Source organism: Coloeus monedula, assembly GCF_965178545.1.
Source record: "Coloeus monedula genome assembly, chromosome: 24".
Lineage (NCBI taxonomy): Eukaryota > Metazoa > Chordata > Aves > Passeriformes > Corvidae > Coloeus > Coloeus monedula.
The window spans coordinates 4,270,211-4,341,435 of NC_138804.1; the positions used below are offsets into that span (position 1 = coordinate 4,270,211).

Here is a 71,225-nt window from a genome sequence, read left to right on the forward strand (position 1 = left end):
AAAGTATTCACTGATGAGCAAAATATTCCAATTACTGCTGTTATTTGGTGCTATCAGCATGTCATTTGAACTAGCAGCTTCACTAAAACCAAAGCAGAGACAAAGCCAAAATCCTCAAATTTAAAGTTTTCTATAAATTTCTTAAGTTTGTGTATTGAAACCTGCAAATCATTGGCAAGTATTCTGGCCATACAGCTCACGAATTATTATTTAGCACTCAGTAAGTCCAGATACACAAATTTCTAGCCAAGTACAGTGCTCTGGTAAGTTACCATTCTAAACCACAACAAAGTTTTCAAAGCAAACAAAGTACACACATGCAGAAATAATGTTTTCCAAACTCCAAACAATTAAATGATTACCCAGCACTATTTTAAATACTAAAAGTTCAAAATTATATGCATCTGAGTCAGCATATGCAGTCCACGTGCTTCAGCAGAGTTATAAAGGAATGATAAAAATTCACACAAATGCATCCAAATCTAGCTCTTCATTTTGCTCAGATTTTAAACCCAGCCACAAGAAGGTTAAATTCATAATTCTATATAACTGCTGTTTATGTCAAGTAGGTTGTCACAGGAGTGTATGAGGGTGGAGTTTATCCTCCATTTCAAATTAATTTCAGCCAGACAAGGCAAACCAAAGCCTCCGACACTCTATACTCTCTCTGGTTTAATCACCTTTCAACCTACAGTGCTTTTCTTCAAACCATTCCTGGATTCAATATATTTCAAATGCAAGCAATAGAGGAGATGAGATAGGAAATGCATGTGTCTTGACCATTTGGTTTAGAAAACAATATACTCAGTCTTGAGAGTTCATGTTTCCAAAGTAGACAATTAAAAATGGTGGGAACCCATAACTGTTGTTCCTAGCATCAATAAGTTTTATTGGTTTGGTCATGTACACAGGCACAAAGAACCACATGCTCCTCTCTCAGATCTTCAGGAAAAGGAAATACAGAACTCACAAAAGAACCATTTGGCAATACATTTGTAAGTGGGACCTATCAGCCTAATTCCCAAATGCTCCACTCAGTTGCCAGTCAGCTCTGAATTCTCTGCCTATCAATAATGGGTATAGCTCTGCCTATCAATTATGGGTATAAGTGAACCTTCTCCTTGTTGTATTCTGTACGAAAAAAAGACTAGCCTGCCTCAGCTGCTTAATGAAGTAAGACACCCAAATCCTTAACAAAGTGGAATCTTAAGCCCATAATTTTCTTTGCTGATTAATGCAATTTGGTAAACAAGCTGTTTGCAAAGCCCAGTTCTGGTCAGTGGGCATTTTCTTTATATGGTACAATGGACATGAGATATTTAAGACTGGACTCCCCACATCAAAGTAAAGAAATGCAAGGCCTTTCCAGTATCATCATTGGAAAAAGGACAGACTATATGTTGTGCCATAAAACATAAGATATGAGAACTACAATGCTGAAATAACAGCCTACTGTAAACCCACCTTTTTTGGCTTTCTCAGGCTTTAGTCTTCCATCCCCGAAAGCCTCCCATGCTTCCAATTAACATCAAATTCTGTTCTCTTTATGAATCATTATAGATACAGATAGCTAGCTAAGAAGGCACAACATGGTAAAGACCATAAAGAAACAGGAACTCTATTCAAATTTCAAGAGGCTTTTAGATATAACAGTAAAGAATCTGAGGCATTATTAAGTGACCAAGGATGAACACCTTTATCATTACAAAAGAGGAGTTGTGTGGCAGCCACATTATGCAAAGATGCTGAAACAATCAGGAAGAGAAAATGAGCACAAGGTAGAAAATTTTTAGAATTAGGCTAATATTAGATATAATTCCTGTGCTGTCACTATAATGATGGAGAGCAGCACCAGAAGAATATTCATTCTAGTAATGCCTTTCCTAGGCTAATAGGAAAATATTATTCTAATGTTGAAAATGAGCATCCTGCCCTGTCCAAATCAGACAAATAATTTACAAAATAAAATGTCAGATTTGCAGCAGTTCCAGAGGGACATTTTCTTATTCCCCAGAGAACTGAAGCTGGTAAAAATGATAATAATTTTTATTATTGCTACAACAACAACACTATTTCATACTCAGTAAGCTGGGATGCTTTGTGTTCTCACAGAAATGCATGGAACCTGATAGTCTTAATGTTTGATTCTGAATATGTCTGTCAGGAAACAAACGCAAGCCTTCAGCAGCCGCGCCTGCCTGATTAGTTTCACAGTCACTCCAACGAGCTATCAGCTTCTCAGCGTGAAGTTCTCCTGCATCACTGCTCCAAGCCTTTAGGCAAAGGATTCTAATAATGAGTCACAGTGCCGTGACTGAGGCCACACTTCTGCTCTGGTGAGCTGCTTGCTGAGAGGGACTGAATACTCCCTCATTATCATTTTACAATGCTCTGTCTATTACTTATTTTTCTTTACTCTTTTGTATTCCTGTTCCTTCCTCCAAATGCTTGGTGCATTGCAGTGAGAGTACTAAGTGCTACCACCAGGACAGAAGCCATATGCTCATGTTTAATAATCTTTTGGTGTAAGGTAGTCACACAACTTTACACAGAGTATTATGTGGAAGAATAAATAAAGATACAGTCTTCTATCACATCCTAATAAATAGATGTAGACATCCTCCTTCCAAGCAACAGAGGTTACAACCTCTGTTACTTTACACATTTCTCTTTTGTTAATGGAATTATGCAGAATTAAAAATAAAACAAACAAAGAAAGGTGACTCACTTATTTAGCTGCACCTTAGCAGCTAGGATAAAAACCAGATCTTTTTATCCCCCTACCTATTTTCTTATGCACTGCTGGAACAGGAATTCCTTTGGAACTTGATGAACGTTACTTAAACCAAAATGTGGGTGTACCAGTTACATCTCACACACACACAGAGAGTGGTACTAATTTTCCATTTATTAATCGTTTGGCAGCATCAACTCAGCAAACATTCTGGACAAACTTGACACCAGACTTTAAATATTTCATGCTGTTATGCCACTCTAATAAAATGTCCCACTATTTCAGGATATACCTGGATTACATGCAGTGTCATGTGATGATGATACTATTTTTTCTGGTTCATTCTTTGTGTAATTAGAAAACTCTTGTTATTTTAATGTTCTTTAGGTAAGATCTAGATTTATTTGAGTACTAGCACACTTCATAATTATTTTTCTAGAGAGGAAGCATGACGGTAAAAAAATGAAAGATTTAGAATACGCACATATAGTTCTGATTGACTGAATCCCCAAGCAAAACCAGGAAATAAAGAAGTGATTGTAGAGCAGACAGTAAATAGATAGCATGACTAGAGTATCATATAAGGAATGTTGAAGTTGCCTTACAGATATGCCATCTACGTGTTTAAAACTAAACAGAAAGAGGAGCTACCACCAATCTTCTACAGAACTACATACTTTTATATATATACATACACACATTTTATCCTATTTTATCAAGAGTTACACATAGTAGCTTCTGTACAGGGTTAGCATAATGTGAAAACCCAACTGGCTGACTGCAAGACCCACAAGGGACATGTGTTCCGACACATTGCAGAGTCAAATATCCATGTAAAGTATACCACTAATCTGAAAAAAAACAGTGAAACTTTTAAAGTTCACTTCCAACTTTTATAACAAAATTTTCTGAAAACCAAGTTTTTTAGAGCTATACATGTACAGGACATGTGGAACATTCACGTGTGGTGTCTGACTTTGATCATTCTACTCTCTTTTTTACAGTTGCTTTTTTTGTGTGTCCTGGCAATTAGGCAAGAGTAAGTCAAAAACTACTCAGTTCCCTTACAATAACAGCAAACGCTGCAAATCTTTTCTTTGACTTTCCAGCTAAGCAGGGGGAAAAAATTAAAGGAGAGCACATACTAGAATTTGCATATTTTCTCATACACAGACCCTAACAGCACTGTCATTAGAAAGAATAAGAGCAGAGTGTTAAAGAAAAAAACCACTTAAATTAGCAATGATCTTGAACAGCATTTGTGTGTAATCAGAGAACAGCAGCACTAGAGAAACACTGAATATGACAGCACAACCTCACATTTCCCTTAATTTTACATAACTGTAAACCTCAGGTGTTTTAGTCATACATCTTTCCTTGGGACATAGCTACCTTCAAATCAATCAAGCACACTGTATAGTTCAGATGGATCTTAGCATGTTCCAAATACATTATTATTTTCTGCACTTCTCTAACATGTACTGCAATTCCACTACACTGTCAAAATGTGTCATCCAAGTGAACTCATTTAAAGATGGCTCTGGTGGATCTACATAAGCTGCAGTCACAGAAGCCATTAAAACTGCAATTCTATACCCACATTTCCCTTTTTTCTTCACTTCAGTATCAAGCATACTTTCACACTAGAATCACATGGTGGGTGCAAAGGAGTAAGCTTCACAGACAGAAAACATAAGAAAGCAAAATTAAATATGCATGGAGAGAAAAACCTTGAAACAATGAGGCTGTGAAAAAGTTAACCATTGCCTAGTGTGCTTATCTTACACTGAAAGTCTTACAACACTGATATTTTCAGCATGATTTTTCTCACATTATCTATACGGCATTAAAAGGAAGAAATAACGCAAAAACTTGGAAAATACGTGATCAGCTTGGTATGTCTTCTCCTATCTGTTGGTCTGAAAGGTGCACAGCTGGACCATGAAATTCAGAGCTTCATTTAAATTTACACTGTCCTCATGGTATTTTCAATTAAGTTTTGAGTAAAGGATATTGTCTCGTCTATCTCTTGTCATTTTGAACAAGTATATTCTGCAAAAGGCACTATCAGAAAAAACAGAAAGAATGCAACACAGAGAAAAATGATTACCCAATTTTTGACTGAAGGAATTTGCTGCAGACACTGAAGTAAAAAATCACCTTATTTGTGTGTTGAAAACATTTTTTCCAAAGACAAGACATCCCCCAACAACTCTTACATTCATTTACTTTTGACATATTTCAGGGATCATCCTCTCTTCAAACACTACTGCTTTCATTGTCACTACGCCTGGTGACACATCATTCTCACAAACACAGCTGCACAATGAGTAAACCTTAAACTTTCTCCCACTCCTTGAGTTTTCTGATTTATTTTCTTTTATAATAAACAGCTCAGGTTATCAAGCATTTCTGAAAGTCAAAACAAATGTAGGTTTTGAATATTACCTATTTTGAATATACCTATTATTTGAATTTAATAATATTACCAAGCCATTTAAACTGCAATTCTGTACCCGCAACGTTTCCCTTTTTTTCTTCACTTCAATATCTACTTCATTGGAAATATATTTAAATTAGGTAGATTTGAAAATTCTATAAAAACAAATCATTTAATAACGTCAAATGTAAACCTCGTGATATTTTTTTCTTAACCTCAAAAGACTCTTACGTGACTTTTGATTTTTTTAAGTGAACTGACCATTTATCCTTATCCTACTACCTGAGAAGCTGGGTGACCTAATTACACTACAACTTTTTGTCCCTAAGAGAGTTCCGTGATATAATTCTGTGTAAAAATGCAGTTAACTTTTTCACTAATAGATGCAGGTATTCTTTAAGACTGATGTGCTGTGAGCCATTACCAGCCAGGCTAAGCTGACAGACTCTATTTAATGCACATTACTGTCATGGAAATTGTGATGCACAAAGTGCATGTGATGGATACCAATTATTTTGCGCTTTTTTAAATAAAAAATATGTTTGATAAAGGAGTTGTTATGAATGATTGATAAGATCACTTAATGCTTTACATCATGTTTTTCAACCATGATTCATCTTAATCGTGCAGTAAGGATAACTGCTTATCCTTCACAGAATCACAGAATGGATAAGGTTTGAAGGGACCACAATGGGTTGTCTGGTCCAACCTCCCTGTTCAAGCTGTGTCATCCTAGAAAACACTGCCTCCAGATGGTTCTGGAGTCTCTTCAGTGAGAATCTCTGCAACAGATCAGGGCAACTTGTTCCAGTGTTCAGTCAAACTCCCAGGAAAGAAGTTCTTCCAGTGGAACTTCCTGTACATCAGTTTCTGCCCATTGCCTTGTGTCCTGCTGCTGGGCACCACCAGGCAAAGGCTGACTCTAGCCTCTGACACCTTCCTTCAGATACCGACAGACATTGATAAGACTCCCTCTCAGTCATCTCTTCTTGGGGCTGAACAGCTCCAGCTGCCTCAGCCTTTCCTCATAAGAGAGATGCTTCACTCCCTTCATCATCTTTATTGCCCTTTGTTGGATCTGCTCCAGGAGCTCCAGGCTTCTCTTGAACTGAGGAGTCCAGAACTGGACACAGTCATGCAGATATGCCTCAGTAAGGCTGAACAGCAGAGCAGGATCACTTCCCTCAACCACCTGGCAATATTCTTTTTCATATGCCCCAAGATCCCATTGGCCTAGCAACATTACCTAGCAACAAGGCCAGACTGCTGGCTCACGGACAGCTCATTGTCCACCAGGACTACCAGATCCTTCTTCACAGAGCTACTCTTCAGCAGGTCAGCCCTCAGTCCTTACTGGTCCATGGGATTATTCTTCCCCAGGTGCAGAACCTTGCATTTGCCTTTGTTGAATGCAGGAGAGGCAGAGCAAGGCAGTCACTTTCTAACCAAAGTTGCTATCAGACTGTCACGTATGGAAAATCACATCTTTCTTTGTGACCACAGAAGGATGTTTAATAATCTTATGATCTCCCCTTCAGAAGCATTATAGTTTATTAGGGAGTCTTTTCCAGAAAGCAATTATTTTAATCAATGATAAATCATGTAAGTTATCATCCCTTAACAATTGTCTTTAACAGCAATTAACTAGACAGTAGTTTCTAAACACCCTAAGATCAGTGCTGCAGTAAAAAGGAGGGCACTTCCTATTCAGTGTGACACTTACTGAGAAAATTCCATTTTCGGTAGTTCAGAAGCAGAAAAGAATATATATGTAAAGACATTAAGAAACAAAAGAAACTGTGTGAAATTTTCTTCATCACTGTTGGAGGTTAGGATTTTTTCCTTATTTCCCTTTCTCTCAGGGAATTTTCTCGAATTTGTTGCCTAAGAGATGATAACGACCGGTACTTAAAGAGACAAAACAAGTGGCCAAGGTGAGGGGAAGGGTGCAGCTGGCTACAGTCTCTTAGCTCAGGGGCTTTCTCTTGGGAAGTGCAGAGATACCATGAGATTTAGGCTGAGGGGTGAGGGACTGGGCTCAGCTCTTAGCTTTCTCTTGCTCTCGGAACTGGAGGAGACAGCGCTGTTGCTGCTGTGGGGAGAATTTGCCACCACCGTGAAGTTCCGTCCTTTACTACTTCTTCCTTACTGTGGGTGAGGCTTTGCTCCTAAGAGCAGCTGTTGAACTGGGACCTTATTAACACCCGATCTCACTGGAAAGGACCCTCACCATCTACTCAGGTGCTTCAAGGGAAAACCCGGGACCCTGACACCCTCCCCAGCCCTCTGAGGAAAGGGCAGTCAATAGCTAACTCATGTAAGCACAAGTTAACTATTGGGAGACAGCAAATGTTAGTTCAGACAGCAGATATTAATTTAAAAAACCTAAGAAGCTGAATTCACCCTAATCTTGTCAAGATAGAGGGGACAAGGATTATCTCAGAGACTGCTGAATCATTCCTCAAAGGACTACGCATGCCCAGGGAGAATGGTGAAAAGTGCAGTGTGAGGAAGACTACTGGTCTTCATCAGAAAGACCCCTGAGGAAGAAGAGGAGCCTTCCTCAGTGCGACCACCAGGACACACAGCGCATGTGTGACCCGTATGCTAATGATATTAATGACTTCCAAGAAATAATTTGTATAACAACACCTGTCCCACAGAATGTGATGAATATTCATAATTTAACCCTTAATACTGTGTTGTAGGGAGCACCGGTGTGTGTGTTTTGGAGAAGCGATCCCCACACACCCGGTGCACCGAATAAAGCAAATACCCACATCTCTGTCTTGAAGTGTCTCCTGGCCCGGTTTCGGTGCGATTCACCTCCAACAGAGCATCTCCCGGCTCTTTGCCACTGTCCAGCCTCGCTGTTTTCTGCTGCTACTTCAGGGTTTTTGTGTCCGCCGGATCCCCTCTGGCTCCTGCTATGGCCACGGAGTTTCTGCTACATTTTGTTTGCCATCCCGGAGTCCACTCGCCTCTGCCATTCCAGCCTGCTGCTCCGAAATCCCTGCTACAGCCTGTCTCGCCATCCGGAGGGGCACTGGGATCAGCTGCCCCTGTGGGTTTGCAAAGGAAGCCTCTTTTTCATCTCTTCTGCCAGCTCACCTGCCATTACTGCATGGAGAGAGATGACGAAGCTTGCGCCACAGCGCCCCCTGCAGCCGCGGGGGAGCCATCACGCCTGCCCAACCTGGCCGGGAGCAAACAGCGCCCCTGCCGGCTGTGACCGTAACTACACCGAAGGGAAAAGCGCTTGACTGCTGAGAGAAGGTTGCTACTGGGTGTCTGTTTCTGTTTGTTGTTGCTGCTGTTGTTGCTTGTTTGCCTTGTTATACATACATATACACACACACATATACACACTACTAAAACATTTCATTCCTTTTCCCATATCTTTGCCTGAAAGCCCCATAATTTCAAGGTTATACTAGTTTGGAGGGAAGGGGGTCATATTTTCCATTCCAAGGTTAACTGCGTTCCTTGGCAGACACCTGTCTTTCAAACCAAGACAATCAAAATTCAGAAAACTGGGCAATAGATGCTTATGCCTCTCTATACTTACTCACAGCAAATACAGGGTCCCATTCTAAGTTGATTTACTTACAGGTGATGATGTCAGCTGAATAGCTAACACTGGACTTGCTCCTTCCTGTACTAAGCAGTTTATCTAACAAAATAAATGAAGGACTTCAAGAACCAAAAATTTTAGGGTTTTTTAACAAGGAAAAACTGAAAACCTCAGGAAGTTTTTACTCTGCACTGCTGATGGGTGATTCAAAATGTGGTTTTATTAAGCTGTTGTTTGGCAATTTTATTATCATTTACATAAGTTTTCTTGTGCTTATTGATATAATGGAAAGTTTATTAGGAAATACTTTCAATTCTCTGAAACAAGTTAGTGCTTATCCATCTCCTGCCCGGAAGTAGAAGACGTATCAGCTGACAGTTGCTCACAACAAATTTTCAATAGTCACATATCATAATTTTTGTTCATAAACATTAAAGTAAATTGCAAATACACAAATGTGTAAAAACTGAGACTAATTAGATAAACTTTCTCTCTTACAGCTCTACTGGACTGTGTAATATTCTTTCAAATAGACCAATACAGCCATCTAGAGGGCATGAAAGATAAACTATCTTTAGATCACAGCAGAGCACTGAATAACCAATTAACAAACTGCAAACCAGAAAGAGTTAAATGGATCCAGACTACTTTTATCTACCAGGGGGTTTAATTTCACTTGGTATTTCAACATGAGTTGGTTACTCAATAACCCTGAACCCCAAAAGTGACATTTTTTTTACTTTTAGGGTGATAACTTACACAGACAGTATGGATTTTTCTAAAGCAAAATGATCTTCACTATATGATACAGACATCTAAAAAATTAAAAGCACTGATCCATAATTAGGGATAGACATGTCAGTTCTGTCTAGTTTCATACCTACAGTGAGTAGGTATAAGCTAGATCTGGGAGAGGTGGGGGGAAGCCGGTGGAATTCTTTTGAAGGCCTGTGTTCAAAACCACAGATAATACGTTCACTCTCTCCCCAGCTCTCAGCTCTGCAGCAGGGAAGAGAGTTGCATTCTTTTGCTTTTTTAGCTAGCTTCTCGTTCATTAGCTGAGGCAAGAAGTTTTCCTGGGACTGTGGCTTCTTATTCTCCTGGAGCTGTTCAGCTTTGCTCCAGTCCAGAACACCATCACCGGGAGGCCCGACACCATGGTCCGGAGGGGCCCATGCTGCATCCCAGCTCTGGAGAGAGAAGAGCCACACCTATAGAAAGTACTCTGAATCTACTAGGTCTTCTCCACAGCAAGAGGTTTATTATCTAACATTATTCATTTTTTTTCCTTCTTGTCCCCCTGTGCACCCTGCTTGTTAAATAAACATGTTTTTTTTCACTTTCCTCCAAGGCATTCCTTTCAAACCTGTTGGGGAGGGGCTGCCGAAACCTACCTTCCATTAGAGGGTACATTTCATCTCAGGATGTTTCCTCCTAATTTGTCTCAAACCGAGACACACAGGAAGAAAGAGAATTGGGATTTCCAAGTAAAGCATCTTCGCAAGTAGTTATTTCTTGATACATCAGAAAATAGGATAAATATGGGGACTATAGGCCAGTGGGAAAGGATTCTAAATAATTCTTACTGTTTCCTCCTGGCAGTGAGAAAGTTTAGTACAGTTCTAATTGGCTGTTTTGGAACAGATGTTATGGATGAAGAAAAATGTGCGGAAGAGCCAAATTATCAGTTCAGAATTATCAGAACAAAGTACAGAGAAAAATACTTCTAGAGTTTTGATTCAGAATAGGGAAAGGGAAGATTGTGGAATAAAACAAATAATTAATCAGTAATGCTTTTCTCTCTGTCTGGACCAGTTTCCTTTCTGCTAGTTTCATATTCTACCCTGCCAGAGATCTAAAAGTTCTTAGTGTATCCAGCCCACTGTGACACTGCAGGCATCTCTTAAGTCTATTACAGGTACCTGGTATTGTTTTTCATTGTATACAGACAAACACATAGAAAATTCTCTCACCTCTCTTGTTATTTACACCGTATGGAGTAAAGGTCTTGAGTTGTCACTCAAGAATTGGGGGGATAGGGGAGTGCATGGGGTGTGGAAGAATATTTAATTCTACTGTATACTGATTAGGAAAAAGTCTACAGACGACTATTCACACTGAGGTACTTCATCCCCTGAATTTCTGGATGAGCCTGAGACATTTCACACCATTCCTTAATGACCAGCAAGAAATAGTCTTTGAATTACATCCAAAAGAGTTCTTTAGAATATTATTTATACTGGTCCTCTAATTATGACATCTTCCCTGAATTTTCAACAGTTTCAACTGGCTTTTTTCATCACTGGTATAGCTATAAAAAGTAAACCACCTTGTCCTGATAATAGTTTTAAATTTTATTATTAATTTTCATCGGGAAGAAGTTAAACTCCCTCAGGAACCATAAAAGTTGGGGTTTGGATCTATCAGACAATAGTAGGTTGCTACAGAGTCACTCCTTCAGCAGACAGTCTGATAAAGTGTGTACCTTGTACTTGGATGACAAAAGAAAGATAGATATTGCCAATTAATTTTTTTAAAATAAATTCTTTCATTTTAAACAGTACCCTTTTAGGGGTTCCTCTGTTGTTCTGATTTAGGTGTTGGTGTTTTTTTCCTTAATCTCTTATTAGTCTTTGAACAGAATTTTAAAAGTAGTGAACTGAAATGATAAGCTCAAACCAAGACACTGTCTAAAAATAATTATCTGTTTAACATTTAGGTCATCCTTCAAAGGGATCAAAACCCATCTGCTCATCACTCAGTAGCTCCAAATTGTAATAAAACCTCTGCTCTATACAGTGTCATTTTTCAAGAGCCACTAACATCAGTATTTATATCAAATAATATATGTAGCAAATGTATCAAAAGGTGTATTTTAAAAAAAATCCACACAACAAAAACCAACAACAAACAGGGAAGGGGTGAAGGGGAGGAAAGACTGCAAATCAGATCACCTTCCAGGTCAAAAAGTATCTGGCCTAACACGTGGTTGATCTTCAAATGAAATTTGAAACCCTGAGTGACTGCAGCAGCTCATAGGATGACTCTGAGCAATGAACACGACCAGCCGGGGAGTGTGTTTTCATACCAGCTCAGTGAATGCAAGCTAACACATATGTGACCTGTGACAACAGCATCAGCCCTGTGATCCAGGGCACAAGAAGGGCAACACTTGGAGCCTCACAGAATTTTTTAAGAGTGAACATGCATATGGAGAAGTGAGATTTTTCCCTTGCTTTCAATGGAAATCAAAATTATCAATCTCTCAAAACACTTGCAATTGATTGGCTTATAAATGCAAATATTTCCTCTTTGTTTTTCTCTTACAGATTTCAGGTAAAGAATAATCAGTTAGCAGCCTGAAAAATATCTGGGGGCAGGGGGATTGATGGTGGGAGAGAAGGATGGGCACAACATCAGCAATAAAAACACTATCATAAAAATCAAAGTCAGAAGCAAGATATGGACAGACTGGAATAGCTTCTATTTGCCCCTAAGTGACATAAAAGCACGAACTAACACCAAAGTAGCTTACCTCCAGTATAGGATCCATTACTTCAGTTCACAGCAGGTTTTGAAACTCAAAGGTAAATGATGGGATATTGATCTATTCATCTGTGAAATAATGAAATTTGAGGTTTTAAAAAGCAGATTATAAGCTACTTCTAGTTTCAGTGACCTTTCTTTTCATGACAAATATGTTATTATAAATCCTTCTGTACTAGTTTGAAAACAAACCAGTGGGAGGCACCAAGTCAGAATAACAATTTAATGGAAATTCAAGAAAAGGGGGAAAAAAGTAAAAGAAAACACTGGTTCAAACTGACAGAGTAAAGATACAACCTGACTCCCTGTTAGGCAGGGTGGTGGTAGCAGTCTGGTAGAATGGTGGCTGCAGTCCTCTGAAGCAGTGATCCTGTAGTAAAGGGGTCTGCTCTTCCTCAGAAAGTCCAGTGGTGGCTGTGTAGCTCCTGTCCTCTGGAAATCCAGTGGAAGGGTTGTCTCTGGTGTTCAGAGTCCCCGATTATATCCACGATGGGATGCTTGGTTCCTCCCTCTGGCTGGAGCATCTCACAATGGGGTAATGAGTCATGAGGCCAAGTGTTGATAAGGCTCATTAACAGAAGATAGTCTGGGGGGAGGAGGCAAGGAAACACTGCCCCACCTGATTTCAACAGCTCATGAGGATGGTAATAGAATACACTGCAACCCAGGACACCTTCAGTCAATATTTCTCCCCAAACACGACCATCTGGAAGACAAATCACCGAAACAAAACAGTAGCTGCTTATGCCCAAAAAAATTATATCTTTCAAAACAAGTATCAGAGCAGAGTGCAAAGGAGGAAAATATCCAAACTGAAAAGCAGCAACTTCAGCTTCTATTTAAAATTATAAAAATGCTTGTATTTAAAACAAACTCTTATACTCAAAAAGCCATCTGCTTCCTGACTAAAACTGGGAAGAATTTTAAAGTTCAAATAAAATCATACCAAGACTAAGAAATCTTCTCTGTCATACGGCTTTCCCTCCTGTTTTTATGAAGCCTACATTCTTATAATGGTGCCATTAATAAAGCTGTACATAAACACCCACTAGCACCATATTAACATGGGTTTTAAAATGCACACAGAAAACAAGCTAGGGTTAATTCAGAGTTAATTAAAACCAAAGAAATAGGTATCATGTGTTGCTGCCTGTTCTGAGCTTCCCCTCCCCCTCCCAAAGACACTAGCTCCTGCCATGTGCTCCGAGCTCCTTTGTTCTAAGCGCGGGCAAAACCAAATGTAACTCAAACTCTTTAGCAGTGTCTGATTGGCTGGTCACCTCGGGTCCGCCCCCAGTCCTCCCCTTTCCCCTTCTCCTAATAAAAGAGACGATCGAGGGGAGGCCCTGCTCTCTCTTGGCTCAGCTACTTTCCTGTGAACATCTCTTGCTGTCTGTTTTGAAAGCTTCTAACTGCAGGAAATTGAGCGAGCAGGGAGCTATATTCCTCCCTCTTTGCTTCTGCTGATGGTATTTGCTTTGCAGCTGATGCAGGTACCGATTTTAGAGCTACTAAAGTGCTAAATTGCCCGTGCTACCTCTCTAGGCTGCTCAAGGCTTTCTAAGGCATTAAACCACTAGCTTAGCCCGTAAAAAGCTGAAAAGATACCTTCCACAATCATGCTTAAGAGATACTTCTTCACACATTAAGACCAAACTGGGCAGCAACATACAGCTTCAAAGCTCAGGAGCAGTGAAGTGTGCCAATTCTTAAATCCAGATATAAGTGCAGTTAGCATGTAAAGAAATAGATATAAAGATTCAGATGTACACTTTATTTTGTCTTTAATTTTAAAAATATTGTATATTCTTTATTTTGCCTTTACTGCTTAATCCTGTACAATGTTAACATTAATAGAAAGCTCTATTCCTAACAGTAATCAAACATTTGCTTGCTCCTTGGAGAATAATACTAAAACACTTTGAGAAAAAAAACCCAAACATTTCATTACTTTTAAACACAGTGCATGCTACAAACCACACATCTATGCCTGGTGGCCCTGCCACTGATCTCTCTTCAGTGATACTTTATTTTGAATTGCACATAAGCCGCAATTTAGAAAAGGTATCCTGTGTTACTTATACTAGCAGAGGTAAAAATATTTTGCAGCCTCAGAGAACTGTTGGATGTATGGAACTCCTGAATGTCATGATGTCTAACCACCTTCTCAAAACTTTCACAAACACTAGGTCAGGTCAGCCCTAGGTTTTCCCAGCTGAAACTTGAAAACACGTGAGGATGGAGACCCACAACTCTTTAGGTAACCTGTTTCAAGTACTGCATCACCTTCTCACAATGAAGACCTTTTTACTTACTATCTAAATCTGTGGGAGATAAGAAAAACCTTTTTCACCTTTGTTAAATCCTGTTCACTTCTGTTCACTCTTGTTCACCAAAAAGCACTCTGGGAAAGGTTCAGCCGTAACTAGAGAACAAGTTGCATGGCTGGCATGTGGTCGCCTCATGCGTGGGGCAGTGACTGATTGGTGAGATGTGTGGACACTACGTGATCAAGGAGGTGGTTGGAGGGATGAAGGACACAGCAGTGGCAGTCAGCCAATGCATGCTTATTTTGCTTAAGTTCAGAGCCTTGGTTTGTTGCAATAAAAATGACCTTCTTTGGAGCAAGCAAGGAGGTCCATGTACCTTTGTTCCCCATTGCTACATAAATCTGAACTGCCCATGCTGCAGCTTCATGCCCCTCTCCTTCTTCATACCATCAGCCATTATCAAAAATAGTTTGGCTCTGTAATCTCTGTACCTCCCTTTTGATGGTCCATTCACATGGCAAGAATAAATATTGTCTTGGGGTGACTTTATGACTATATGACTTTATGACTATATCCCCTATCGCCGCTCTACACCCAGAAATTAATTTTGTGCCTGTGTCTTTAAAACTGGGTGCAAGAGAAAGAAAAAAAAGAGTGGACTTTTCAAAGCAGTTTGTGTTCAAGGACACAGAGGTAGCTGCTTCTGCGGCAGAGCAGAGGAACCACCCTGCTTGCTTTTCAGCCAGCTTTCAGCTCAGTTTTCTCCAGAGAGAGACCGAGAGTTAAATAACTTTTTTTTTTCCCTGGGACTTCGGTTTCTTCTTCTTCTCTTCTGGAACTGTTGAGAACACCAGGACTCACTGGGAGAGCTTCCCACCAAGGCCTGGAGGGGCCTACGTTGAATCCAGCTCCAGAGAAGAAAGGGGGAGAGAGAGAGAGACCACACCCACAGAAAGGACTGAAATCTTCCCACGTTTCTCTCCACAGTGAGAGGTTTTATTTAGCATTATTATTCTTTTCCCTGTTTGTTAAATAAATAGGGGTTTTTTCCTTCACTTTCATCCAAGGAAATTTTTTTTCCCAAACCTGGTGGGGCAGGGGTGGTTGTAACCTGCTTTCTATCAGGATATTTTTCTCCAAATTTGTCTCAAACCGGCACAAACATTGAAGGTAAAAAGGATATCACGTGGTTGCAAAAATGAGTGAACACTTATACTGAAAATAAGGAAATATAATAATAGTTCTAGATATGGAAAAATTCTCTGCTCATAACACAAATGAGAAATTCCTAACACAATGGATCTTGGTCAAAAAAGAACATTTACTCTCTGCTTGAATGAATAGACAGGAGGACAAAATCCTATTTATAGAATCATAGAATAACCTGAGTTGGAAGGGACCCACAAGGATAATCAAAGTCCAACTCCTGTGCTGCACAGGACACCTCAACAATCCCACCCTCTGTCCAAACGCATTGTCCAAATGCTCTCTTGAGCTCTAGCAGGGTTGGGGTCATGATCACTGCCCTGGGGAGCCCATTCCAGTGACCAGCCACCCTTTGGGTGAAGAATCTTTTCCTAATATTGAGCCTAACCCTCCCCTGACACAGCTCCAGCCATTCCCCCAGATCCTGTCCCTGGTGAAAGAGAGCAGAGATTGGAGATGTCCCTCTGCTGCACCTTGTCACAAGCTGCAGACCCTAATGAGGTCTGGCCTCAATCTCCCCTTCTCCAGTTGAGGAAGCCAAGTAACCTCTGCTACACCTCATACGGTTTCACCTCTAGACCCTTCACCATTTTCATAGCCCTCCTCTTGGACATTTTCTAATAGCCCCTGAGGTGAGGCCACCCCAGTCCAGAGCCAAGCAGGACAATCCCCTCCCTCACCCATCCAGTGATGGCCTGATGCCCCCCAGGACACGAGTGGCCCCCTTCTGGCTGCCAGGGCACTGTTGACTCACGTTTGATTTGCCATCAACCAAGGACTCCCAGGTCCCCTTTGAAACAAAGAAACAATTCTACACCGAGATTTGATCAGCTTTAAGCAGGCGTTCTTTATTAGAGGCCCCAGGGAAGCACTGGGGATTTTCCTTCTATGAGTGCTCCCCTTGAAATAGTGACTTCAAGTAGTTTATATTTACAAAGGTTATTACATATTCATGACAGGTTTTGGATATATTTTACTTAAATACACCTATTTCCATAGTTATTCATTTGCTGTCATTTATGGTGTTTTGCTGCTATTTACTGATTGAAGATTCAAGAACACAGTCTCTATAGTGGTTGTTTACTTCTTCTGGTCACACGCTCAGTCTCTGTTATCTTGTATTCAAATTGCAAAGCTGATTCTTTCTGGTGTTATTTTCCTATCATCTTGGATGGCCTGCTTCACAGCTTTGAAGGTTGCTTGTTGATTGGCTGCTTATTTATTTTAAGTGATATATACCCTTTATACTTAGAAAGGCATTACCTATTTGGTTACATTTTCTTGAACATCTGTTGGGCCCTGGTTAAGCATAATTTATAGATCCTTTTTTAAACAATGCAAAGAAATTTTTCACCATATGCTTGATGCCTTGAAGTGGCTACCTGAAAACAGAGGATAGACAAGAATAAGAGAATAAAAGTAGGCATTTATTTGAAGGCCCTTCAAAGGTACACCCTGGGCAGTCAAAAGGCTACACCCAAGATGGACACTGCGTCACAGGTTCTTCACATTTTTATAAGTTTGGTCCATTTGCATATCAGGGTTAATTCTCCAATTATAACTCCAGTTAATGATTTAATTACCCCAAGTTTGCCCCTCCTCTTTAAAGGCTTTTAGTTTACACATTTTGGGGCCTGGGACAATCAAAGTGCCTTGGAAAGCAGACCTAGAGAGGCTTTGTTATGTCTAACCAGCATGAGAGAACAGTAGTTAAGAGGCCACACAACACTTCAGAGTTATGCACTAGGCAGTACAGGATTTGAAAAATATGAAAGTTAAAACCTAAGGCATCATGCTCATTCAACTACATTTCCTGAACAGTTGTCAGTTCCTAGTTAAACACAATTTTTAATGTTTTTGAAACATTATTCCCTGTATCTTTGTTATGTCGTAGGGTAAAATGTTTTTAAAACATTTTGTTAGTTAATTACAGATTTAACTATATATTATGAGCAGCAACTTTCACTTTCCAGCCTTTTGTTTCCCAGTCTGGATGTCCAGGGTTACCCGTCCCAGGTGCAAAATCCGATACGTTGTTGCATTTCACCCAGTTGGTGAGTGCCCCATCCTCTAATTTGTCAAGATCTTGATGCAGGGCCTCTGCCTTGGGGGAGTTGACATCTCCTCCAAATTTAGTATCATAAGCAAACTTAATTAGTATCCCCTGAAGGCCCATGTCCAGCTTGTTTATACAGACAGTGCAAGAGATTTTTACCAAATCTAAACCTCAAAAAAGACAAGCATTCAGAAAAGGCACCTCTAGAACTCTTGTTTTAAAGGCTATGTTTCTTCTGCTACCCGTTCCCACAACTGTCAGGGTAGAAAACAGTGCTGGGAAGGCAAAGCATAGCAAGATAAGGAAAGGAGGGGAGAAGATGGCCATATGCACAGCAGCAGGAGTCAGTGGAAACGCATTTTTGAAGTCTTCTTGCAGACACGTTACCACAGCGCCGTCTTACCACGAGTGGGTGCTCAAAGCCCAAAACTCAAACCCGCTATTCCGCACCAAAGGGAACACAAAATCTTTCCTAAATGAGAAAAGACCACGCACTCACAGGTGTCCGGCCGTACTCGCTCCGACTGACCGACAACTCCCAAGTCACAGCAGTCAATGCCAGGGCCAGACGGCGTATTCCCAGCCTCCGGCACTTCGGGCCACGCCGGTACAAGCGCCAACACGCAGAGCTTCCGTGGGCGTTTTACCTCAGGTAAGTGACGGCCAAGGGTCGCCGGTCTTGAGCCCACCCGCCGCGGCCGCTCGCCCCGAGCCTGCCCAGAACCCGCCCGCGCCACCACGCACAGCAACAGCAGCGGCCGAGCTAAACTCCGCTCCGGCCCCACATGGGCGACCTGCGTTGCCTGGGGCCGCCGCGGCGGAGGAGACCGGTGCTCCGGGCCAGCCGCGGCTGCGCCAGCCGCAGCCGACGGGCGGCACTCTGGCAGCAGCCGCACTGGGCGCTTCGGCGGGAGGCGTTCGCCGCAGGCCGCCAGCCGACCAGAGCTTCCCCCCACGCTTCGCTTCCCGCTGCGTGAAGGCAGGATCCCGCTCTGTGCAGGCCCACGCGGACAGCTGTCCGTGAGGTACAGAGCAAGAGACTCAGTGAGGAGGGATTTTTGGGGAGGTCTGAGAGGGGAGAAAGACGGCTCTGTCTTCCAGCCAAACGATGGGCGTATTTAGACCTTCAGGACAGCAGAGAGATACCACCTTTGGTTACTCATGCCCCCTCTTCCCAGGTTTGGCTTTTCCCTCCATCCCTCTCCTGTGCTACAGCTGGTGTAATTGTCAGCGGGAAATTCAGCCAGTCATCAGCAGCTCCCCGGTGCCAAACAATGCAAAGCTTTGAAAGGTACCTTGCAAGGGATTGCTTTATTCTTCAACAGTGATGTCTATATAACTTAGGTCAAAGTAAGAAAGTGCTTATGTAGCTTGGGTTATCTATGTAACCTTAATATCAATATAACCTAAATCATGACTTCTATCAATATAACCTGAAGCATAGCTTTCTATACATATATAGCCTGAATCATAGCTTTTACTTATGTAGCCTGAATCATAACTTCTATACCTATAACCTGATGGTTATATAACCTGAATCATAATTTTTGATACCCATATAATCTGATATTAATAACTTTTTTATACAATGTAATGGCTAGTATATAGTAACTAGTTGCTTGTATGCAGAATACAGAAAAAGAGACAGAAAAAAACAAAAACAACTTACCAAGTGTATAGTTTTAGAGATAGATAAGTGTAGTACTAATGAGAAATTGGCAAGCCAAAACCAATTAGCCACAAAACAAAGAATTTAGGCCAGTTAAGACGAGATGGACCAAAGAGCATCATAACTGCACGTGCCCCGAAGACAAAGTTGAAAAGTTCAAGTGTGAAGAAGACTTTAGAAGCCTTCATCAAAGACCCCCGAAGACCCCCAAATTGGGGAATTGCATGCGCAGTGCAAAGAATTATCTGATAACCATGAGATCATGCTATATAAGTTAGTTCCAGCACATATGTGATGATGCTGTAATGACATAGCAACATTAAGCAAAATTTACTGTATAAATATACCACAGCACTTGACAAAGGTGGGTGAGTTAAGAGGAAAAATCCCCCTCACCACCAGCGCTGCAATAAACAAGTACCTGCTCTATAGATATCGGTCTATGGGGATTTATTTCCACCCTAGCTTTAGAGCATCAACAGAAAGAAATTTTATTCCTTCTCTTGGCAGGTGGGTTACCATTTTCCCTATTCCCTCCCCTGTCAGCACTGTTTTTCTCCTTAAAAGGACATGTTCTTAGTTGTTTGCAAAAAAAATTGCAGAACATCCACACCACAACAGGTTCAGAGGAGGAAAAAGGAAAAAAAAAAGGCAGAAAGGTGAAGCCCAAATTTATGGTTTTCTCTACAATTTCAGCTCTTTTATTGGAGATACTGTGATACTGCTTTCCCTTTTCTCTAACAGGATCTCTCCCTGCCACGGGTCACCACAGGAAGGAAAGACAAGTTCCTTCACAAGGGAGAAAATAAAACCTTATTCCTATCCTTCCACCTTCTTGGCACCATAAAAATTTCAGAAGCCAAAAACTGTCTCACTAAAGCAGCAACAGGTTAGTAACACTCTCCTTGTATAACAGCATCTGACTTAGTTCAGAAGACTAGTTCCAGTAAACTAAAGAAATACTGTACTCCATACTAGAGACAAATTTAACTTTTAAAGCTAATATTGTGCAGGTAATAGTGAAAACGACAGTATTGTTTTTTGAGATGCTACCATTTCCCTTTAGTAGATGCAACCATTCAAGAAAAAGGTGAATTACCAAAAAAAACCCAACAAATCAAAACACCACAACATGCCCACCAGAAGGCAGAATGTCAGAACAGAGTCTAAAGCTCACTATTAATGAAAAGGACAAGTCACTCTATCACTTATATGCCTTTACTGTCTAAAGTCATTGCCTGAAAATTGAGTATTCAATTTTGAGTCAGCCTTTAATCAAGAGGAAAAGCTAAGGCTGACTAAATGGGAATGTGGTATTTAACTTTTTTTAAGTATACCATAAAGATAACATAGCTTTTAAAAGTTTGCTTAACCACATAGGCCTTTACAGACTTTTCTCTATAAACACAAGAATAATAGTGTTACAGTTTGACTTTTTTTTTTTCATTTTATTAGCACAAAATCCTGTAGTAGGTGAAAAGAAAGAGAACATATGCATGTACTTAAAACATGGAAAACTCACTGCACAAATGGAGATTCTTTCTTCCTGTTATTTTGCCAGTTACTTCTCCTCTTACCTTTAGAATCTGAACTGTGATAGTGGTTGCAAAGTACAAAACAATCTTATGAGCTTGCAGCACTTCCTTAAAAAAAGCTCTGCAGTTTCATTAGCAAAAAGGGGCTCAGCCTAGATTTAAGAGAACAGACCTAGAGCACTTGAATTCCAGTTTCCTGCTGTAAAAAAAACATCTACGCAGTATGTGCATACACCCCAATGTTACTGCAAGTATATTCATTTTTACATAGTTCAATGGAATTGCATTCTATAAGCACAGAAGCAATCTCATGGTTATTTCTGACCACATAAATACACCAGTTGTGGGGATCACTTCAATTAGTTCTTCTTGCAGGAACTTTTATAGTGGGACTTGTGTAGTTGGTCCAGTGGCTTTGCAACACCTACACACACATAGGGACAGGTAAAAGGAGGCAAGGTCTTTATGGGCCACTGGCTGGGCTTACTGCACAGCGAGGCTGGTGTACAGTATGACATCTGCAGTACTAATATCAGTAAATTAAAGACTTCAGATATACTGCCCGTAGTATGAAGGTCAGCAGAATTCACAAAATCAGAAAAATCACTAGTCAGATTGCACAGCAATAAACAAGAAGGTGTTTGTCATAGTACAGAATCAGTGTACTTTCAAAGTCCAGTACTATTAGTAAATTATGGCACAGTGAACTTAATTGTCATGCACAGATAACACCCTCAGACATTTTGCTAGGAATTGTTTTGATTATCAGTCAGAGAGTGGAGAAAAATCCACCATCAAAAGTCAGTAACTTTGTCATTTCTTTGCTTGGGAATAGCTGAAAGTGGTTGCTTTATTCCAACAGATGGCAAACATTTCAGTTTAGTTAGCCATGCAGCTGTTTCATGAATAGGATTAATCACACATATTTATGACATCCATTTTTTTGCAAAAGAGAACAGGTAGTTTATTTCTGATTTTAATCCTTCCCTTCCATCAAAGGCGACATACCAAGAAGTGTGGTCTGAAAGCAAAGTATCACAATCTCTTAAAATGGCGCTCCAGGTCAGTTCTCTAAACAAACACATGATCACTAGAACAGAGCTCTATCTTGCATCCACTTAACAAGCACAGAATTCATGAGAACTATGAGCACACCAGCAAGAACTACTTAATGGAATGATTTGTGAGACTGGCCTCAGCAAGCAAAAAGCCTGAGTTTCACAAGCCTTAATAACACCAATTTTTTTTTTTTTTTGCGTGACAGGACGTAAACTTAAGCAAAAGAGGATATTCTACAGATTAATTTTTTAAAAAAATTTAAAAGTTAAGCAAGTGACTATTCAGTGTTTCACACAAAACTCAACTCAATTGTTTGTAAGTTTTGACCAAGCAATCAGTCAGACAAAGACTGTTAAAAGAGGACTCCAAACTGAAAACCTACTGCATTTGCAATATAGCTGATTTCAAACTGGTATTTCTAACTCCACTGGCCTCAAAGTATTTTCACAGTGGTTTCAGTTGCCCAACATGAGTTACAATCTGCTGTTCCACAGTTAGGACCGCTCTTCTCCTCTGAAACATACTTCAGGCTTTCAGACTACTCTTCTCTTGTTCCACAAAACTTTGGAGTGAAGAGCTGACAAGTATATCCAAGGTCTTTAGCTTTCCTCTAGACTGCATTCCTAGGTGTGCCATTGTGAGTCACTGCTTTCATATTTGAGGTGCTCGATTGATGGTTGCAGATCCTGTGGGAGGCAACACCTACTTCAAAAACTTCATGAATGGCTTTGCGGAAGCAATGAAAATTGTAGTCTATCAAACCTGTCAAGGAGAGGAAAAACTCTGTTCAGACTGGCATATTTGTGTAAACAGAGCTTCAAAATCAATACAAAATTTAACCAGTTTTGCTACTTATTTAGTATGAACTTGGACTCAGAAGATTTAACAGAGTTTTACTGATGCTAGTATTTATTTGGACTGTCTCAGTTTTTTTGAAAACAAGGTACTCATTTGGAATGCAAGGTGTATATTTATGATCAAGCAGTAGGTAAGGGAACCATTACTCCATACTACTGATTCCACTAGAACAGATGGTAGTGACAGAGCTCACATTAGCTACACAAGTCATTTTGGCAGGAGGACATTGATTAAAGTGATGATCCACAAATTTAAAAATAAGACCTCATTATGTCTATCTCCAAGAAATAAAAAAATTCCTCCCATAAGAAATTACACAAATTGAGTCACTGAAAATCAAACCGACTTGTAAAGTCATATTAATATTTTACAGCTCATAAAAATATTAGATAAAAGCTGTTCAATGGCAGGGAGGTCCTTACCTTTGCGCTCAAAACTCTCTTCTCTAAGAATGCAAACTAATGCCAAAAACTTTGTTACTTCCTTTAAGTACAGGACTGTTGTGTTATTGAGCTTGATAATTGCCATTGACTCTTTATCATAAGCACTTCCAGTGCCATCTTCTTTTAACCTAAAAAAGAACAAGTTAACCCAAGGCATAATCTAAATAGGCATACATACGTGACTTCCGAGACAAATAGCTGTTAAATACAGTTAGAAGAGTATTACTCATATTGAACATTAAGCAAATGGAGAACCTGCAGTGGAGGTCTTAATACTATCAGTGAGTAAGACCATTATCAGACCTTAAGTTTCTCAGGAAAGCTAGATCTAAGCAGAGCAGAGGCCTTCATCAGATAACTGCTCATCTACGATAGACAGTAAGAGCAAGCTACCAGTGTGCATTCTTTTGATGTCAATGGAGTGACATCTCAGTGAAATTATTTTTGGTAAATGAATACAAAGGCTTCCTTAGTGAGGCTGGGGCAGAGGATGCAACACGGAACAGGACACTTTTTGGTCTTAAGCTAAACCAGCCTGCATTTACAAGAAAAGATGAGCATGCTGTTCTCTATCTTCAAGTGATTAGTGTTAAATTACTATAGAAGCAAACAATGTATCACAAGTTAATCCTAAGCACTCCTGAAAAAAACCCCAAACCAAACAGTTATACAGCTGTGGATCAACCCATTAGGAGACAGACCATTAAATGCTGTGGTATTTTCTTGGTAGCACTGCATTTTCCAGGCTACAACCACAGTTCTAAGATAAGTTACCACTTCTTCAGAACCACTTCAAAAATCCAGTGTGAAGTATAATTCTGCTGTAAATTGTGAGATATAAACACTGTACGCATCCCTCATAGAAAGTCAGCAGGAGATGAGTTGACCTTGCAAACATTATTCTGTTCAGACTGCAGCAAGTCTCAAAACAATGTCACCGCCAAGTTACACTTACGAGCTATAGCATGCTATTGACCCCAGTCATTTGCAGGTATTTATATACTTGCATCCACCATGCCAAACAAGACACAGCAGTATTCATATTTTATATGAAACACAACTTCTACAAATGTTAGATAGCTGTCTAGGGTCATGAGTGGAGGGAAACAAACCAAGTATAAATGCTGCCAAATCATTTGGACTTGTTTTAGTTACTTACAAAACCAATGTGCTCTAAAGACCAATTGATAGCATTTTGCTGCATGACAAAGCCAGCACCACTTACACAGTTTGCAACCTATTCTACAACTTCTGAAGACTTTTTTTTCCTAAGATTATTCATCACTTACCCATATATACAGGAAACATCTATCACTACATCAATCATGTCACAGCACAACTCATATGACTGCATGTCCACAGGGGAACTGTCTGTTGCAATGTAGATTTTGCTGACTACATCGAAGAGAAAAGCTTTTTCAATGCCTGAGTTCTTCAGAAAGAGAAAGAATTTGGATGAATTGTTAAAATAACTGAATTTTTAAAATCTCAAGTAGAATTCATACATTTTCACATTCTTAGTAGCAGAAAATGGTTTAAATATAAGCAATTTAGAGGCTTAAGACATTCAAGATTTAGAGCATATACTTTATAAATACAATACCCTTGTTGCCATCGTACATATCAACATCACATAGCTGACAAAACTGGGGACTCTGTTACAGTTCTTTTTAGTTTATTATTTAACTGATCATTGTTAAGGTTACATTTTACTATGCTTCCAGAATCCATATTCAGCAATTTACCTTTTCTGTGCTTCTATTAATTCCAGAAGAGTCATAACTCACATCCACCTAAGGCATTGGGCTCAGAGACAAGATATTTCATAGTGGTATGCTGACACTTAAATTTTATGCTGGTAGTGTCTTGGCAATTCAATTTCTGTGTGAAGCATTTGCCATGCAGTTTAACCTGCAGAGCAACTAAGTCAGCTTCTGAACTTAAAAATCCATGAAAAGTACCACATTATGAAGTTATGAGTATGGAAAAGCACAGTACCATTTGAACTGAGCACTTTGGCAAAGTGCATGTGCTCATACAAAGTTCAGAAGCCTTCTTCTGAAGTTCAAACTACCACATACACACTACTGGCAAAGTTTCTATTCTATTTATGCACCAGAAGCATTCCTTACCTCTTCTTCCTACCTAGTCTGAATACCCAGGAGAGTGTCCTGAGGACATACAGACAGTCCTTCTGGCATCAGGATTACACTCCACATCCTCATGGTACTGAGAGCAAGGTCAATATGCCCTTTATCTACCGGGCCAGGTTATTTTAGTCCTCTACCAAACACAGCAAACAAGCATTATATGGTAGCGTGAGGCAACATGTCTAAGTGTACATCTCCTCTTGGATATAAATGGTTTTTTCTTTGTTGTCCACATGCCGGCAGCAGCCTCATAGACAACTTATATGAGACTGTCTTGTCTCTAGGGTGATATTTTATTTGATTAAAAGTATAGAGCAGCAACTTTCTATGACACTAATTCCATAAGAAATGCAAACACTAAAAGAATAAGGGCAAAAGTCTCACAGATCATATGAAATTAGACAGCTAAGTTCAAGGCCAAGTTCATATTATCAAAAAAGTCTCTTGCCAGTACAGCTTCATTAGACTACTAAGTGCCTTGCAAAGTAATCAGTAGACCCTGCTGGCAGGAAACTTCTGTATCACCAGGCAAACTACACTTTATCAATATTTAGAGAAACCCCACAAAGCACACACCAGTACAATTTAGCTGTGGTAAAGAGCTTTTAATATAGAAAACCAAGTCAGCATAGTACACCTACATGAGTGCCACCAAAATCTCTCAAAGGGCAGGTCTAGCCAGCAATCTTTGGCAGAAGGACTTGATTTACCATTCTGCATATTTCACTCAAAGTTCCGTTAGATGAACACTTACTGATATGAAGATATTAAGTAGATTTTCCAGGGTTGGCAGTTGCGGAATGAGCTTCTGTACCACTTTACTGAAGGCTTCAAATATTGAATGGTCATAGATACTGGTCAAATAAAAGCTGAGATGAGGAGAGAGGGCAAAGAGAGAATAAAAAAAAGAAAAAGAAGATTCAAGAGTATTTCAGAATTGCAGTAGAAATGTAAAGTTATGTTTTCTAACATTCAGGCCTGCTATTTTGCCTGGGATGCCTTAATCACAAATATGTCTGGACACTGCACAAAGAATCTAAGTTCTGAGTAGCTGGAGTACACATTAAGCAGATTTTCTCCATCCTCGAGAGATGGGAGACCAAAGATAAAAATTTGAACATTGTTAGAACACACTTAGCCCACAGAATGCTTATCGCAAAGGTGTAAAAATACTTGATTAGATTTCTTCAAGTCCCGTTCCTGGCCTTCCACTTTGTTCACACTAACATCAAGAGATACTGGCTCCACAAGAATCAAAAGAACAATAAAACTAGAGAAAAGATAGCTTGTTTTAAAGGTGTCTGTAGAAGATACCTTAAAGTGAGCCAAATCTCAAGTAACAGACTGAGCTTTTAGAACCAATCACACTGAAAAGTCAGTGCAAGTCAGGACTAGAAGGCAGAGAGCTTCCCCTTTCTTTTCCCTGCCCCTCCAGCCTACATGTACAAATTTGGCCTGTTACGCTGAATAAGAAAGACTTTGAATTATCACCAAGTATGAATAAATCTGTTGATTGGAATCTGATAAAGTAGCCTGCCTTTTTTTAGTCAGCCTAACAGCTGAGGTTTGTCCATAAATTCAGAGGTGTTATTTTATTAACACAAGTTGGCTCAATATTAAGAAACTACCCAGACCTTGCTCCAGTTCCAGTATTACATCTAAAAGCCTTTAATCTGTATGCATATCAGCAACAGTAGAATCACATATGCCAGAGTCTTTAACTCACCTAAGGTGAAGTTTTTCAAGCCCAGCATCCGTAAGATCATCATTAGCCCTCTGATGAATATCCCTCTGAGTTTCTATTTTATGGTCATCTGATAAACCATCAACTTTATGAATAAAAACTTCAAAGTTCATTTCTGGGTTGACCTTGTAGGCTTTTGAAACTGTAATGTGGAGTCTTGTTAAAGCTTCCATGTAGTCATCCTGTAAATCAGTTTTGGCAGGAATGAATGACAAAGTTTCTGTCTGATAACTATTCCATTCTGCACAAAGACAAAATATTTCAGTGCAAGAACTTCACTTCTGTTAGGAGAAGAAAATACCTTGACACATCATAAATCCTAGCAGCTTAGATTCTTTATGTCAGTTAAGGTTCATTAGCTCAAGGCTCAGCTACACAAAACTAGACTTCAGAGCAAAAGGTGGGTTACACTTCAGCACAAGGCAGCAGTGATCTCCAAGATGGTCCAAATAACCAGGTAAGCGCCCATGGAGCAATTCCTAGGTTTATTAGAAGCTACCAGATACCCAGTAGTACCAATACTAGAAACTGAGGTCAGAAGTGGGCTGTTATTATTTGAACTCCACAGCAGAAAAAAGGGATAATTCAGACCACCTAACCGAGCAGGTTCTCGCTATTATTGCAGAACGTGTAAGTTCAGAGTATGAGTCCTTTTCCTCTCTCCACCAGTAGCATATGTTCCAATCACTTTACCAAAATAAAACCACACACCAAAAGTAAGATTGCCAATACATCTCTTCATACACAGCAAAAGTCTTACAAACCTATCTAAAAATATAAATGAATATAAATGACAGGCCTCTCAATCATTCCTTTTGCAAAAAAAAGCAAAAGTAAAGCTTCCTCATGATTTGTATTTACCTGGGCATCAATAACATATATTAGAGCACCTGTTCCTCTGAAGATCATCTCATAATCAAATGTTGGATCAAAAAAGTCCATCTGTCCAGGAAAATCCCATATCTGGAAGTTCACAAATGAACTGTTGGAAATATCATCCTTGTAGATTTTGTTGGTACTTTCCAAGAACAGAGTCTCATTGGGAGACATTTTGTGAAACACCACCTGTTAAAAGAACACAAATAATAGTCTAGATTTTACCTTATTAGAAGAGATTAGTGAAAGATTTGTGATTGGAATTCTACAAATAGATTTATCCATTCTGAAATAGCTTCCTGCATTAGGTAAGAAAATTACCTACCCCCTAAAAGAACCAAGCAACTGAATACAGTTAAACATTTTCACAAGTCCAAATAACACTACTGGCTGAAGACACAGACGTCCAAGTTACTCTTTCTTTCCCTGCAAGGCTAGCACAGTGTTTTCAATTCTGTTATATTCAGATCTGGTATAAAGCCAGTTAATGAAATAATTGCAAGCTTTTAAGAACCTTTCCTTTCCAGTCTTAGAAATTCCTAAAGGAAATTTCACTTTTAGTCCGGTGTCAGGTGTTGTAACACAATATAATCAGATGGTTCCTAAACTACAATAGAAGTGTACAAAAATAACATCTCTGTTTCAGAGATCCGAATAGCTAGGTAGTTTGCCATCTATTAACAATTCCTTTTGAGTAGAGAGTCACAGAATGGGTAAGGCTGGAAGGGACCGTAGTGGGGTCATCTGATCCAACCTCCCTGCTCAAGCAGGGTCATCCCAGAACACGTGACACAGGATTGCATGCAGACGGCTCTTGAGTAGCTCCAGTGAGGGAGACTCCACACCCTCTCGGGGTAGCCTGCTCCAGGGCTCAGTCACCCACACAGTAAAATAAATAAATACTTCCTCATATGCAGGTGAAACTTCCTGTGAAAGTTCACTAAAGAAAGGATGAAAGATTTCACACTAGATGGTAAACAGTTTAGCTGCAGGATGACAGCCATACTCACTGCTAGAACTCAAAAAGCTCCACTGGGATTTTAGCCTTTCCTTGTACAGAACTAGCATGTAACTCCACAGCAAAGCAGCCTTTAGCAAAAGCAGTCAGTGTCAACAGTGAACATTGTGCTAATGTAACTCAACTGGACAATATAAAAGTTACTCCAAACAACGTACTCCAAATAATGCAGTCAAACACTAGGACTGCAAAAATAAAGAAGTTTCATATACAGCACTTGGTAAACCTAAAAACTTCATAATAGGGACTGCAACCTTGATAATTTTGGTTTCTTCACATGTTTCATACAGTTACAGAAATCATCCATTAGAGACCTGGTGCAGCAAACTGTCAAAAAACTTCCAAGACAAACAGCTCCATACCCAGTACAGTTAATGGATTGTTTAGTAAGGTTCAAACTAATACTTCAGCCTACATTTTTAAGGCCAAGGGAAAGAATTTATTTCCTTGGGGCAAACATCTTAGGAGGCCACGGTCTAAATAAGGTTTTAAACAGCAGGACATTTGTATGGAGAAGAATGAACAGAATATACATAGCAGCTGTACTGCATTCTTCTGGGTTTGCAGCATAGTTTTAAAGGATTCTGAAATCAACATTTCTTTTGGAACTGAGCATCTCCCACAAGAGCAAGCCAGAATTAGTAAATTCAGTTTAAAGCTGATACTCTCTGGGAAGCAACACTGTCACCTCCTTTTTCCTTTTTTCCCAAAGTAGCACATTTCATCAGATTGATGTTCTCCACCAGAACTCTCTCCAGTTTCCTATTATATCAGTACAGTAAGTCCAGTTATGCAAGTCTGCACAAAAATTTATTTATGAACTGAAGCAATCACTGCATTCCCAAAATCTACCTGCTGCTACTGAAGATTCACAGGTTACGGCAGTACGGAAAACCCAACTGTCCTAAGGAAAAAGAGTCCCTCCCTAGGGTCGTAGTTTTTTTCTTTTGCGAGAGGTCTCCTGTAAATACTGCTCTCAACAGAAGCATGCAATGATTTATTAATTCATGTTTTTCACAGAAATTTCTAGATAATCACGAAGCCAATACTTTCCCCAGTACAGTGTTTATCTTGCACATACCCCTATTTTCTGGCAAGGGGATCAACAGCTACTGCCCAGATAGAAGGGCTGGGTCTAGTTATGGCCATTTTTGAACTAGAGAGATTTAAGAGCAGGGATGCTGTTAATAAGAAATTTCTTGATATTAGAGTTTGCTCAGGCAGCATCACAATGAGCCCCTAGGTATCAGAATCACAGCTTCTAATTCCTAAGCAAGATTAGTAACTGACTGGCAAAAGATAAATTCTATGTCCTCTTATTGCATATTCAACATGACACTATCTCTTATACGACTACTGGAATAGGCCCTCAAAAGAACTGAAGACTACCAAACCTGGCCATAAAAATGTCCAAAAGCTACATCTGTATACAGACTTGTAACATCTTAAAATCTATCTGCAATTTGGAGTTCCTGTCTTCCTCTAGCTTTTAGGATGCACTGTTTTCAAGAGTGGATACTACAGTAAGATCTCTAAGAGTCTTCAACAAATACCATTCACATGACTAAAAGGACTTCGAAAAAGGCCTTCAGTGAACGCATTACATTTGCACATACAGTGGGAGCATTTGACCTAAATAATGGGGAATAACTGATAAGGCTACAAAGCAACAACAGTCCAGTCTGCCACTGTATTTCCACATAGCACCATGGAAAAGATTTCTCACTAACAAGAGTCTGAAATCAGCATAGAACTCATTGCTTTACTGCAGTCTATGGATTACCAAGCAGTCTGCATAAGATTGCTAAAAGAAGCAGATTCATACCTGCTATACTGCAAAGTCCAAAAAGGCTTCTCTGCACAAAACCTTTATAGAAATGGCTGTAGGTTTTCACACTTGCATCTGAAGCAAATTTGAGGCCCTTAAGTCTAGAGCTGAGACTCACGCATTTCACTAGTAACATCTTCCCATAAAAGTATCACCTAAAAAGTTCACAAGAGGGACCGCAAACATAAAATTCTCACTGAGGAACAAGGATTGTTCTGAGTGCTACAATTCTACTGAGCTATGTGGCAAATGAAAATAGTCAGTTTTGTCTTATTTTTATTAAGAAACACTAGTGACTTCACAAAGCTACCAACAAACCTAAGGCACTGAAACTGTTGTATTTCCTCCTTGACAAGTGACTCTCGTTTACTCTGTCTAGCAGACTAATGAAAACCAGAGGCTGTCTTTCTGCTCACACAAAAGCAGCAGTCTCTTTCAAAGCATCCAAGGGCAGAACAACAGCTCAAGTCTTCTTCGAAGTGGAAGCACAGCTAAACACCACACACCTGTACCACGTAAGAAAATACCTCATGATAAATTTCACCCCAGTATCTTCACTTTTTACTTCTGAAGCCTTAAAAGTGAAGAAATACAAAGGCTATATAACCTACGCTACACAACCTTCCTCTCTAGGGCAGATGATCAGAGTCCATTCTGGAAAGTAAACGTCTTTAAGCAGGAGGCTCCCGTCGCTCCAACTTCGCCACATGGGCCCACAATAAAAAGGAGAAATTGCCCGAACAGCAGCACAGCAGGGAGTACCAGCTCGGCGCCAGAGAGGCAGCGCGGCAGGCAGAGGCGGGGAGCCGCCGGCTGCCCCTCACCTTCTGGATGGAAGACTTCCCGCTGCGCCGCAGCCCCATGAGCAGAATCCGCGGCTTGGAGTCTGCCCCGCCCGCGCCGCCGCCAGGCCCGCCCGCGCCGCCCCCGGGCCCACCGGGCCCTGGGCCTCCCTCCAGCTCCGCCTCCTCCTCCTCCTCCCCGTAGCCGAAGTCCTTGGGGAACGAATCCGCAGCCCCGAAGCTCCCCCCCACCAACGCCGGTTCCTCGGCTGTGCCTGGCCCGCCCGCCCCGCCGAACTGCAGCGCCATGTCCGCCCAAGCCCGCCACCCGACAGCGCCCGTTCCGGGGCCTCCTTCTGCTCGCCCAACCCAACCCGACACGGCCCAGCCTGTCCCCGATTGGCCGCTGTCAAGCTCCGTGCCGCCGATTGGCTCAGGAAAGCAGCGAGGCAGGATGGCTCCGGTCAGACGACCAGAGTCATCTGACGGCGCTACCGCACGTGAGCGGGAGAGGCGGGGCGCGCACGGCTCTGGTGGAGCGGCGGCACCGGGCACCCAGAGGCGCGCTGCGCGCTCGGTGCAGCCAGCACGCGGCACGCCAGCGCCCTGGCCCTGCTCTGGAGAGAGGCCGCAGGTCCCGCCCCTCCTGCTTCGCTCACAGTGCAAACCCAGCCGTCAGCCGGGACACGGGAGATTTCGCAAAGCAAGATTCTTCATTAAACAGTCATTAATTTTCTTCTAGCAGCCCTGGTAAAAACAAACTGAAGTTTTAACACATTTTTTTATTTCATCACAATCCTAATTTAAGGTTCACAAGATCCAAGTGCTTTCAGAGGGAAGCAAATACAGTTTTGAAAACTAAGTTTGCATTACTTCCCTGGCAGCTCAAGTCAGGAGTCCATGGCCTGTGATGGGCTCGACTAACACCTGTACCTGCCTTGCTGCTTTCTTTAGCAAGACATGTCAGTCACATTACCCAGAAACATGTTCAGCTGTATAATACCTTTCCCACAGCATTAACCTCTCCCTACTTCCACATGGTGTAACTTAATGCTAGGGCTATTGTTTATCTTACATTCAAGTGAGCTTTCTTCTGTCCTTTGTTCCAGAGGTTGGGAATTTTTTTTTTTTCATTTGGCTTTGGTTTGTTGGTTCAGGGTGGTTTTTTCCTAATGAATGCTTTACAGACTAAGAACAGCATCTTCCCTTCATTTGCCTCTCTTCTGGTCTGTTTAGGTCAATAGATACAATAGTAAGGTAAGCAATTATTACACTCACTGGCCCTTGATTACAATGACTAACCAAAGATCTGATCCATCCTACCACATTTTCAAGATAGTTTAGCTTCCTTATTTTTAAGATGGGTTTTGCAGACTAACAGCCAATACATCTAATACATAAGATAACTGCATTTCATTTCCCCCTTCCTTTATTTTTCCTGTCATCAGCTGTCCTTTAAAGTACCTAGTTTTAGAGTAGGAAACAAATGCAGCTCTTTAAAATATTATCACTCTTTTTTTTTTTTAATAAAGGTCTACTTTGCATTTCAGAAGAGTCATGAAACCAACTCAGGAAAAGGGGAGAGAGAACATAGGCAAAATTAATGATCACAAGTCACATGCCACCCGGCTTGGATTTTATTTTCCCTGTTAGATGAATCAGAAAGCAGAACTCTTCACACTGTAGTCTTACATGTGCCACTCTTATTACACGGGATTTTCATTACAAGTAAGAATTTTGTATTATGTTCAGAACTGCACGGGCAATACCTGGATCAATTCCCAAAGCTCAGTCTCTGAAATAGGAGCAGAGGCATGAACTGCATGGGAGGAGTTACACCTTGTGCAAATTAAGGTGTAAGTTCAGTAGGTACTGCATTTCAACATTGTGCTAAATCCATCACTTAACTATACTTGCTCATTTTATGCCCCTCTGAGTAGAGAATTACCCTAATCAGCTTCAGCACAAGTCTCACCTCAGTGCTGAGTACAAACAGAGAAAGTAATTTGAAGGTCCTGTTTTAATTTACAGTTGGTCCATCAGTGTCATGTCATCCCTTTCAATTAAAAGAAAACAAAAGAAAACAAACAGACAGATCAGCAGTTCAACAGGACCATTGACCATGATGTGAAAATTACACAAAGTTGGCAAGCACACTTATCTAAAAGTTAATCATAACTGTCATCTTTTCTTAAACACAGAAAGCAAGAACGCTGGCCAGGTATGCTTAACTCAGCAGTTGCCATAGCATCTGCATGCTCATGGTAATGCATTCTTTCTTGAAGATGATGAAGGAACAAAGTAGACAATGCAGAGCTCACACACACACACAAAAGACCAATTTCTCAGGAAGCCCTTTATTAAGTCAAGGCATTAAAGGAAAAACTACTCTTATTCACCATGCTTCTCATCTTGAGGTGGTTCATATTGAGCCAGCTGTGGATTTAAAGAAAGCAATTTAGTTAGTCGCAATATTCCATGTAACACTTTATACTAAGAAGTGTAGGAAAATGTGTGGTCTGGACTCGTTCCATTTACTTTGTGCATTTTAACTCACTCATCTTTATGCAAGTCCATTTTCAAGTCAGGCAATAAAGTAACCCTTCTCCCAAAACATCCATTTCTCACACTGTATAACCATGTAGCCATAACAAGGTGGATTTTAAATGCACCTTGAAGCACATATGTCTTGCCCTTAACTTTTTGCTGTTTCTTATTCTAGCAGTATTAAGTACTTCTCATCTTAATAGCAGTTGATAGTGACTAGTGTCCTATAGGCTTTCACTGAAATATGATTAAATGAAACAGTCAGTCATTCTCATTGCAATAGTATCCAACCCAATGATTTCTTGCAATCATTCTAGCTTCCATTATGCTTTCTGGAGAGTATAGCCTGGGCAACTATGCACTTAAATATAACCTTTACTTGTAAAGTTACTACCAAATACAGATACGAAGGTGTTCACTTGACCTCAGTGGCACTGAAGATAAGTTCAAGCTTCAAAAACAGTTCAAGAATAGGGGCATCTCTCAGAAATATGCTGGTTCAGTTTACTCAATTAAGATTCCTCCCCTCTGCAAACTGCAGAGTGGGTTAAAAATAAACAAAGTACATACAAATAAATTAAATTTTAAAAGAATAAAATTAAAAATAAACTAAAATATCGATGTGTTCCTTCCTACCAGCAACAGTAAATCGCAGCAATCACTCTGCTGCTAACAAGAACCACTAAAAACATTTTTTTTCATTGTTGTAGATTTTACTACAACAGATGACTAGTACACAACAGTCACATTTTCTTTTCCACCAAGGGCCTAACTGTTGACTTCCTGTCCTCCTCCCACCACACACACACAAATATCTGACATTCTGCGTAATAAAGGTAAGGAAAAAGACATCTTCAGATGAATGCAACAGTAGTTACCAATAAATGCACAGATAAAGGCATGTATTTTATGTTAGAGGACTGCTACAAGAAAGCTAAATAGTGGTGTTCTCCGTGCATCTCTCACACATGTTCTCCCTGTGTGAACTTCCACAGTATGTCAGAATGATGGACATTACATTACAGAGGAAAGAAGGGGAAAAAACAAAACCCACTAATACTGGAAAATACGTAAAGAAGGAGTTATCATTTAAAGAATAAAGAACATGGAAGCACAAATGAACCCATGATTACAGAAAGGCTTACTTTCCTGCACCAAGTTTTGACTTCTTGAAAAGACTTCTTTAAACAAAGGCCCAGATTACTCTGCTCTCATCTTCTACTTACTATCAGTTGCATTTTTAAGTCTGCTAAAACAAGTGGCTGGTCTATTGCTACTCTGCCTAAATTCTGTTCTTTGCCATATTTCCTAGTAAGAAATAACAAATGTAGCTGAGGACTCATAATGGGTAACGGGGAAGAAGTGGAATTACTAGGACAGCAAGACAGCAGTCTGGGCAAGAAATACAAAGGGATAATGACCAAGAACATATTCTCACAGAACTAAAGCGAGGTGGTTGTCTCCCAGTAAAAAATTCAGGGGTATTCACATGTAATGGCCACCATCCTCTTTCAACAAATGCATGGAAACCTGTGGTGGCACAGAGGCTACTAGCATATTAAGCATCTCACGGGTTTCCTTCTTCAGTGTTGTTAGGAAGCTGTTCACACCTCAGAGCTCTCTCAGCCTGCAGACACATTAAAGAATGGCCCTGCCCTAGCTAGCACTTCAGATTCACTGTTGTTGCAGGTAAGTACCAGGGTCATTTTAGGTAAAAGCACAAATTATTGCTCCACACGGATCTAAGTGCCTGTATAAGATCCTGACATGTGTAAGTCTGTGCCAAGTGACACAAAGTAATATATAATATTCCTCCTTCAATTTGCCTTTTGAAAGCCTTTATAATGGATACATTACCTTACTTGCTTTTCAAAACTGTCCTGAAAGCATGAGCTACATAATATCAGACAATTTAAACATATCCAGACAAGACTGAATGACAACGTATTAGGCTTGGTAACAGACTTTCCCTAAATAAATAAAATCTCTAGTTTAGAAATATTTCATGTTATATTCTATAAGAAGTGTTCCATAACAAATAATAATCTTTACTACAATGAATTCTATCAGCATGTCTCAGTCATGAGGCTAAACAATGCAACAACATTTATCAGTTACTCTAATGGAAGAAGGTTAGTTCTATTTTAAGTATTAAAATTTTTTTGTTGTTGTATAATATGGAACTATAGAGGAACACCAAGTAGACTTTTACCTTGATTTTCAGTTTTTTATTTTCTTCCATCACAGCTTCATATTTTTCTTTCATCTCTGCCACTTCCAAGCGAAGTGCCTCTATTTCCGGATTCTCAGGAGCTGAAGCTCCCAGATGATGCTTCAGAAAACTGATATTTTGATGTTAAGTATTTCTTGAGTTATATAACCATATTTTAGTTTTAACACCCATGTTGAAGTTAACACTGCAGTACACATGACTAGAATTGCAGTTAACCATTGAGATTACTACAGTGCTTTTCATCCTACGGAAAAAAAGTTACCAAAGTAAGAGAGCTTTTCAAATTCATAGCTATATTCCTTAAAATCAAACAGATAAAACCAAGATATCAGTACAAATTCTTATGTGTTACTACCCCCTTCTTTTCCTTTCTCTTCTTAAATGCAGAAGTTTCGAAGAATTAAAAGAAATAACGAAAAAAAGAGCAATTCCCAAAAATGGAGGCTACTTAAAAACAGCAAGAAACAAAATATGTTAATTCACCCCTTCTTCCTGTATTAAAAAAAAAAAAAAAAAAAAACACACAAAAAAAACCCAAAAAAACCAAAACACCCTACAAAAAAAAGGAAGTGTGAAGAAGCAAACTTCAGAACCCTTAGCCACTGTAGGTACTCAAATCTAATGCTGCAGGTCTACAACACTCTGTAATGGACTGTAACTCAGCTTCATAATTGCTGGCATACTGAAATACTCAGTTCTCTTGCATCACGTCAGACTCTTAGCTTGTGAAAGGGCAATTATTAGGCAAAATGCATCAATAAAGTCTTATTCTCAATGCAAGGCTTCAAAATGAGCCTATCCAGTTCACTCATGAGTCAGAAGCAGTACTGTGCATGAAGTCTCAATAAATAAATCACAGCAAAGAAAAAGGATACTCCAGTGCACTATCTGGTTTCTCTGGTTCTTCATATAAGGCTACCAACACTGCAAATAGAAAATATTCAATAATTGCAAGAAGCTCATGCAACTCTAAGTTTTTAAAACACATACCAGCAGTCAGAAAGCATACAAGTTGCATTTTTCCATTTAACAAGATTTTCACCTGTATACTTTTACATAAGCAACAGGTTTGCTGTACAGAAGGGGACAGAGCATTCTACTTAGTAACAGCTAAATAGAGTTTTCTTGATCCCTAACCCCACATAGTCTTTGGCTATTCTAGCACAGAACACAAAATGGCCTGAACAATTTTTATATATGACACATGCACCCTAAAATAGCTTTCATCCGTAAGACTGAAATTTTAGCTATATTGTTCATAGAACTTCTACTTAAGCTACATCTTTGAACCACAAGACATCAGCAGTTCTGTAACTTTCTGCGTAAGAGCAAACCTCTATTGAACATCCACAGTTACAAAACTAACTGGCTACTGTCAGTAGACTAGGTGACACGGATAATCTTTATGGATGGGGGCTCTAATGGCCAAAAACGCCAGATAAAAGCAGCAATACCCCAACAACTTAAATAAAACTAGCCGTACACATGGCAACATAACTGGAAACTCAGTCACATGAATACCCAGAAAGTTCCCAAACATAACCACTCCCTGCTCCCCACAGGGGCAATGTGCCAGTTTCAGATATCTGAACTACTCAGCCAAATTGGTTTTAAGCTAAGTACCTCCTAAGTTAAAAGCAAAATTAGGATGCCTCTCTGCTTGGAAGAATTGTTTCACCATCCCATAGGATGGGATTGGGATTGAAAAATCAAACGGTACTCACACACCAGGCCAAGAGTCTTAGTGCAGCAGCTATTTGCTTGACATCCTAGATCTGCTGCTCCCTCTTTAAACAGCATATTTTCAACATTAACAGAATATTAATTTTTTCAATATTAACTGAAATATTGACAGATTTTTGCCACATACTATTGGAAGGTTCTCAAAAAAACTTTAGAAGGATTTCAAAGATGCCAAGTCACATGTGTCAAGTTCAGCATCATCATTTTCCCCAGTCTGATATGGAGTCATTATTCCAGAACTTAGTTTCATTAATTTTAGAAAAAGCACTAAGCTCCACCGAAGAAAGGGTATTAAACAAACAAAGTTTTCTTAAGATAACATTTGTTGTTATTTCGTCTCAAGCATTGACTTCCTCTGTAGAGCTCTGGCAGAATAACAGTCCCCAGAACTTAATGAAAAGCACGCATTGAAAGAAAAGAAATTAACCAAAAAGCACGCACTGAAAGAAGCACTTTGGTCAAGGAAGAGAGGTCTCCAATACACCACGTACGGGGAAAGGAACCGCCTTCCTGTTCTACACGCACCTCTGACAATCGACCCCCACACGATGAACGTGCGAGGAATGAACGGTTTGCAGCTCACAGGGCACGTTTCCAGAGGCCCTCTGCCCTCTCCCAGCGTGCACCGCCTCGCCGCCCAGCTCGGACTCCATTTCCAGGCCACGCCGCACCAAATTTTCCAGGCGAGTTCTTCTGCCGGCCGCCTCGCCGACTGAGGAGAAAAAGCGATCGGCGAGGCGAGGCGGGAAGCCAATGGAGAGCGGCAAGGCAGCCCAAGGGACGATCACAACACTGCCGTGCACGGCGGCAGATGCTCCGCGGGATCGGAATACCCTGAGAGGACCGGCACCGGCCCGCAACGCCCCCGAAGAGCGCCCGCTGGCCCCTCGGGCGGTGCGACGCGAGCCGGAGACTTACCCTTGGTGAGCATGTCCAGCACTCCCGACTTCTCCAAGTACTGGCGGAACTGCTCCCGCTTAGAGTCCGCGGCCTGAGGGAGGACGCCCACACGGTCAGATCGGCGGGGCGCCCCGCCTCGACTGCGGAGGCGGCCCTTTGGCCCAGGCCGGTCCCGCTCTCCGCCGCGGAGGCGGCACGAAGGGCCGAGCCGGTGTCGGTCCGCGGCCTGCCGCTCCGCGCAGCCGGCACAGAGAGCGGCACCGCGCCCACGCCGGCGCGCTCCCCCCTACCTTGTAGTGCGCCATCTAACCCGCACCACGCCTGCCCCAGCCGCGCGCCTGCGCTCTGCGCTTTAACGGCGCGAGCGCTTCCCCTCAGTTACCAGAGCGACGGGGCAGCAGCAACGCCCTCGGCCTCGCCCCGCGCGCGAGACCCCGCGCGCTGCTCTCGCTGTCCTGAGGGCGTTCTCACCGTTCCGCTCGTTGCCCAAGGGGAAGCCGAAGCCGGCGCTGTGCCCCCTTTGTTGCGCGGCTCTGGCACTTGTCCCGCTGTGCCCTGCTGTCCTGGCCGGGGACAGAACGGCATTTCAGACCCGACGGTTCCGGATCTCAACTCTGCCTGCAAGGGCTGTGCCGCTCGCTGGCCGGGGGACGCCGCCACACACGCCCCCGGAGCTCCCCGGTGAGAAGGCGAGCTGACGCAGCAGGAATCATCCGGACCGTAGGGCGACGGAGCGCGGCCGTGAGCGGGGCTCGGGGCCGCCGTGTCTCCGAGCGGCGGCTGCCGCGGTGTTCGGTCGGAGCGGCGAGCTGTCCTGCTGGTCGCTGGAGCAGTAGTTGCAACTGACTGAAATCACAGGAGAAAGTTGCAGCAAGCAGCACCTGCAGAGGTGCCTACCCGAGAGTAGTGAAAGAGTGATAGGTGGTGAAATCTTCGCATCAAAAGAAAAGTCTTTTGCCTTAGCCTGTTTTAAAAAAACAGAAACAGTTATACCTGTTTATTTTTCTGAAACACTGTGGTACCTACTGACGGATAAAATTATTTATTATAGAAATTAAAAAAAAAAAAAAAAAAAAAAAAAAAAACCAAATCATCTTGCATGTATGATGTTAGAGACTTTCCACACTTTTTGTCCATGCTCTTCCGAAATGTTTATATTTTTCAATGGAATTAAGTCACTCTTCTATTGGCAAGGTGCTGTGATGAAACAGAATATTTGACTCATGTCCTGACATAAAAAAAGTTAATAAAATTCCTCTTGAAGCAGCAGAAAAATTCTTTTGTAACTTGTCTTGAACAACAAAAATACAAATGTCGTATCCCATACATGAACATCTAAATGCTGACTTTCTGTGATTTAGACAGCAGGAACAGAGTGCGTTAAATACTAGGCTTTTTATTATGGAGAGATCAAATGCAAAACAAGCATTAACAGTTATTGCCCACAGAATCTTACAGATCAAGAAATGCAAGAATCAAAGCCACAGCAGCAGCACTAACTTGCCTAAATCACACTATATATTTATGTACATTCCAATACATTATGCAATCTTAAATTTTATAGTGTAAACACAATTACGTAGGGCTGTATTTATGTATATACATAGAACAATACTAGAGGTGAAAAGGATACTTGCTGGAGAGAAATCTACAGTGAATAGTTTTAATAGTGTGTATTTCTTACGTGGACAGGACCAAATTAATGTTGCTGCTACAAGCAAAAAGCTTTTTATGTTTTATGGCTCCTTTTATGCTAGTATTATACAGTTTTCAGTCAATCTGAAACATGGCTGTCTGGTAAGCATAATGACAATGCACTTTAAGAATTTAATTGTGCTGTAGCATCATGATGCTACCTCTCACAAACTATTTTTTCAGTACATGTATAGTATGTCAAATGCACTAGTAAAAAATACACACAAAAATACTAATGCATTCCAGCTGTGACCACCTCACCAAGTATTTACAGTGTTTCAGTGCTGTGGAACTCAAATAAATGTATTTCATACATAGAAAGCTTGATTACAATGCACCATAGTATTTTGTTCATCTTTGCCTCCTTTATTGTTTCAAGATGTTTCATGGAACTTCCTTTACACTATATGGAACTGAACAGCAAGTGGATGAATGTCCTAATATTTTATTATTCCCATAAAAAGCATAAACACAAATGCTCCTCCTAAACAGGTATAAGCTTTGTTTGATTTAAAAGTTTATCAGAATTTGGGAGAGAGACAAACAGGAAAGGAGGTGTTTTACTGTTTGATAAACCTCCTATGTGTCTTTTGACATTTGTAACTGAAAGCAGGAAGGTACTACCATATTTGCTTTTTTTTGTTCTCTCTTTTTGGTTTTGTTTTTTTTCTATTTTCCATAGTAAGCCTTCTGGTTTGTGAAATTCAAAATATCTGATTATTAAACTTCAGTAACTTGTTTTCTGATTTTGCTATTTCATTAGTGTTACGAAAAATGTCATAATTAAAGCTCACAACATGTCTGTAATTCACAATGTTTTAAAAATGTAGTGGTGTATTGAATTCTGATAATAGACTATGAGAAATTCACTTTGATTTTTCTGCTGAGGACATCAGTGGCGATACATTGAAAAAAAAGGTGTACCATGGAGTCAAAGAATCAGCGATCTGATTTTCAAGTGTTTTTTCTTTTTGTATTTAACACAGTTTGAACAGTGGAATATGTTTGACATGCTGCTTTCAGACAGCTATCAAATGTCTGTTTGAATTCTCAGACTGATAACAGGAAACATGTTTACCAGTAAGTTTTTTTGAGAGCACCAATGCCATCTTTAGCCTAATTTGATTTACTGGTCTTTGTAAGAAATATTGTTAGACTGTAAATTTTATCTTCTACTTTCATTCAGTTTAAATAGTAAGAGCTGTGATTTTATACCTGACTTTTCCTAATATGTGGATTGAGAGGATGTGTGTTTTCCTTTTTAGCTGGAGGGTAGAAGTTTATACACTGAAGTGTATGCCACGTTTTCATTACAAAGGAAGTAAAGAGACTGTTTAAAATTAGCTACTATTCAGAGGGTTACACAACTTTCCTATCTGTGTAAACAGCTGGTTAAAGTTGAATGATTTAGCTACACTTACACACAGGTCTGGGTTATGTCTCTGTTCGGGAATTATCCCAGCATTGGTTAGTGCGGCTAATGGGTTAACTCACACTATATTTGAAGATCAGTGGGGGCACGCTTATTGCTGGCATTACTTGACAGTGACAGTTGCCTAGACAGTGCGAAAAGCTTAGGACTGTTCCAGACTCTGCTTTGTGTAGATTCTGAGCTCACCTCCCCCATAGAATCAGAAGTGTCTGGTAGGCTGGAATTTTTTACATCAGCATTGTAAGGAATTTTGGCTTTGTTTACACTGAAACTGCTTTGTCTTCTGTCACTGTTCTTTGGAAGAGAATTTGTTGGTGCTCCTGTGCTCCCAACCATTGCCTGTCGTCTAAAACTGGTACTAGAGAAAGTTGTATCAGGTTGCAATGAAGTTTGAGATGGCATCTCAGCAAAGCTTCTCAAGTACATGTTTGAAGCTGTATTTGCATTCTGAGTAACAAAAAGAAAATGTTTCTTTTCAGCCTCTTTTTGTGCATCATGCGTTTCAGTCCAAAGCTCACCAAGAAAGCCTTCGTTATTACTTGTGCTAGTATTTTGAGTCTGACTGTCTAAAGCATTTGTAGCTGGCCTCTTCTTTGGAGATTTATTTTCCTGATTGCAGTGGGTGTAATTGCTGCTGCTTTTTGTACGGTTATTTTGCGCAGACCGAAACATAGAAGGAGAGTTTAAAACTGGGTAGAGCATAGTGTCAGTTTGCTTCTCCATCAAAAAGGTGTAACTACTAAGTGCACAAGGAAGCGTTTTCTGAGGCGTGGTGGATATTCCAAAAGAAGAGTGCGGTATCAAAGAGTATTTCTTAGATTTGTTTATATAGAAATTGTCAGAGTCATCCTTGTTTTTATTCTGCTCAAAGAGACCCATTTTAATTTTTCGGAATCCTAGGTGGGTAATTTCTAGAATATTTAAAAGCAATGATACAGTCGCTATTGATTGCATGAATAATATAAACACCGTCTTTTCTGTTGGTCTAGATACAAAGCAGTCAACTGTGTTTGGACATGGGTCTCTCTGACATTTATAAAGAGGATCTAAGTGAAAGCCATAAAGAAGATACTGTCCAATCATAAAGCCAACTTCCACTGCAGATCTTGTGAAAATATGTATCACATAAGTGCAGAGCAAAGAGCCTCTTAGGGGTGCTTTGTTTAGCTTTTTTTGATCCAATTGCCGGAGTTCTCTCTCCAGTCTTTTACGATTTTCAGTCATTTCTAATTCAGTGCTTTCAAGTTCCACCCTTACCTGAGCTTTCTTTTTTTGCCTCTCTTTTTCCAAGGCTCTTAGTCTGTATAAGGCATGACCCATATACACCAAGGAAGGAGAAGACACAAATATAACTTGCAAGACCCAGTATCTTATGAGAGAGATGGGAAAGGCCTCATCATAGCACACATTTCTGCAACCAGGCTGCTCAGTATTGCATATAAATTCTGATTGTTCATCATTCCAAACATCCTCAGTTGCCACTCCAAGGACAAGCATTCGAAATATGAAGAGGATCGTTAGCCAAATCTTTCCAATAATAGTGGAATGAATGTGGACCTCCTCTAAAATGCCTCCAAGGAAATTCCAGTCTCCCATGGTTATTCTGCCATATTAACACTAAAATGCATGAGATAAAAAAGTATCAAACATTGTAAAAGCTGCATTCCTTCCTTAATGTATTATGAAAAAAACAACACTGGGAAAAACTATCGTATCTCACATTGCAACAATGGCAACATTACCAACTGCTTATTGACAATCTAGGTATTATTTTCTTCATCTACGAGATGGAAAGCTGCATCATCTGCCTGTGTCTACTTTATTATTAATACCCTGATAAGCACATCACTACAAGATATTAAACACCTTCAGTCTGCATCAGATCAGTGGAAACTAGAGTGCCTGACTTGTAGCAGGATTTTAAGAGTTATTATGCAATCCATTTGAATCATCATCCAATAGCAGTGTGAGAGCAGGACATTTATATTTAGGACACTTATCAAGGTACTTGTCCTCTTTTTTGGATATTCCAAGCCCCATGTCACAGCTGTAATTATGGCAGTCTAATTACTGTTTCACAGAGAAAATTAGTTATATAAAGCGGTTCAAGAGGGAATAAATCATCTCACAAAAATATCATTATTAATTAAAAATACATGTTTAAGCATATCATTTCGTGCAGACATTTCCTTTTTGTTTATGGATGTCAACAATAAACAAATAGAACTGCTGTAATTGGTCTAGCTTCCTCTGATCAATGATACCTGCATTTGAAATAGTGAGTAGAGTGCCTAAGTGTCAAGCATTACTATCTTTGGCCACAACTCTTTGAAAAATAAATTATTTACACAAAAATTCTTTACCAGCATTTTCCTAAATGACTGTCTTCTGAATACAGATAAACTGGTAATATAGGTGTGTAATTGTACAACTCACCTTTCTTTCATATGTTTTTTTCTCCATTAACAGGATACTACATCATGGACAAGATTTTAAATTCCTTTTCAATATTTACATCATTGTATACATATACAATTGTAACACAATTCTTCTTATGTATGGGGACAAGAAAACACCTGTAGATTTACCTTTTCATTGTATGTACAGCACAATTCAGTAGAATAGTATCTTATTGTGATATTTTTTAGGATAAAGGTGCTTTAGCATAGCATTTTCTCTTCAAATGGGATTAATTTTCACCCTGTAAAACAGGAGTGCTAATAAGTCACGAGAAGCTGGAATCTTATGGCTGCAATACTGATGTGTATAGAGGAATCTTTATGTTAAGCCTTCTAAACATGAAAATACTTTTGCAAATCAGTATATGAATAGGCAAGTTAGACATTTTTTAAAGAGAAACAAATTAAAAATAAATGGTAAATTAAAAATAAAACATACCTTTCTTTACAAAAACGTGTAAATCTAAACATCTGCGACGTCCAATAAAAAGTTACAATCCCTGCCATCTTCCATCTGTGTGAGTAAATTTACACATTATAAGCAGTTTATTTTGCTACAGGAGCAAGTGATAAGTGTGAGCTTTGCACATGGAATTTATATTTGCTAGGGCTGAAGGGAGGGGAAAATCGATCTATTGTGCACTCAACTACTGCTCCAAGCATAATTTAACTAGGAACGGTAAAAGGTTCTCCTTTTTAAAAAGCTAGAAATAAAAAATCTGCAACTTCAAGTTCTTTGAGATTATCTTCTTTTGCCCCTATAGCACCTTCTAAATTTTAAGAACAGCCTCAGCCTCAGAAAAACAGAATAAAACAGAACTTTCAAACTAAGTTTTAGTTTACATATCTCAGTAGTAGCAAACATTCAGCTTGCCTGTGCAAAAGAAGGTAAATCTTCCCAAACGGTATCACTGTAAATTCCTGCAGACAGTCTGTTCTCCTGCAAAAACTTAGTACCACACTCTTGATGTAAAAACAAATCAATAGCAGTACTTTCGGCCCCTCCAAACTCACTCCCTCTTCATAGACAGTATCTCTTATATTCTGTGATTCTGCACTTCTCATTTATTCTTCTGAGGCCCTATTACTTGTCATACTGATACCTTTAAAAGACTCCTGAACTTGACAATGATTTAACTCTATTTTCCCCATCCATATAGTTCAGTATTTCTTTTTAGGAGCAAATCATTATCATTCCTGTCTTAAGTGTCAGACATACTAAAGGTGTCAGTTGTTCTTCTTGATCGTGATACTTACATATAGCCTATGAAAACTGACTAGGTGACACAAGTTCCATTTTTAATCCAGACCTTAAGCTACCTATCCGCATTACCGCAGCAGGAAAAATAGTGAGAACAGGGCGAAATATTTTCTGTCATAAAAGAGTGCACAAACTGCCTGGTCTCAAAGAACATTAATAGATAGAATTGTTCATAGGTTACAATCTACTGTTGTTAACTTTTATTTTATATTCCTCCCTTTCCTATTCCCTTCTTTACATCAGATGGATTGTCATAGCACAGTTGCCCTGTGACTGAGATGAATGCATGGGTTTTTTCTACTGAAGAACATGATTACTTCTGGTAAAACATTTGGTAAACTATGCATCATACATCCTCCCCATGTTAGCATGTGGCAGAATTAGAAATTAAACCCACAGTTGTACCTATACTCCACAAAGGTACCATTCTCTGTGTCTTCCTAGAGGAGGATAAAGATGGAGCCCCTGGAACACAATAAATACTCCTAAATTGCCTTTCACCTAATTTAAACATTTTTGGAAGAATGGCAGCAGAAGTTCTACAGGTTAAAGGTACATAGAATCATAGAATGGTTTGGATCAGAAGGGACATTAATATACTGCTTAGCCCAAACCCCTTTCCATGGGCAGATTCAGCTTTTGCCAGATTGAGTTGCTCAAAGCCTCATCCAAACTGAGTTTGAATGCTTCCAATGATGGGGCATTCAAAAATTCTCTGGCAAGGAGTTCCAGTGTCTCATCACCCTCATCCTATATAATGTCTTAGTTTGCTCAAATCAAAATTCTCAGAGTAAATGCTCTCTTTAAAAATTCCTCTTGGCACTTGGAAATAGACCACAGCTTGTAAGCTGAGATGATGCATGAAAATTATTTAAAAGAGCTTAAAAAGCTACTTGTGGGGGGTTTTTTTGAGGCAATTGAACTGCTACAGTCCATTTTGGCTACTGATGGTTAGCTGGGGAAAACCCTTTCAAACACTCTAAACATTAAGAAATGTTGGGCAGTGGGGAGGGAAAAAGACCTCATTTTACAAAAGGGAAGAAAGAAAGAAATATGTTTATTTTGTGTGCAAAAATTTTTCTGGAGCCAACATTAGCACTGCAATGACCAAGGGCATAGCCTCATTAGGCATGCCTGATATTAATGTGCAAGTCCACCGCTAGGACCAATATGAGTTAAGAAGCATATCTAGCACTATAATGTTGTTTTAGGTGATCCTCATCAGCGCTCTGCAAAAGTGTAGTGCTGATTCAAATGTACTACAAAGGATGGATAAACTTCCTCTGCTGAGAACTCTAAAAAGCTAATCATTATCTTTTAATTTTGGTGCTGAAGATCAGTCAATAGGTCATGTCCGATTTCATACTTGACAGCTTGCCTGAAAGTACTCAATCATTTTGGCAAGCTAGCAGTCTACAGCTAACCATTTCTATGAAGTACTTAAAGCAGGATTCTAAATGTATGTCTCTTCTATTGAGTATTTAAAGTAGGTTTCTAAATATTTTTGTTATTGATAAAAAACCTCTAAGTCTGCTGAAGTGATCCACAGACACACACAACCCCCTGCCAGCTCATGCTGAAGCTTTGTTTGAAAACCCTAAGTGTTTGGTGAGAGTGAACCATAGTCGTTGGAGATTTACGTGCTCTGTAAAACCTAAATGTTAAAACAAACATTTAATGATCTGCACACAGTGTTCCAAGATGCATTCTCTCATTTAAAATGGTACTACAGTTAAAAGACAACTTGACAAGTCATGAGGGAAAATAAATTCAAGTGGCAACAACAATTTTATAGTGCTGATGCTGCTTTTTACCTTAGTTCAGACATCTTGCAACTCCAACTATCTACATAAACTGTTTATATCAACATTCAGTGTTTAGTAACTTAGTGATGTAAGGAGAGACTATTTGTTTTTCTTCCAGGTCTAGGAGCTACCTCACTGGCTTTGTGGTGGATTCACTGCAAAACATTCCCTGAATTTTTATGACTATAATGTGTTTTCTTAGCTTAGGGTCAAATGTCACAGTAATCCTCCAATCATGGAAATATTCTCTGAAGATCAAGGCCTTTTCATTTCTATACATCAATAATGTGCACTTTATGTGTACAATTGATTTTTATTTTCTACTGTATCTGTCTGACCCACAATGGACAGCTGGATAAGTAGAGGCACAAGCATCAGTGATGTGTCCTACAGGTTTTCAGGGTAACATGAACTCCCTCCCATAGTTTTCTTTCAGTAGTGAAGGAGGACCACAAATGATAAACTGCAAAATTTAGAAATTTGGACAACTGTACTATCCAATGTCGTCTTTAGGACCGCCAAATTCAGCAGTATTATGTTTGAAGGCAGACCAGAAATTACCATATAAAGACTGAAGCACATGTTCTTCACATTAGTCTATTTTCTGTGCTGCCTTATAGATTCACTTTTGATTGCTAAGATATACATGCAAATCAGTCAGTCCCTTATAGATTCACTTTTTATTGCTAAGATACACATGCAAATCAGTAGGTGCACATTTATGTTTTCACTTTCACAAGCAAAATTTCTGAAGATGCCCTGGCCTGTATCAGGAAGTTTAAGAGGGTTTTTTTTTAACAGTTTCTATCTGTCTTTATCTTAGTTCACTCTTGATTTTTTTTAATTTATTCATCTCTTAGTTCCTTAGCTTTAAAAATTTGTATTTTCTGTATACTTTTATCTAGCATCCTATTTTCCTCTCTTAATCCCTTGGCTTTAAAATTTTATTTATATATATATATATATACACTGGTACTGTAGCTTTCTGTGCCTGTTTTTAGTTCTCTCCTGACCTTGCTCCTCTTTGCATTTTCAAGTTTCTTTCCCTGCCTACTTATTAGGTTCCTTCTCTATTTTTTTTCTCTTCTTTCCTTCCTGTTCTGTAGTTATCTGCTGGGCTCAGGGCCAGTGTCTGTGGCTGGGGCCAGGGGAAGGGAGGTGGGCTTCACTTATGAGCTGCAGCACCTAGGTGGTACTCATGAGGTGTGAAAGTGGCTGAGCCAAGGATTAAAACAGGCTGCAGGAGGGGATGGGCTGGGGCAGCAAAAGGTGCAGCCACTGAGGCAAAGGGCCTGGGCTATATAAACCACAGCTTCACATCAGGGTGCTTTGCTGCTCCTTCAGTTGCTGGTAGCTCCTAAGCTGTTTCAGCTCTTTGGGCAGGTATGTTCTGGCATTTAGAGAAGTGGAGCTGCCTGTCTGAGTAAGGCTTCAGGACCAATCAGGGTTCAGCAGTCTATGCAGTAGAAAGTATACTTGTGACACCCTCTCCAACCTCTAGTCAGGATCCTGGAGGGAACCCCACCCGGTGTGTGTCATCCCCCAGAATAAAACCACCACCCTTGGTGGTGCCAGGGGTCTTCATAGTCTCAGTGGGTCTCATGGTTTCCTGGAGTTGGGGATCCCATGTGTCAGAGACTCCCACCAAAATCGGGCAGAGCCCCCTCATCCTAAATGGGCCCCACCCCCAAGTGGATCAGAAACCCCCCTCAAATGGGGCAGAGATCCCCCCAAATGAATAAGACACCCCCTCCCCCCCCCACCAAGTGGGGGTATGGAGGGGAGCACTGACACCCTGCAAATTGTAGGTGGGGGGACAGCCCGGTGTATCATCTCTTCCCCAACAAAGGCACCAGCCCTGGGGTCTCCAGAGTCTTCATGGTCTTCATGGGTCTCATGATCTTCTGGGGCTGGGGAGACAGAGCCCCCACTCAGAATGGGGAAGAGAGTCCCCCAAATGGGGCAAAGAGCCAAAAAATGGGCCACACAAAATGATGGGGGGTGGGAGGGACCCTGGATTGTCGCCCTAAATCGGTGCTGATGACGTCATAAGGGAACAACCCAGGACCTGTGACCCCTCCCGACATTCCCCCACAGGACCCCGGCCCCTGAGTCACCCCGCCACCTTCCCCCATCCTTTGGGTCCCATGGGCCCCTCCGAAGCTCCTCCTCCCCTCCCCGTGTCATCCGTCGCAACAGTGACACCGCTGGCGTTTTAGTGGCGTTTCCCTCCGGGGCGGGGCTTCCTCCCCCAAGTCCCCCCAAAACGGTCCCCGCCCTCGCCCCGGCCCCATTTGCCCCTGGACCCCGCGGGATGCGGCCCCAGAGAGGTATGGGGGGATATGGGGGGAGGGGGCCCTTTAAGACCCTCTTTTAGGGGACGCTGGCCTTTTAAGACCTCTGGAACAGGGTGCTGGCCCTTTAAAACACCTGGGAGGGAACGCTGGCCTTTTAAGACCTCCTTTTAGGGGACACTGGCCTTTTAATAGCTACTTTTCGGAGACACTGGCCCTTTAAGTCTCGCTTTTAGGGGACACTGGCCCTTTAAGAGAGCCAAGAAGAATATGCTGACCCTTTAAGACACCTGTGGGGGAGGAGGGGGGACACTGGCCTTCAAGGAGCGGGTGAATTCCCGGGGCCTCCCCGCTGGATTCTCCCCGCGGGGGAGGCGGGGGTTCCCCGGGGTAGAGGGGCGGTGCCAGTGGGGGCGGGTGGTGACGCAGTGGGAATCCCCGTGACGGCACGACAGGGGGATTCCTGCCTCGCTGGGGGAGGGCCTAGGGGTTTCGGGGGGCCCGGGGGGCCCGGTTTAAACACAGGGGTTTGCGGGGCCAGGGGGTTTGAGGGGTCTCAGGAGTTCAGGGGGGACCTCTAGGCTCTGGGTGAGACACGGGCATTTGGGGGGGGCCTGGGCGTTTGGCGGGGTTCAGGGTTCCCCGGCATCCCGGTGATCCCCCAACTCCCCCCTTGCACACCCCCCAGGTCCCCCGCGCGCCGCTCCGCCCCAGACGGTGAAGCAGCTGCTGAAGGAGCTACGGCAGCAGCAGAGCAGGAAACAGGCGAGATCCCCGGTGGGTGACCCCCTCTCCCAGGTGACACCTCCCCCCGGGACACCCCTACTCTCCTCGCTGACCCCCTCGCTGTCCCCTCCGCCCCCCAGGTTTTGGCTCTGCCCTCCCCGTGCCCCTCGGATGGTGAGTGACCTCTGACCCCCTAGTTCTTCCCAGATCTTTCCACCCCCCTGTGCCCCTTAAATCGGTGCCCCCTAAATGGGCATGGCTCTCCCAATCCCTACGTCCCCCCCAATCCTCCCTGTGTCCCTCAGTTCCCCTCCATGTCCCTCTCCCCAAACCTTCCCAATCCCCCCACAGGTCCCTCCCCATATCCCCCCCATCACCTGGTCTTCCCTCAGGTGGCCCCTGGTCCGGCACCCCCCCAGTGATGCTCAACTCCTGTGTGGTCCCACATGTGTTGCCCCATAGCAGCTCAGGGGAGACCCATGGGGGAAAGGCCTCTGATCTGAGCGGGTTTCAGGTGAGGAGGGTTGGAGGGGACAATGGGGGAGGGGGAGATATGGGGGGGTGCAACTGAGAGGTTAACGGGCGGGCAGTTTGGTGAGTGGGGATCAATGGGGGAAAATGAGAGGGCAGTGGGGGTAGAATGGAGGGGAATGGGAGACAAAGGGAGGGAATAGGAGAAATGGCGGGAGAATGGGCGGGGACAGACAACTGGGAGGGGAATGGTGGGGCAATGGGGAAGTAAATGTGGGCAATGAGGTGGTTAAGGGAGGCAATGAGAGGGAATGGGGGGAAATGAAGGAAGCAGTTGGGAGCAGTGGAGGGGCAATGGGGACAGCAGTGGGGGGAGATGATGTAAATGGGGGCAATGGGGTAACAGCTGGGGGGGGGAAAAGGGATGAAAATGGGGCGTCACTGGGGCAGGATTTGGAGGCCACGTGGAGCCCTGGGGGTAATGAGGACCAAGCCCTCCTCCATCTTGACTGCTGCCCCCTCAAGGCTGCTGCCATCCCTGGCCCTGCCTGGCCCCATTCCCCAGTGCCGTGGGGAGAATCTGGGGGCGCCCCGCTGGGAAGGGAGACCCCAGACCCGTATCCTGAACCCCAGGAATTGGCAGCTGCCCGCGCTGCACTGGGGGATCAAGACCCCCGGGAGCTGCTGTGGCAGGACGAGGAGGGGGACACGTGAGCAGGGGGGGACATGGGAGGGCACTGGGGAGTACAGGGGTCATAAGGGGGTATGGGGGTCAAGGGATCCATGAGGTGTCAATGGGCTAAATGGGAGCAAATGGGGGGCATAAATGGGGCGGGGGAGGGGGGCAGTTGAGGGGGTCAGTGGTGTGAAGGAGAGTCAATGGGATCCATAGGGGGGCAGTGGGAGGACAATGGGGTGAATGGAAGTCCATCTAGTGTTCATTGGGAGGCCAGTGGGATGAAGTGGGGCCAGTGTGGGAGAGATCAATGTGGGGTAAATAGGAGAGTCAATGTGGAGGTCAGTGGGAGGCCAGTTGGGAGGCACTGGGGGAGTCAGTGGGGCAAGAGGAGTGCTGGGGCACTGAGGGGGGCCGTGGGTGACTTTTTGGAGGGGTCTGTGTTCTGGGTGGAGCATGGGGGGCAGGTAGAAGAGCAAGGGGGTCCCCTCTAACCCCCCTCCACCTCCAGGCTGCTGCATGTGCTCTGTGCCAGTGGGTTGTGGGCACCCGCCCGGGCTGCAGCCGAGGCTCTGCGGGACCTGGGGGGACTTGAGGTGCGGGAGCACCTGGGCAAGGTGAGTGTGGGGGGGCATCTGGCAGAGATCAGGTGCAGGAGCATCTGGGCAAGTTTGGGGGGGGCAGGGGTCAGAGTTGGCTAGAAGTGCAAGAACACCTGGCAAAGGTGAGGGCATTGAGGATAAAGAAGGGGTTGGAGGGATAATAAGTGGATCTTATTGGGGCAATAAGGGGGTGATGGGGGTAAAAAGACAATAATGGATCAGGGGGTTATGGGGTAAGTAATAATGGGGGTGGGGTAGTTAATTCTGGGATAATGAATCACAGGGTTCTGTTGCAGCCTGCTAACAGGGGGAGTGATGGAGGATAAAGGGGTAATTAATACTGGGGGGTAATAAGGGGTGATTAGTGATGTGTAATTAGAGGCCAATAAAGGGCTAATGAAGGGGCAATTAATAACAAATAATTAATGAGGGGCGATAAGGGAATGATAAGGAGGGGCAGAGCAGTGACAGAATACCAGGGTGATAATTTGAGGGTTCAGGGGTGCTTGGTGCCCCCCAACCACCCCTGACTCCCCAGACCCCTTTGACCTTCCTTTCTTCCCTGCAAGAGCCACCAGACCCTCTTTACCCTCTAGACATCTAACTTCTCCAAGGAGTCACTCAGACCCCACTGACTGCCCCTTCATTCTCTCCCTGCCCGCCCCCCCCCCCCCCCATTTTATCCCCCCAGACTCCACTGCTGGTAGCGGCAGCAGCTGCAGCCCCAGAGATTGTGCGGGACCTGCTTGTCCTGGGGGCCAATCCTGATGCTGCTGACCATGAGGGCCGCACGGCCCTGCACCTGGCCACGGCCTATGGGCACCCTGAAATCCTCCAGGTGAGACCCCCAAACCCCCAAATCCTCCAGGTGAGAGCTCCAAACTCCCAAATTCTACAGGTGAGGCTCCCAAACCCCAAATCTTTCAGGAGAGACATAAAATGGCTGAGAGAATTGGGGTTGGTCAGCTTGGAAAAGAGAAGCTTTAGGATGACCTAATTGCCCCTTTCAGTATCTAACGGCAACTTTCAGGAAAGATGGAGCAACACTTTACAAAGGCCTGGAGTGACCAAACAAGGGGAAATGGTTTTAAATTGAAAGAGAAGAGGTTTAGATTAAGTGTTAGGAAAAAATTCTTCCCTCTAAGGGTGGTGAGGCCCTGGCACAGGTTGCCCAAAGAAGCTGTGGCTGCCCCTGGATCCCTGGAAGTATCCAAGGCCAGGCTGGACATTGGGGCTGGGAGCAGCCTGGGACAGTGGGAGGTGTCCCTGCCCATGCCAGGGGGCTGGAACAAGATGATCTTCAAGGTCCCTTCCAACCCAAACCATTCTATGATTCTATTCTATTCAACCCCAAATCCTACTGGTATAACCCCTAAATCCCTCTAGGCCCCCTAAAATCTTCCAGTTGAGACCCCAAACCCTCCAAGTGTAACCCAAACACATTCCCCTGGGACCCCAAATCCCACAGGGGAGACCCCAAATCTTTCAGGTGAGACCCCAAACCCTCCAAGTGTAACCCAAACACATTCCCCTGGGGCCCCAAATCCCACAGGGGAGACCCCAAATCTTTTAGGTGAGACCCCAAACCCTCCCAGGCTCCCCAGATCCTCCAGGTGTGATCCCAACCCTCCAAATCCTCCAGATGCAACCCCAGCCCCCCCTTGGGCTATCCCAGATCATCCAGGTGAGACCCCAAATACCCCAGGCTGCCCAAATCCTACAGGTGAGACCTCCAAACCCTGCAAATCCTCCAGGTGAGACCCAAACCACCACAGGCTCCCCCAGTCTTCAAATCCTCTAGACCCCAAACCCCTAAATCCTACACGTGAGATCCCCAAACCCTCCAGGTGCAACCCCAAACCCCCCTTGGGCTCTCCCAAATCCTGCAGGTGAGACTCCAAATCCCACAGGTGAGACACCCCACCCCCTCCCAAATCATCCAGGTGCAAGTCCCAACTCCCTGTGGGCTCCCAGAAATCCTCCGGGTGCAACCCCGACCCCCATGAGGGCTGGACAACCATGGGAACCACAAAATGGGCTCAGAAGAGACCCAGTTCTCCTGGGACACCAGAAAACTGGGCCACAGAGTACCCAGGTGTCCATATGGGATCCTAAACTCCCTTGAGGGACCCCAAAACCCTCCCCAAAGGGTTCCAGGTCTCTGTGTGGACCCCAGACCTCCCATGGGTTTGGGGTCCACACGTGTTCCAGTTGTTTGGGAGGGACCCCAACCCCAGGGGAGGGAACACAAAGCAGGCTCAGGCCAGGTGTCCTGGGAGACCAGGGAACCGGCCTAGGAGGGTCCATGGTATCCAGGGGGACCCCAAATCTCTTCCCTTGCCTTCCCAGGCCATGATATCCTCAGGGGTCCCTGTCAACGTGGAGGCCAGAAATTTTGAGGGTCAGCAAATCTGAGGGGGGCAAGAGTGGTGGAGGGGCTTGGGGTGGGCCCCTGGTTTTGGGGTGGGAGTGATTCTTGTGGAGTCCTTATTGGGGTGGGACCAGGGAGAGTTCAGTGAGTGGGTCCCCAACTCGGGGGGAGGGGAACTCAGGGGTCCCTGATGAGTGCCCTATTTCATGATGTCTTGGGAGAGTCTCACTTGAGGGGTACTCAACATAGGAGGGGCTTGGGGGTCCCTGGTTTGAAGGGGACCCTGGGGATCCCCATTTTTTGGTAACTCTTGGGGGGATTCTTGGTGGATGCATCCCTGTTTTGGGGGGATGGGGGGTCTCCAGTTTGGGGGTCCTAGTTGATGGCGGGAGGGTCCCAGGGGGTGTGTCTGTATTTTGAGGGGGTCCCTAGGAGGGTTCCCAATTCCAGAGGGGCCCTGTTTGGGGGAGGGGCCCTTCCTGACCCATATTGGCTCCCCCCCAGGCCAGACCCCTCTGCACTGTGCTGTCTTGGCCCACAATGCCTCGCTGCAGGGAGGGTACACCCCTGCTGGGGGCTCTGGAGGGGGGTCCCCCACTCCCCAGGACCGACTCCGCTGTGTTGAGCTGCTACTGCAGATGGGGGCAGACAGCAGCAGTCAGGTACAGACTCCCCCAAGGACCCTCAGGTACCCCATGACCCTCCAGGTGTCCCTCAGATCCCCTGGGTTCCTCCCCCAGACCTCTGTGCCCCTGAAAGACAACTGTGTCCCACCTCAAGGTCCCTGTGGGCTGGGTAGACCTGAGATCCTGGCCACTGGGGTCCGTTGGGATACCTTGGGAGGGCTGGGGAGGGGGGTGGGACCCCCACGACACCTGGGTGCCCCCCAAAGACCCCTGTGTCTCCCTTCAGGGTCCCCATGGACTGGGTAGACTTGAGCTCCCAGGCATTAGGATCTCTTGGGGTCCCTTTGGGGAGGTTAAGGAGGTTGTAGGGGGGTGGGACACCCTGTGGGGCCCCCCTGACCCCTGTCTGGCCCCCAGGACACCAAAAGTAGCCTGACAGCACTGCACCTGGCCGTGCGGGGAGGCAACCTTGCCCTGGCCCACCTACTGCTGCACCAGCCTGGCATGGCCCCCCGCCTCATCAACATGAAGGTTTGAGGGACTTGCGGGGGTGGGGGGAGCTCTGAGGGGCTCTATGGGGGGCCTCTGGGGTCCCCCTAGGACTTTGTGGGGTACTTGGGGCTGGGGGACCTCTGGGGTGCTCTTGGGGCCTCCTGGAGGTTGATTGGAGGTGTCGGAGGAGCTCTTTGGGGGCCTTTGGGGTTCCTCTAGTGGCTTGGGGGGGTTGAAGTAGCTCTGGGAGGTTCAGAGGGATCAAAAGGGCACTGGGGGCTTTGGGGTGTCTGTGGAGAGTCTGGGGGGGGGGCAGGAGGTACCGGTATCAGATCTCAAGGGTCTCTGGTGCCCTGAGCCCCCTCATGTCCTCCAGGCCCATGGGAACACTCCCCTGCACATGGCAGCAGCACTGCCTGGGACCCCCAGCCAGGAGCCCCTTGTGAGGCTGCTCCTGGCTTGGGGGGCTGACCCCAGTGCCCGCAACCTGGAGCATGACCTGCCTCAAGGCCTGCTGCCCCCTGGGTCTCCCGGAGACCAGGTGAGACCCCCAGATCACCCTCACACCCAGCACCATCCCCAGCACCCCACTGCACCCTAGAACTTCCTGCTGATGGGAGGAAATGCCTGAAATTGCTCCTGAAACCCCAAAATCCCACTGTTTTGCTTCAGATCCCTGCTGCTATGCCCTCAAATCCTGCTGTTGTGCCCCAAATCCTGTTGTTTTACCCCATATCAGTCATAGTCATCATGGCTTCATGGTGGGAAAGTCCTGCTTGTTGAACCTGACTTCCTCCTACAACAGGGTAACCCACCTAATTGATTAAGGAAAGCCAGTAGATGGAATCTTTTTGGGTTTCAGCAAAGATTTTGATATAGTCTCTCATAGTGTCCTTTGGGAAAAACTGTCCAGCCCACAGCTGGATTAACACATCATGCCGTGGGTCAGCAATTGGCTCATGGGTCAGTGGCAAAGGGTTATAGTGAATGGGGTGACATCAGGCTGGCATCCAGTCACTGGTGGGGTTCCAAAGGACTCAGTCCTTGGCCCAGTTCTCTTTAACATCTTCATTAACAACTTAGACAGGGGACTTGAAGGGATACTAAGTTTGCTGACAACACTAAATTGGAAGAGCTGTCAACTCCCTTGAGGGCAGAGACACCTGGATGAATTAAAGAGATGGACAATCACCAAGTGTATCAAGTTTAACCAGGGCAAGTGCGCCTGGGATGGGGCAGCCCTGGATGTACAGACAGATTGGGGAACAATAGACTGGAGATCAGTGCTGTGGGAAAGGACCTGGGGGTCCTGATTAATGGCAAGTTGGATATGAGTCAGCAGTGCCCCGGCAGCCAGGAGGAACATCTTTGTCCCGGGGGTCATCAGGCACAGCTTTGCCAGCCGGTCAAAAGATATGATTGTCCCACTCTGCTCTGCACTGGGGTGGCCTCGTCTTGAATATTGTGCGCAGTTTTTGGCACCACAATATGAAAAAGACATTAAGCTATAGGAGAACATCCAAAGGAAGGCCATGAGGATGGGAAACGGTCTGGAGGGGAAGCCTTATGAGGAGTGGCTGAGGCAAGTGTTTGTTCAGCTTGGAGAAGACTGAGGTCAGACCTCACTGGGGTCTTCAACATACTCCCAACAGGCAGTGGAGGGGCAGGTACCAATCTCTTCACTCCTATGACCAGTAACCGGACTAGAGGGGAGGTTTACCTTGGATATCAGGAAAAGGTTTTTCACCCAAAGGGTGGTGAGGCACTGGAACAGGCTGCCCAGGGAAGTGGTGACAGCACAAAGCCTGTCTGAGTTCAAGAAGCGTTTTGGACAAGGCTCTCAGGCACGTGATGTGATTCTTGGGGTGTTCTGTGCAGGGCCAGGAGTTGGACTTCATGATCCTGGTGGGTCTCTTCCTATTCAGCATATTCTATGATTTTATGATATCCTGCTGCTTTACCCCGAATCCTGGAGTTTACTCCCAAATCCCACTGGTTTATCCCAAAATCCTGCTGCTATGCCCAAAAGTTCTGCTGTTGTACTCCAAAATCCTGCTGCTTTAAGCCAAAATCCTGCTGGTTTACCCCCTCATTTTCACAACCCCCCAAACTGTGGGGTCCCATCCCAGGACCTTTGGGTGACATCCCTGTATTCTGGGGTAGAACCCCAGGATTTGGGGACCTCCCTGAACCCTCCGTCTCCCACAGCTCCGCCTGCTTCTGAGGAGCCGCCGGGGGTCCTATCGCACCCCCCCCACCGCCAAGTGACGTCAGAGGGGCAAGGTCTCCCGGGTATGAGATGGGGGGATATACCCCCATATTGGGGGATTTCCCCCCACCATGTTTATTTTTCCTGATTTCAATGAAATTGCCCCCAAATTTCTGTGAAATGAGTCTGAACCACATTGGTTTGGTGGGGGGAGGAGCACGGGGGTGGGTCCAACTCCCCCTTCCCCCCCCAGTAGAGCCCTCTCCCCCAGCCTCATTAATGCAGGCTGCTAGTGAGGGGCGTCTCCTCCAAACTGGGGGAGTTGGGGTGGAGGATGCCAAATTGGAGGGGAAACACAAAAACTGAGGGAATTCTGGAATTAAATAAAAACCTTGTTAAAATCTGAGTCTGTTTTTTCCAATGCCCTCAGTCTCTCCTCAGTCCCTCCCAGTGCATCCCACTCCCTCTCCAGTGCATCCCAGTGACCCCAGAAAAAGGAGGGAGTTCGGGGACAAAGGGCTTTAAATTGTGAGGGGAAAATCTCCTTTTCTGTTATTTTAAGGATTAAGTCATTGAAAACCCCTCCTTTGACACTGTTTTAAGGCCTTAAATTAAGGGGGAAAATGGTAGGAAGCACGAGGGGAAAAGAGCAGGAAACCTGAGGGAGAAAGAGTGAGAAATACCAGGGGAAAGAGGGTGATAACCATGAGCTAGTTGGGGTGACTCCCAGAGGTGCCCCCAAATGCTGAGGTTTTCCCCTCCCTGGACCTAGGGGCACTCTAGGGGAACTGGCGAGGGGATCATCCCTTAGAACCATCAAACCCCTCACTGCACTCACCAAATCCCTTCACAGCACCCCCTCAAACCATCCCAGCTCCCCCAATCCACCTTCAAACCTTCCCAACATCACTCAAAACCATTTTAGCCAGCTATAGCTCCTCTTCAGCACCCTCAAACCTCACCCAGCACCACTGAAAGGCTAATTGATACCACCAAATCAATCCCTCTCAGCACTCTCTAAATCTACTTTAACACCACTGAACCACCTCCTAGCATCTCTAACACCATACCAGCACCTTACAAAACCCCACCTAGAGATGGAAATGATGAAACTTTCCTAATTCATTTTTCTACTTAATGGGGTTAATTAACTTCCAATTAATTGTTTTAATTAATAATAAGCAGTGTAATTTTCCACTTTAGCCAGCATGTAGTAAAGTTTTTTCACAGACTGCTATTGTAAAAACAGTTTGGAACAATTACTGAAATTTTAAGTTTTGCTAAATCAACCTTGATATGCTTCAGTTAACAAAGCTTGACAGAGAGAAATGATGCTGAGAGCTTGTTTTGCCAATTGACGGGCCAATTTAAAGGACACAGATAGTAATGGAAAGAATGGTCTTATTTTACTATGAATATTAAGGCAGCAACAAAAGTAAAATGATACATTCAAGAAAACTACACACTTGGCTTTAGCAACAAGCAAAAATAAGCAAGGTAATGCACCTAATCAGTACTATATGAGAGACAGGACAGTGATTGAGAAAGATACATCACCAATTGCCTAAATACCAGCCTCCAGAGCCCACAGTCGCTGGGAAGCCCCATTTCACAGCAAGGACCTGGAGAACCCTTCCCGGCAATTGTGAAAGTCTTACACAGTGTGTCCACCTGTAGATGAGGTCTCCAAATTTGCTCCAAATTAGGTCCAGTTTTTATAGGCCCAAATCATAAGTCCAAGTTACTTGGTTATATTTTTGGCACAGAAACACCTGGATCTGATGGCACACTTCCCAAACAGCAGGGCCAGGGCTTGGCCAGAGCCCCGGCCTCAGTTGGGAGGGTTTCCCCTAAAATATCTTACAAACAAGTTTATATTCATGTCAGTTGGGAAAAATTCTTAAAATTATACATTTCTTGCAAATAACTACACAAGGTTATGTGAAAATTTCTAAAGCAGATGGTTTGGCGTTAAACAGCTAGCATAAATGTCTCTGTCATCTATTTTTAGCTAAATAATACTGATTGTGTTAGTCACATAATGCCCAAGGTTCATCTTGTAAGTCAGCTCTGGCTGAGGCCTGCTGCTAGAGCCTAAGCACATCTGAACGGGACACCAGGAATGCAAAATTTACAGACTACAAGAACATGTTGCAGAATGTATGCAGAGTGCCATATGAATGTAGGTCATCCTCTGGCTTTACAAGGGAGGTGTAACCAGTGGCTATGTTTCCATGCTGTTCTTTGTCTTTATTTTCAGGAAGTAAAGTTGGCTATCAGCATTCAAGGTAAATTGAGCAATGGTGCGCAATGATTGGTATAGAGAAGTATAAGTGAAAAGTCATTAAATGAAGTTTCATCTCTATTATGTCTCTCTTTCCTTTTTCTCCCTTGGAGTCTCTCCCCCCTTTTTGCCTCTCTCTCTCCCCCTTCTCTTTGCATCTCTCCTCTCCTCTGTATCTCCTACCCCCTCTCCACCTCGCCATCTCTCTATTCCTTCTTTGCCCCTTAGTCTCTCTCCCCCTTCTCTTTGCATCTCTCCTCTCCTCTGTATCTCCTACCCCCTCTCCACCTTGCCATCTCTATTCCTTCTTTGCCCCTTAGTCTCTCTCCCCCTTCTCTCTGCCTTTCTTAGACTTAGACTCCCCTTTGCATCTCTCCTCTCCTCTGTATCTCCTACCCCCTCTCCACCTCGCCATCTCTCTATTCCTTCTTTGCCCCTTAGTCTCTCTCCCCCTTCTCTTTGCATCTCTCCTCTCCTCTGTATCTCCTACCCCCTCTCCACCTTGCCATCTCTCTATTCCTTCTTTGCCCCTTATTCTCTCTCCCCCTTCTCTCTGCCTTTCTTAGACTTAGACTCCCCTTTGCATCTCTCCTCTCCTCTGTATCTCCTACCCCCTCTCCACCTCGCCATCTCTCTATTCCTTCTTTGCCCCTTAGTCTCTCTCCCCCTCCTCTCTGCCTTTCTTAGACTCCCCTTTGCATCTCTTAACCTCTCTCTCCTCTTTGCACCCCTTAGCTTCTCCCCCCCTTAAATTATGTCCCTCTCTCTTCTTTTTGTTTCCTTCCCTCTTTGTCTCTCCTCTTTGTCTCCCTCTTGTCTCTCTTCTTTTGTGTCTCTCTTTCCTGCTGGCCTTGTTTCCTTTATTGTCTCTCTTGGCTTTTCTCTCCTTGTCTCACCTTCTTGATTTTAAAATAAAACCAGCTGGAGAAAATGGCTTGCTCAGCAACTGTGCTCTCCAGCCATCCATAGTAACAGACCAGGACAGTCCTGACAGCCGCTTCTAGTAACAGTTCATTCTGTCAGTATCTTTTATCAGGCTCCTTAGAGCCTTGTGGGCTCACCGCTACAGCCCCATAGGTCATCCTTGCTCAACAGCATCTTGATTCTTGCAGTCATTACTCTCTCTGAGTGTTTTTCTCTCATCATTTTTTGTCATCTCGCATCTTTGGGGTGTCTCTGTGTGTTTGGTCTGGAGCTGCTCTGCCATGATGCATAGACCAAGAGAATAGGTGGACTCGTGCTAAGGGTCTCATGCTAACATGTTGATAAGTTTAGCTGGTTGAGACAATGCTCCCACAGTCCTCTCAGTCCAAGCTGCAAGTTGCATACGGGAGCCTTGAAGTTCAGTCAGTGTTCATTTGTTGTACTACAGACTGTAATTGGACTCTAGATGGTATTTCTAAACTGACACAAGATGTCGAGAACTGTTATCATGGAGCATTTTGGTGACTTTAGTAATAATTTTACTTCAGATGCTGATGGATTAAATCCATAACAAAGTGCTAAGCAAAGTGTTGTATGGGAAATAGATAATCTTCTGGCTTTGCTGGGGAGGTGTGACAAGTGGTTATATGTTTTTCTTTCTCTTTATTTTTAAGAAGCAAAGCTGGAGATCAGCTCTCAAGATAAATTGAGCGAGGTAAGCAATGACTGGTGGACAAGTAGTTGTTTTTGCTTAGGTATCAAATATTTGGTGCAGATTAAGCATCCTTTGTTGTTTGTTTTAGGTGGTACATTTTCAAGGTATGTCAGCCCAGGGTGGGTGAGAAGTTAATCAGAGCAGGCAGGTTGTACTACCACTTTGTATCTCAGCATGTGGTTTTTGCCTTTTCTTTTTTTCGCAGGTGCTGCAGTCAGTCTCAGAAGATTGCAGCCACATGCTCACGAGAAGATGTGAGCAGGTGAAGTGGTATTCAGGGATGGTGACTAATAAACAGTCATTATATGACAATGTCCTCAAGCATGTACCTTTTTGATTTTGCACGTGTTGTCTAGGCAACCTGTGGAATCGACTGAGAATTTGAGGCAAGCCGGTGCAGCAGTGAGGAGAAGCAGAGGGAGGACTTTTCTCAAGGCACAAAAGTGCTTCTGAGGGAGATGCACTGTAGAAGTGGTCCCTTTTTGCACCACAATATCCTTTCTGTCTTCCCTGTCTCAATTTCGGTGTTGGCCTATGTCTTTTGCAGTTGCCGAAACAGACTGTACTGAATGAGGGAACAGACCACCCTGGACACATGCTCTTTTACCTTGAGGAAAAATTTGGCCCCTTTGTCTTCCAAAAGCTAAGTCATGGGACCAGGGGCTGGGAGAAGAGCAAAGCGTTTGGAATCACAGGGAGGGAATTTGAAATTAGATTAGGGGAGCCGCAGCAGGACATGCCCCTTAGGAAGGTAAAGGCAGTGGGTTTCTCTTCAGCACCAAGCAAGTTGTCGACAGGCAGGGCAGTTCCAACTTATCTCTGTGCCATTGTGCATTTTGCATTATCTGTCTTCTGCATCATAGACCTTCCTCGAGTCTCAATGTTGCCCTGGGTCTTCTTGCCCAAGAAGCATATTTTTAGGCTCAGATGCAATCCCCAGGGTTTCAAGCTTTCCTACTCATTAACATAGCTCCTCTCACATGCCTCTTTACACACAGCATGCGTACATCTTACATCTCAGGCATTTTATGGTTGGTCATCTTTAGTGACATTCCAGACTTCATCAGCAGAGGCACTTCCTAGCAATCCAGTTACTGCTTGGTATTTATTCCCTGCATACCTATGATCTTACTTCACAAGGCCAGGCTTCTCAAGCATCCTCCCTAGCCATTTTGCCACTAACTTCTTGTAATAAGCAATTCCGTCCCTCTCTTAATTAGGGTGGCCGTAGAGCCTTTTTGCTTCAACATCACAGAAAAATAAGTGATCTTGCATACAGAATTTCAGGTCCGGAAGGTGAATATGCAGGGTAGTTTCAACATGTGTCTATGTTGTGTAATTTGTGTCATCCATCTTCTGTATCATAGACCTCCCTTCTCATCTTGATGTCATCATGGCTCTTCTTGCCCAAGAAGCACATCATCAGGTTCAGGTGCTATCACCTGGCTCTTGAATGCCTGTACTCATCGGCATAGCACTCCTCTTTTCATGCACAGCATGCCCCTGCTTCACATCGCAGATGTTTTTGGCCAGTCTACTTTAGCAGCACTGTTCCAGGATGCATCAGCAACTGTCGTCTTTAACCATGTATTTTTTCAGATCGAAATTATTCTGGCATCTTTACATTCTCATTTCTTGAGGCCAGAAATGCAGAAGAAGTTCTCATGTATCTTCCTTCTCAATTTTGGCAGTATCTTCTTGGGGGGGATTTCTTTTTTTCACCTGAGTGGATGGGTTTTTTCCTGGTCCTGGCCACTCTGTGAGGCAATATTTGTAACTAGGGTTTGGGCTCAGGGTTAAGGGTACCATTTAAGTTAGGGTTAGTTTTAGGTTATATGTAATGTTTGTTCGCATGAAGAGCTAGTGTTATGTTTAGGATTAGGGTTATGATTATGTAATATTTTGTGTTCTGTTGGGTGAAGATCTAGGATTATGGTTAGCGTTGTAATTATGGTCCGGTTTAAGGCATAAAGGTCCTTCTCTGCCATGGCAGCTTTAGTCTGGGAGTAACTGATTCACGTGTATTGAATTTTGAAGGTAAAAGCTAAAAGATCTGCCAGCACTGGCAGGTTTGGCTGGCCTTATTTTGGAATATCTCGGTACCCCATTGGCTGCCAGCCCCTCCCGGCTCTGTCTTTCTGGAGCCCGCTTCTGAAATTTCCGTTCCACCTCAGAAATTACATATGTGCCAGGATTGCTCCCACGCAAAAGACTTGAAGCTAAGGCAAAGAGACTTAGAAGACCATGAAGTGTATGGGAATCCCCTAATTTTAACCCTTAAAATCCCAGAAAAAGAGGGAGTTTCTTTCAATTTAACCCCTTAAAATGGGGGAACTGTGAGTGATTAGGGATAGAGGGGGGGGAAATGTAGGTGATTAGGGATAGGCGTTCGGAAGATCTCGCGTTGTACGGGCAGGTAGAACCCCTCCCCTCAACAGGTAATACGTAAGCAGAAGGAAGTGACGTGGCAAACCCAAGTTGTTTAACCCTATGTATTCCATGAATAAATGCCATTTGCCGTCCACCACATTGGTGTCTGTGAGCTGATGGCCCGAACGACCTGAGGTGGTCGTCGTGCCGTTCCTGAACCAGGTCGCTACGCCTCCGAGAGGCAAGTGGTGCCGAAACCCGGGATCCGGAATCGGAACTGGGATCGGGAATTCGCCTGGACGGGTGAACGGCAGCTGGCGCAGCAGGACCAGCCCGGCGGGGGGGACATCCCCGGACCAGCAAGGAGGATGGAAGCTCTTGCGAAGGTTGTATCTCAGATTCATAAGCAATGGGGTATTGATTGCAAACCAAAAGATTTTACTCTCGCTGTTGCAAGGCTTTTGCAAGTTGGGGTCATTGACCATCCGGTGGATATACTCCACCCAGAAATATGGGACAAGTGTACTAAGGCTCTAGCCGATGAAACAATGTCCTCGGGTTCGGGGAAAAACCTTAAATTATGGGGGAAAGTTGTACAGGCTTTGCGTAAGGCTCTGCAAGAGCAAGAGACCTGGAAAGCCGCACACAGCTGTTTGCTGGCCACACCCCAGTTGGGAGTTGGGGCAGCCACGCAGATTACAGCTGAGAGCAGTCCTGCCGAGCGCACAGACTCGCAGGAGCAAGGACCCTCTCCACAGCCCCCCAGCCCAACCCTACCTACAGAGGGAAAGGAGCAGGCGCAGTCATTCTGGGGCGGGCTGGTGGAGGAGGCCAGGAGCGCCGCCATTAAATCAGAGTCCGAGACGGTGTGGGCGAGATCCCCGCCCTATGCCCCACAGAATGGCGCCGACCCCCAAAGGGATGGGGGGGCGCAGACGTGGCCAGCGGGAACAGGGGAGGTCCGCTAGATAACTCAGACACGCGTGAACGGAAAAGGGGGGTGGGAATCCCAGAAGGGGAACCAAGGCCAATTAGAGCGCTCGCCTGGAAACATGCCCTTATATAGCAAGAGCCTCCCTCAGCAGGAGGTGGGGCGAGCCCAGGGAGAAGGAACAGCCCAACCCTAAGAGAAAGGGGCGGGGTAGGAGCTTTGACGAAAAAGCTCCGGAGCCCGGAAGTATCCAGTCGGTCGACTTCCGGCTCCGAGTCAGACTGTAGCTGGAGCGAGTGGTTTGACGAGTGGTCCGTAACTGACTCCGACTCTGACAAGGATGAATTGAGAGTAAATAAAAGCAATAATCACCGTGCCCCTACTTGGGCCAAGGGGAAGTTAGAAAAAGAACGTACTCTGCTTACAGACTGGAGAAAGATAAAAATAGCATGTGCCGACTGGGCCCCATCAGCTATGCTAGCTTTCCCGGTCCGAGTAGGAGGGCAAGGCGGAAACCAGAGGACTTACTCACCAATAAATCCTAAAGATATACAAGCAATTGTTAAAGCAATTGCAGACAGAGGGATTAATTCGGCTATGGTTTCCACTTTCATCGACAGCCTTTTTGGAGGGGACGACATGCTCCCATTTGACATTAAACAAACCTGCAGATTAATTTTTGATGGGGCGGGGATGATCGTTTTCAAACAAGAGTGGGAGGACAATTGCACAAAGCAACTAGCCCTAGCAACTGGGGCAGACCACCCCCTCCATGGCTCCAGCCTACAGCAGCTGATGGGCATAGACCCAACCATGATCACCCCCCAGGCGCAGGCCGAGGGCCTATGGGCCCACAAAGTCATGGTAACTACCCGTGCTGCTAGAGAAGCTATCCGCTCTGCTTCCAGAGTTATTGCTAGACCATAGCCATGGTCCACAATAAAGCAAAGCGAGAGCGAAAGTTTCACACAACTTGTGGACTGCCTCCAGGCAGCAGTCAATTCCTCTACTTTGCCCTCGGAAGCAAAGGGCCCTGTGGTGGCAGAATGCTTGCATCAACAATGCAATTCAGCCACTAAGGACATTTTACGGTCATTACCAACCGGGTCCAGTATTGCAGATATGATTAAGCATGTCGCAAAAGAAGAACATCTGGCCCCAATCCAGGCAGCCATTTGCACTGCAATAACCAGTGTAATGGCATGCTTTAAGTGTGGCCAGGCAGGCCACGTTGTAATAAATTGCCCCCAATTAGAGCATCCATCAACAGCAGCTCCCCCACACCAGACGCAACCTAGAGGGCCATGCTGGGCATGTGGAAAAAGGGGACATTTTGCCAGAGAATGCAGATCAATGCTCCAGGGAAACGGGAGGGGGAGGGGGCATCTGGGCCGCACACAGCTCCCTCCCACTCGGGACGTGAAGCAGCCCAACTATGCCAATCCTCAATGGGCCATGGAGCACCCGCATCCACAGCCCCCCCAGGAAATGACCAATTTCACGGCTCAACCGATGGCTCAGTTAAACCCGTCTGTGCTCCAGGCACAGCAGGAACAACCCCCTGGGAGCGAGATCCCTGGGTGGCTTTGGCCATGAAGGTGGGCAGCCACCCGCTGATAGTGTGGGGAGTTTGCTGTCTCCATAACAACCCAGGTGACTCTGCTATTTGTCTCCCCTTTTTGATTGATACGGGATCAGACGCTACCGTTGTCCCAGAAACGTACTGGCCTATACACTGGGAACTGGAGGAGGCCCCCATGGTGGGCAGAGTTGGGGGACTATCTCGGGCCCAAAAAAGCACCCAACTGATAGCGATAACGCTCTGCACCGAAAGAGAACCGGAGAAAACTATCACCGTTTTCCCATACGTTATGCCAAAATGTCCACCCTTGTTGGGGAGGGATGCCCTTGCCCTACTGAAAGTCAGGGTGACAAATTTATTCTAAGGGCCACTGCCACGTACCCGCCGTTGCCCATCAAACTAATATGGAAATCGGTTGATCCGGTGTGGATCGAGCGGTGGCCCTTGTCAAAGCCTCGAATGACCGCCCTCCTCGAGCTAGTTAGCCGCGAGCTACAGCAGAACCACATAGAGCCCTCCACAAGCCCATGGAACACCCCGGTTTTCATAATACCCGAATGATCTGGTGAGGGCTTCCGCCTCCTGCCCGACCTGCGGGAGGTGAACAAGAAAATCCAGCCAATGGGTCCAGTCCAAACTTTGCTGCCCATGAACTCAATGATACCAAAAGGGCAGCCTTGCGCGATGCTTGACATTAAAGACTGTTTCTTTTCCATACCCCTGCATGATGAAGACAAAGAGCAGTTTGCCTTTTCCATCGTCTTCCCAAACAGCCAACAGCCTAACCTGCGCTTCCAGTGGAAGGTGTTGCCCCAAGGGATGATCAACTCCCCCACCATCTGCCAGATCACGGTAGACCGAGCACTAGCGCCAGTCCGGCGCAACGACCCAGCCACGACCATTATTCAATACATGGATGACATCCTGATCGCCGCGCCATCAACGAGCCAGGTAGACCGACTAGTGTTGACAGTCTCAGAGACCCTGAAAACAAATGGCTTTGAAGTTGCGAGCGCAAAAATAAAAAAGGGACCATGTGTAACCTTTCTAGGAGAAGGAATTACAAGCTCCTATATAACCCCGCTCCAGATAAAAATCCACAGGGATATCAAGACGCTCCATGATATGCAGCGGCTGGTGGGATCTCTACAATGGCTTCGTAACATTATCCTGATTCCTCCCGAGGTCATGGACCCCTTAAACGACCTCTTGAGAGGAAAAAACTCATGGGAACAGAAAGTTGTGACACCAGAAGCGACAAGCTCGCTCGACTTTATCGAGCAGCAAATGTCTGTGAGTACACTTACCAGGTGGGACACGGGAGCACCACTCGATTTATATGTTCACTTTACAAAGAAAAGAGGGGTAGGAGCGCTAGCCCAAGGGCCCCCCGACAAAGCCCAACCAATACAGTGGGTATTCTTGGGAAAGCCGTTGCACGCATTTTCCCCAGGGGTTGAGTGTCTTGGCAGCCTTATCATGAAAAGCAGAAGACTTGCCCTAAGGCACTTAGGCACGGAACCCGCCAAGATATACCTACCCTTCTGCAAACAGCTCTCCACGCAATCAACAACAATATCAGAGCATTTAGCCATAGCCCTCACTGGTTCTGAAGGAGAGATTCGCTATGCTGCAAAACCCCCATGGACCCAGCTGCTTGCGATCGTCGACATTGATCTCCCGCCAAAAGTCATCGACTGACCGCGACCGGGACCGATGGTCTTCACAGACGCATCTTCGCTAACCTCAACCGCAGTGGCAGTATGGCAGTCGGTAGAGCAGTGGCAATGCATCAAAGCAACCGACCCTACACTTTCAGTCCAACAACTCGAAGCAGCCGCTGTAATACTGGCATGCAGACTGTTCCCAGAAGAGCACCTCAACATCGTAACTGACTCTATGTTTGTGGCTAAGCTTTGCCTAGCCATGTCGGGGCCCAGCGTGTCAGTGTCCACAGTGGCTGTGATGCTTGAAGAAGCACTCTTTTCGCGGAAGGGCACCATATCTGTCATCCACATTAACAGCCATAATCCAGTTAAAGGATTCTTTCAAATCGGTAACAACAAGACAGATGCCACCGCAAAAGGACTGTGGACACTGAGAGATGCCCGTCAGCTACATGAGTCTCTCCACATCGGAGCTAAAGCACTAGCAAAAAGGTGCGGGATTTCAACCACTGATGCGAAACACATCGTAGCCACATGCCCCCACTGTCAAAAATCACCGCTGTGGTCCAGCGGAGTCAACCCCAGAGGCCTTAAAGCCTCAGAAATATGGCAAACAGACTTTACACTATGTCATCTACTAAAACCCCAAGCATGGCTTGCAGTGACTGTGGACACATATAGCGGAATGATCGTGGCCACACAACACCTAAAAACTGACTCCAAGGCAACCATCCAACATTGGCTAACAGCTATGGCGTGGCTCGGTGTTCCAAAGCAGATCAAGACAGACAATGGCCCGAACTTTATTTCAAAATCGAGCCAAACATTTGTTTCAAAGTGGGGTATCACTCTGGTACATGGCATCCCGTACAATAGCACCGGGCAGGCCATTGTTGAGCGGGCAAATCAGACCCTGAAAACCAAATTGGAAGTGTTAGCAAAAACAGAGGGCTTTACCAATTCTATCCCCCCAGGGGACCAGGCGCGCATATTGGCAACTGCCCTGCTAGCACTGAACCAATTCCCTAGGGGGGATGAGACAAACAGTCCCGCCCAGAAACACTGGGCCACTCGAGCACTAGACGAAGGCCCACAAGTTGTAATCAGAAATGAATTGGGGGAATGGGAACAAGGTTGGAGACTAGTGCTCACGGGGAGAGGGCATGCAGCTGTTAAAAAAGATGGTAAAGTCAAATGGTGTCCACTTAAGTCTATCAAACCGGACCTTCAGAATAAAACTAATGAAAACTGTGAGGTTTTGTTCGCAGGACTGGATCTTTGGACACCCCCGTGACCCATACATCCCAATGCCTGAAGAAAGCGACGGGTCATCGAGCAGCCCAACAGCACGCAAGAATCCTACACCAGTGAAATCCAAGCAACAGTGGTATATTTGTGTAATTTTGCTTTTACAGCTCCTTGGCAGAGGGCAAGCCAATGCAGAACATCATCCTCACCAGCCACTCAGGTGGGTCCTACGCCACCTTTTGGGTGACAAAGCAATCAAAGAAACTATCACACCAGGCAGCCCATCTTTTGAGTTTAGGCTAAAAGACATTTTTCCCTTGCGTCTACAATTCCCCAGTCTTGGTGATTTTTCACTGTACCAAACCTATTGGTGTCTTGCTTCAAACCCAGGAAAAGGCTACTATAACTATCCAGGGTATGGATATTGTGGGTATTGGGGGTGTGAGACTATCGTGACAAGCGATAGATGGCAACCGCAGCAACGTGATGAGTTCCTCCAAGTCAAGTATGCACCCCGAGGCTGTCGCGAACCAAAATTTGGACTTGACAAGCTAATATACACACCCCAAGACGGGAGGAGACACACTTGCAAAAACTACATAATGACAATTCTGCAGCCGGCCCATAAGAGTTGGGCCACGGGTAGGGCGTGGTCAGTGTTTGATCTCACTGCCCCCAACATGTGGGTAAACATATAAATTACCAGGCACCTACCACCAGAATCCCGACCAGTCGGGCCTAATCAGATTCTTATGGTAAACAGACCCAAGACCGGTCTTACGCTTAATACACAAATATTAAATCCCACCTCCACCCCACCCGGCCCATTGGTTACCTATCAAATACCTAAATCAGCTCCTTACAATCTGTTTCTCAGTGTATTAAATGCTACTTTTTTGTCATTAAATCAATCAAGCCCGAACCTTACAAAATCATGCTGGCTGTGTTATGATGCGCACCCCCCTTTTTATGAGGGCATTGCACTTAATGTGCCTTTTAACTACTCAGCGGCACAAAATCCACACCAGTGCAGGTGGGACATCACCTGGAGAGGACTTACTCTGAGTCAGATCACAGGCCAAGGCAAGTGCTTTGGCAATGCAGTCTTAGCAAAACGAATAGGCAATGTCTGTACTAAATTTATCAAGCTTGACAAAACGACCAATAAGTGGGT

The 71,225-nt window shown here is 43.9% G+C and overlaps 4 protein-coding genes across 4 annotated transcripts; 1 reads left to right on the plus strand and 3 right to left on the minus strand.

Annotated features, from left to right (window-relative positions):
• Positions 1-20,215: 20,215 nt before the first annotated feature.
• Positions 20,216-32,112, minus strand: RRAGC (Ras related GTP binding C). Its single transcript, XM_082296472.1, has 7 exons — positions 31,831-32,112; positions 28,146-28,349; positions 27,267-27,466; positions 26,295-26,409; positions 24,680-24,822; positions 23,370-23,518; positions 20,216-22,851 (listed from the first exon to the last, which is right to left on the minus strand). Exons 1-7 carry the CDS (start codon positions 32,095-32,097, stop codon positions 22,700-22,702), a joined length of 1,230 nt encoding a protein of 409 aa, XP_082152598.1. The 5' UTR covers positions 32,098-32,112; the 3' UTR covers positions 20,216-22,699.
• A 2,011-nt stretch (positions 32,113-34,123) lies between these two features.
• On the minus strand, positions 34,124-39,568 carry MYCBP (MYC binding protein). Its single transcript, XM_082296473.1, has 5 exons — positions 39,502-39,568; positions 39,230-39,302; positions 37,444-37,492; positions 36,548-36,677; positions 34,124-34,224 (listed from the first exon to the last, which is right to left on the minus strand). The coding sequence occupies exons 1-5, from the start codon at positions 39,514-39,516 to the stop codon at positions 34,180-34,182; spliced, it is 312 nt and encodes a 103-aa protein (XP_082152599.1). The 5' UTR covers positions 39,517-39,568; the 3' UTR covers positions 34,124-34,179.
• Positions 39,569-42,401: 2,833 nt separating this feature from the next.
• On the minus strand, positions 42,402-43,934 carry GJA9 (gap junction protein alpha 9; the record flags this gene model as incomplete). The annotated part of the gene is made up of 1 exon (XM_082296525.1): positions 42,402-43,934. One exon carries the CDS (start codon positions 43,932-43,934, stop codon positions 42,402-42,404), a length of 1,533 nt encoding a protein of 510 aa, XP_082152651.1.
• A 6,904-nt stretch (positions 43,935-50,838) lies between these two features.
• On the plus strand, positions 50,839-58,488 carry LOC309581735 (NF-kappa-B inhibitor delta-like). The gene is made up of 11 exons (XM_082296486.1): positions 50,839-50,934; positions 51,024-51,057; positions 51,276-51,397; positions 51,880-52,064; positions 52,542-52,647; positions 53,324-53,470; positions 54,982-55,033; positions 55,508-55,665; positions 56,047-56,160; positions 56,498-56,662; positions 58,330-58,488. Exons 3-11 carry the CDS (start codon positions 51,305-51,307, stop codon positions 58,387-58,389), a joined length of 1,080 nt encoding a protein of 359 aa, XP_082152612.1. The 5' UTR covers positions 50,839-50,934; positions 51,024-51,057; positions 51,276-51,304; the 3' UTR covers positions 58,390-58,488.
• Positions 58,489-71,225: the final 12,737 nt, after the last annotated feature.

What these genes read in the sequence shown, in the direction of transcription:
- RRAGC (XM_082296472.1), bottom strand. Translation starts at nt 32,097, where the DNA reads ATGGCGCTGCAGTTCGGCGGGGCGGGCGGGCCAGGCACAGCCGAGGAA. An exon ending in CTTGAAAAACTTCACCTTAG is followed by an intron (nt 26,410 to 27,266) that starts GTGAGTTAAAGA and finishes TCCTCATCTCAG; the next exon opens with CTTTTATTTGACCAGTATCT. An exon ending in AGAGAGTTTTGAGCGCAAAG is followed by an intron (nt 22,852 to 23,369) that starts GTAAGGACCTCC and finishes TCTCCTTGACAG; the next exon opens with GTTTGATAGACTACAATTTT.
- MYCBP (XM_082296473.1), bottom strand. An exon ending in AAACCAGATAGTGCACTGGA is followed by an intron (nt 36,678 to 37,443) that starts GTATCCTTTTTC and finishes TCAAAATATCAG; the next exon opens with TTTTCTGAAGCATCATCTGG. An exon ending in ATAAAAAACTGAAAATCAAG is followed by an intron (nt 34,225 to 36,547) that starts GTAAAAGTCTAC and finishes TTAAATCCACAG; the next exon opens with CTGGCTCAATATGAACCACC.
- LOC309581735 (XM_082296486.1), top strand. Translation starts at nt 51,305, where the DNA reads ATGCTCAACTCCTGTGTGGTCCCACATGTGTTGCCCCATAGCAGCTCA. An exon ending in CAGGACGAGGAGGGGGACAC is followed by an intron (nt 52,065 to 52,541) that starts GTGAGCAGGGGG and finishes CTCCACCTCCAG; the next exon opens with GCTGCTGCATGTGCTCTGTG. An exon ending in GGGCAGACAGCAGCAGTCAG is followed by an intron (nt 55,666 to 56,046) that starts GTACAGACTCCC and finishes TCTGGCCCCCAG; the next exon opens with GACACCAAAAGTAGCCTGAC.